Below are 67,324 nucleotides of genomic sequence, written 5' to 3'. Positions count from 1 at the left end.
GTCATTTGGTCAGTCCTCTAAAAGAAGGTCCATTTTTCCTTCCAGTCTCTGGCCACAGGTGTACACACATCTTGTCTATTTTGATCATAATTTAAGAAAACAAAGTCGCCAGTTACAGCTACCTGTAGATTGGAGCTCTCCACTTCTTTGGGTGTTGCATTAGATCCGAGTTGGGTCTGAGTTGGGTCTGGAGTACTGTGAGCAGTGTCCGGGGCGAGGTGAGCACGGTCCGAGATGGGCTGAGCTGCATATGGGGCGAGTTGAGCAGGATCCGAGTTGGGCTGAGCTGGGTCCAGGGAAAGGTAAGCAGGGTCTGGAGTTGGGTCGAGATAAGCTGGGTGTTATTGGGATTGGGGTATAAACACCTGGCGCAGAATCAGCTCTCCTGAGTACACGAATGGCAAGGGTTTTGGCAATCTCCTTTCCCCACATTGGCCCCGGATTCTTCACCTGTGGAGTTTTTGGTGCTGCCTTGTTTGCTTTTCCCCACGTTAGTCTTTGTGTATATTGGGGTCTCAGGTAGACTTGGGTCAGCAGGCATCCTTCACGTTGTAGTCTCCTAACTGCTACAGCAGTAAGAAGATGCTTGCATCTGTAGAAGCTAAATTGATCCATCATTAAAACACAAGAGTTCAAATCAAGATCAGTGAGTATGGCAACACAATTTCTGTGAGAATTTATATACAGTACCACTGATGTCACAGGTGCAACATTCAAATTCAGCGCAAGGTGTTCATTTTGGGCGGGGCTAAGTTGATGATTGTTTGTATACCTTTGCAAGGTGTCAAAAGTAGGAATATACCTGTACCTGTCGTAGTTTATGCATAAAATCATTTAAAAATGTAATCGATCTGTGCTATGGATACATTTCTTCTTCATTGCGGAGGGTCAACTCTCCTGATTGTTCCCTTTTGATGCATTCCCTACCTGAATCAAGAGAAAATATTTGCCACAGTTTTGGAACATCTAATATCTTGTGAGTAGGCTGCACATAAGAGCCAAGATACCAGCTGACATTTAATCACTTTTTTGAAACATCTACACTTAGATTGTTTGGTGTTGTTGTTTTTTCTCCCTATATACTCCCCGTGGACTGTGAGAATTCATGTGTAGGGACCAGTACATGCCCCTCATCCTGGGCACGCTATTTAATAAAGCAATCATTAATGCTTAAATTGTGTTGAATAGGTTGTCAGATTTTTTTTATTGTTGTCATACAATGGCACTCCATGGATAGTCAGTCCATTGGTAGGGTTTCGGCAAATAGGTTGTGGGGAATACTTGGTCATAAAACATAATACTTTAATTCAAACCAAAAAAAAGATGAAAAGATTAAAAAAGCATATGTCGACCAGGCTAGCCCAAATGGATCTCTCAATTGTCTTGTATGCTTAAAAACCTAGTCTCTTAGGGCAGGAGAAAAGATGTGCTGACAGGCACTGACTCTCGCCAGTCTCTCTACAATGATGTCATGGACTCCGTCTCAAAAGTTTGATCCCACTTCTATCCTCCGGTGCTTCACTAATTCACCATCCGAGTTTCGTAACTCAATCAAACGCATTACTTCCTCAGGGATTATAGTCCAGTGTGGCTATCTAACATCCCTTTATAGCAGAGTCCAAGAGATTTTAATCCTTGATGGTTTGTTTGCTAATTGTTTTTTATATAGCATCAATTTATCTGATACTGCATAAGAAAGCTAATACTACACAGAAATTCATACCAGAAAAATAAATAATACATTTCAATGCTAACAATATATGATAATAGTATATCAACAAAGAGAATAACAGCTCAATAAACCAGCACCACTAAATATTAATTTTGATAACGCACCATAAACTCAGATAATATACTGATTAGATACAAATAATGGTGGTCCAATAATGTGGTACCCCTTCCATATAAAAACACAAGGAGAAAAAGAACCCCTATAGTGGGAGCACTCGGCTGGCCAATGATACTGATGTGTGAGATTGGGGTGACCTTATAAAGAACACAATATACTAAAGTAATGTAAGGTGAGTAAAATTAAAAACAACTTTATTGGGAGATTACCTCAAATAAAATGAATGTCCTAGATGAATATAAAATCCTAATCAAGCGGCGAATTAAAATGCAATGAAGGTGGGGTGAGCCAATAGAGCAATACGTCTAATGCAGTTATGGGCTGTCTGAATACCCTCTGGTATTAAAGGTAAGTATGTACCAAAAACTCAGAGAAAGTATAATGCAATAGAAACATAGCCTTATATAATGTAACACATAAATCCAGTGCTGCGAGTCCAACAAGATAGCAGGTAAGTACTCACTGCCAAGATGTTTCAGACAACAACTTTTGCCCAGAGCCCTCTCTGCATAGACTATATGAACTGTAGGGTTTAGTGCTGCTTATCAACAACCAATTGTCTCAAACAGTGAAGAGTGCACACATGTCTAGTTGGTTTATATGATCTGTGACTGTAACCAACTCAAATGAACCAGTGCTGCGAGTCTAACAAAAGGACAGCATCATAATCTGCCCTGATGTTTTAGCAGACAACGACTTGTGCCCGGTGTTGAATACCCTCACACTTAGTACACGTTAGACTCCTGCAGTCCAAATTATCACAGGATAAGACACACTCTGAAAGATCATGCATGTACAATGAATGAAAGCAGTGGTACTGGTATACAGTGCCCATGCAGTGTAACCACATCAAGCTGATTCTGTGGATTATACTATGTCTTGTACGTCTATTTACCATGTAGTTGTGAGGTGTACTAGAGCACAAGGCATAGGAGAACAAAAGGTGATATAGTCATGTATGCAGCACAGACCTTTGGCATGAATTGCAGATAGCATATACTCCACCTCCCTGAGGCGCATAAAATACAGACCGTGAGAGTCTGTAAAGCCAGGAACCTTCTCAATATTTGGAGACAGTGAGTAACCGGAAGTGACGAACCCGGAAGTCTCGGGACGCGTCACCAATGACGTCAGTACGTTCTGAGATTGCCAACGTACGTTTCGCTGTCAAGCTTATTCTTAGGCCCCCTTCCATATACCCATGAAGATATTAGCATAACTTGGTGCAAACCTGGCCCATGGCTATACCATAAATCTGGACATAAAAACTATTATCAAAACAGAAAAAAAATGTGCGTCAAGATAAATCTAATACCCTCTAGAATTAAGTTCTTAAGCTTCTCAGGGGTGTCTGGATTGCTAGCCAACATCTGTCTAATGGCTTCAATACCCAAATCGTGATTAATTACTGTATAAAGTGAGGTCACACATTACCCATATATAGTTGTCTTGCCAATCAACCAATTTGATAGTGTCCAATACCTGTGTAGTTTATCTGGTGTATGATGCTAAATTGCTTACATGTTTCTGGAGCAAGAATCTAGATACTTTGAAAGGTTGGAAGTTAGGGACTTATCCCTGATATTATTGGTCTCCCAGATGGCAAGTTAAATCTTTATATATTTTGGGGATAAAATAAAAAATGGAAATTCGAGGTTCATCTGTATCTAGATAATCGAATTCTCCACTACTTAATATCCCACTCTTAAATGCCATTTGTAGCATCTTAATTCTTTTTATTTTGAAAGAGTTGGTGAGATTGTGATCTAGGGATTGATAGGTGGTGGTGTCACTAAGCATTCTTGATGCTTCGGCCTTATAGTATGTCGTATCCATTATGAGATTTCCTCCCCTTTTATCAGCTAACTTGATCACTATCTCCTTATTGCTTTCTAGTTTCTTCTTTATTGAAATTACCGTTTGTTAATTTAAAATCTCCCACTGCTTTCTCCATATCATCTATGACTATTTTGGTAAAATTACCCTTGATAAAACTTGGATAAAATGTTGGAGGCTTTCTAAAAGAGGTATAGGCATTAATTTTATTATTCTTATTTATTATTATTATTATTATTATTATTATTATTATTATTATTATTATTATGACCCTCTTGCACTAATCTACTTACTGCATCCTTCAAAAAATACCTTTTAAGTGTGATCTTTTGTACACATTTGTGGTCATCTATATACAGATGAAACTGTTGGTTCTGACCCTCCTGCCTTGTGGGTCCTGTACGGCATGTACTTCGTAGCCGCGAGATCCCAGCGGCCAGATGTAATGGCCCATCGGATTAACAACAGGGAGGCATAGCGGTGAGCGGGTAGCCCTGATTGGCTGAACTGCTCACGTGACGCGGCCGCCGCGTGCTAAAATCAAATGTGGAAATTTGCTTGGCAAAAGCTTGTGCGGTCGCTCTGCAGCGCTCACAAAGTATGTGCAGCTGCATTGGATTTCATTAATTTGTTCCGGCGTGCTAAGTGTGCCACCGGTATAAGCATGGCCTTAGTGCGCGTCTCTTACAGACAGGTGCGTCCCATTAAAATGGCAGGACCCCGCTGTGTTAATCCGAAGGGCCATTACAGCCTGCTATGGACAATCTAGTGGAGTGTTTGCGAGATGCTCAGACATTGGGCCAGAACAGGCAGTTGCCTCTGTACAGGTTACACATATTTGGGCCATACATTGGTGTGAATGTAAGTGCATTTTTGAAGTGAGTATTTGCTTATTTGGTGTATTTGCTATTTCCCCCAACCGGTGGGAGATGTGGCCATTACTAGTTGTGTGGTGCATGATACCTGCTGGTAACAGGAGGGCTGAGCTGTCCACTAGTGGTAGTGGGGACACAGGATCAGGTTTCTGGGGTACATTACCCACACGGTTCTCTAGCAGGGCAGCGCCTCCATCTGCTGCAGGCTCCAAGTTGAATGGAGGTGATCTCCTACAGTAGAATCACTCCCTCTCCTCCCAGTAAGATCACACCCAGGCAGGAGGTATATACAAACAGGAACGGCCTTTATTGAATACCCCACAACACAGCAGTGGTCTGCCCAATCACAGCTTCTCAGGATCAGTTATCCACTGGATGATGGTCCCAGGACAACCACTAAAGGTCAGGGCCCCTGCAGCTGTCCTAACTCTTCCCGACTCCCCTATCAGGAGTCAGGTTATAGGTCTACACTCACTCCCCCCCAAGGGGGAGAGGAACAGGAAAGGCCCCAATCTCAGTCTCCCTGTGTGCAACCTTGCCTCTCTCAAGTGGGGAGAGGCACTACTGAATTTGGGGCGGTACTGACGTTAAGTGCAGCCAGGAGGGGGGCACCAGGTCTGTCCCACGATTGGACATGCTCAGGCCTGATGTTTCCGCCTCCCACTGTCAATCAAATGCAGCACCAAGCAGTGGGGCAAACTCATATTAACTCCTGGCAATACCTGCTCTTACTAGGGCTTACTGCCAGTACAAGGGCAGATTAGTAGCCACAGATGGCATGGCTAAACGTATATTAAAAATGGTCCATGATTTGTTTAATAATTATTTTTTTTGCATTGTTCTTTTCCCCTCCCCTCTTTCCTCTGAACCTTCTGATCCCAGGTGATGCCAGAGTTGCTATTTCTGTTATGCTCTCTCTCCCTCTCCTTGTTATGTCTTCTCCAATTTAAAAAAGGAACCGGAGTGGGAGTATTTATTGGTTCATTGTTACGAGAATGTCCCAAGGATTGATGAAAATCTTTATTCCACCCCTCTCTCTGTTTTGTAGTAAACTCTGAGCATCTAAACTCTTGTATAGAACAAAAGACAAAAAGGTCCAGGGCTACATCTAACTTGAGATATTATATAGTTAAATACTTATCTGTATATCTTCTCATACGCATGGGTCATTTAGTTCTTTTCTTTGGCCAAAGTATTTTAAGCCTACAACCACATCACTGTATGGCCCCTCTGAAGGTCCAAACAGATGGAGGGAGAGCTGTATTTAATAAACTGGTCACTTACAGGTGCTTAGCAAGAACTGCAATTAAAAAGGTGGGATGAATGAGATTGGAAACAGGGAGGAGGGGTCACTAACCTCCATGTTTTACCAACTGAAATTAACGCACAGCTCCTGTAAACTCAGAACCCAAATCCACCAATATATGATGATACAGTGTGTCAAAAAGAGTGCTACTTGAATTGTGACCTACTGTATAGAACAAAAGACAAAAAGGCCCAGTGCTACATGTAACTTGACATATTATATAGTTAAATACTTATCTGTATAACTTCACATAAGCAAGGGTCTGCAGTTTAGATAGGCTATGAGAGATTTTTTGCAGGTGCAGAAGTGTTAGGTCCTAAAGGGGAAATTCAATCAAGAGGCCAACTCCTGTATTCCAGCCCTGACATTTTATTCAATATATTGTACAATTAAGGAAATGTGATATTGTGCAAGGTGAACAGTCACCGTAGGTTTGTGCAATAGAAATTCCCTCAGGGAAATCACTGGAGAAAATAAACTATAGATTATGCAAGCTAACTTTTACAATGTATGTAGTATGCTGGGAAACAACCAGGCAGTGAGAGGTTTAATGCCTAAACTAGCAGAGCATCTAATATAATATGCCAGTAAATATGTTTTTGTTTTTCCATGATTACTGAAAGGAGTCGAAAAGGAACTGATAAATCTCTGCTGTGGTAACATGCAGAGTGGGTGTGGAGTAAAGATGTTGGGAAAGGGGAGTTGGAACAAGTGCTTTCTTGTTTAAACAATCAGGGAGGTGTATTCTAATGCTTATTATTCTCTCATCTCAAGTTCCTTTCAAGTGCTGAATCAGCTACACAGGGCAGAGGGCGGTTTCTCAGCTGGACTGAGTATTGGTGCTGACATAATCACACCTCTGCCTGGTGCAGCTTTAAAAGACCTTCTCACTCCTATTACTACCTCATTGTCTGCTTGACTTCTGTTGTGCTCTAGTCAGGACATTTTTCTTAGAACCAGCCACCATGTGTGATGCATTCCTGGCAACGTGGACATTAAAAGAGAACAACAAAGATGCTTTTGATGCTTACATGGAAGCAGCAGGTAAGGATTGAATATTTATGTCTTAGTATCTTCTACTAAATATCTTGTATATGCAAGTCAATAAGCTATGTTGTCAAATTACTAGAGTTGTCTAAAGTGTGTATTGGTAAGATTTAAATTGACAATTTAATGTACTCATTTTGTGATTTAAAAAAAGAAAATCCAATGAATGCTAAATTGTACCATGTGTGCACATCACTAGTAATACATTCTAGAAACCTGTTAACTGCTTTGCAATAGGTGGCTGTGTGATGCAAAGAACCTATTTACAGTCTATATATTGTTGCACTTTTATATTTCTAATTTTATTTCTTATCTGCAGTTTCTTTGATAACAATTTTTTTAAATTGCTGCAATACAGGTAATGTAGCAATTGAGTTACCATGCAGCAGTTTTAATGCGGAAATGTTTAATTTATTGATTTCTGGTTCCTCCCTGAATTGCTATCACAATGTAACTTCTAACTGTGATCCTGTGCACATCACTCCCACAAGAAGTATTCTATGGTTCTGGTAACACGTGTGGTTATATCCGTTAGAGCTGCAAAACCGGATCAAGGTAGCAGCAAATGCTAGATATTGAACAGCATTGTCTGTGCTGGAATTCATGGCATGCTTAAAAAAAAAAATAGCCAGACAAAGTACATCGATTTTATATAACCATAATATGCAGTTCATCACTTGGCTAAATGGAGAACTTAGTCTGTGGGAGAAATAAGAGCGCAGAAGATATGTGATAGAAAAGTTCCAGAGCATTTATCCGAGGTAAAGGACCAGGAGGTAGATTTGTGTAACATGTAATTCCATGCTGCTGCACTCGAATGGGTACTGGGGGAGGCACTTCCTAGCAAGTGTTGGAGGGCAAACCCCAGTGCAGGATTAGTATTGGGCTACTATATAGCTATTCAGATATAGGCACTTGGAGAGCAATGAGCCACGGATGAGTCTGTTTTATATACTGGCAGGTTTACAATTGTAAACCTCGTTATTGACACATGTCCTGTAGGTGCATATTACATGTGCTATAGGGGTGTAAGAAGATGTAAGCATATCCTGATCTGTAATGTAAATATGTGCTGCTATGTAGCTTATTTATATTGCACTGTATCTTCTGCTGCCAGGTTAAATACTTCTACAGCATCTCACTTAAATCCATCTTTATTGCAGTGAATTCTGTTGTGTAAGGGTGAGCATTGATTACTTAACTGACTTGGGAAATCTATTGTATTGTATTGTCTTGCGTTCTTCTCAAGGATGTCTTCTTTCTACCCCCTTTGTATCTAAAGCCCTCTCCCGCCTTAAACCTTTTTCATTGACTGCCCCTCACCTCTGGAATGCCCTTCCCCTCAGTACCCGACTAGCACCCTCTCTATCCACCTTTAAGACCCACCTTAAGACACACTTGCTTAAAGAAGCATATGAATAGCACTGTGGCTATTCTGAACACATGGCACATAAAGCTTGGCCCCCTGCAGATGCACTTACCAGAACTCCCTCCTACTGTCTCTGTACGTTCTCCCTACCTACCAATTAGACTGTAAGCTCCTCGGAGCAGGGACTCCTCTTCCTTAATGTCTAAAGCACTTATTCCCATGATCTGTTATTTATATTATCTGTTATTTATTTGATTACCACATGTATTACTGCTGTGAAGCGCTATGTACATTAATGGCGCTATATAAATAAAGATATATATATATATATATATATATATATTCTCTATTAAATAAAATGGTCTTTTAGTTTAACATTTTTGGCCAAAATTGTTGTAAGCCCCTGAGCCACTGCACGGCAGACCACAATTCCAGGGGTCCCTAACACTAATATAAATTCTTAATAACCTGTGCAATACCAGGAAGAATGATTTATAATCTGTCAAAATTAGTTGCAAAGTTCTAAGTCTGATTGAAGCTTTTAATAACCTGTACATTACCAGGAAAAGCACTCTGTATTAGATTTGTCACAACCATACTGCAAGCAAGCAAGTTCCCCTGAGTGGGAGATGCTATGGAGTGAGCTTTTAACCATTTAAATGTGGGAGGGGGTAATCTTCAATTAGGTAGGAGGTTGCCACACTCCAATCAGCTAAGACTAGCTGAACAAGAATTGTAAAACATACTGAACACCTAACAAGCTCCTATTGAACCCCCAAAATAACCACAACATACATACATACATACATACATACATACATACATACATACATACATACATACATACATACATACATACATACATACATACATACATACATACATACATACATACATGTGTCACAGAGGAGTGCTGCTGAGCATGGCAATATATATTTAAACCCAGAGACAGAACATAAACCACAGACAGAGCTCAGTGCACATCCAGTATGTTTTATATGTAAGCTGTGTCCAGATTTCTGCACTAGTTTGCTCTGTTGCCACCATTGAGGCATCAGAAGGGTTTTAGTGCACAAATGAAGTGCAAACCTTCTGACAAATTCTACAACTGTATACATACGCCTAATAATACTTTTGGCATAAATTGCCCAAAGATGCAAATGCTTCCACGCAGATTTCTTCACACACACACAGACCCTAATGTTTTAGATGAATGATTCAGGAGAATTTGTAGGATTGGAAACTGCAGATAAGCCATTTGTGGCTTTTAGTTAAGGGTGGTCCCTTGACACAACACACAGAAATAAATGCAGTATGCATTGTATATTGGGTGACTTCTATTCTTTCTTTGGTAAGAGCTAACCTCAAGCTACAACAGATTTGTGTTCTTAATTGGTGAACTGCATTGATATGTACCATAAATTCTCCAGAAATTGAGTTGATCTTCTCTGGAAGTTGGTTGCGTTTAGTCTGTAAACCTTTCAATATGGCCAAACACCATACTTGACAATATACATCTTATAGTCCAACTGGGCCTATCTAAGTTAAAAGCCCACAGTAAAACTCAATCTTTCTAAATAACCAGGACTTTAATCACAGGAAACCATCAACCCATTTGGTCATAATAACAAATAGTAGAGTGGGGTGGGGGGAGAAAAAAATCCTAATCGCTTCATTACATGTTTTAATATATGTCAATATGACAGGCCCTTTAAAAGGAGCTGTTGAAACCTCTAGAGGTTTTTAATAGGTAATTTGGTACAACGAATGTTCATGTTTTGTCCATCAATAGATGTCTTTAACCATACCTACAATTGTTATGGACTCTCCTGCACTAAAGGGGTCAATCTTCTTTTTGCCCACCATGTATCTTATTCTTTTGGTTTCTGACCCAAGATCTAGTTGCCATTTAGGTGCAGTCTCGTCACCTGTCAATGTCTGCCTCCTCCATTGGTAATTGTATTTAATTCTGCTTCTGTCTTGATCATGGTCTCTGTAACTAGTGCGTGTATGACTTGTTCAAGGAAGTACTCGCATGCTATAGACCATACTTCCCATGAAAGATCAGTGACAGCCTATTCTTCCTGAGTGCAGGCGTCAGTGTTGTTGATTACAATATATTCTGCTCAAACTCTACTTTGTGAATATACTTGCTATAAAGTGCTGGATTCAATTCTGTGATTTTGATACTGCCAACATCTTTGGTTCCATAGTGGAATATTTGCATATAGTGCAAGTGGTATATTCATTGGACTAAAAATATGATATTTGCAGGAGTCAGCCTGATAACAAGGAAAGCAGCATGTGCATTGAAACCTGATTGCACCATTTCTCAGAATGGGGACACGATCACTATAAAATCTGTGAGCACTTTCAAAAACTCTGAATGTTCATTCAAGATCGGAGAGGAGTTTGATGAGACCACTGCAGATGGCAGGAAGACCAAGGTGAGCAAAAATAAAATCCACGTTACTCTAAGGATGCCAAATTAATGGTGTGTGCCCACGTGCAAGTTTGTAAATTGCTAGAGAAATCCAAAATCATCCCCCTTGATCACTAAAAATGTGACGGCTCACTATTGGCTGGAGCAAATCTGAACCTCTCCTTGTCCAGTGGGGAAAATAGGAAAATATTGCACCCCCTGATTGGGGGTGGGGGTGGTTGGAAGTTTCTCTTGCCATGCTCACTTTAGCTGCTAAACCCACACTGGCTCATTTCACTGGATATTAAATGGTACAAGTTTTGTGACCTTCATCTAGGATGGTAACTTGCATTTTGGTTGCCAAGAACTGGCAGAATTTTATTATTATTATGATTTTTATTTTTTATTTTTTTGTAATTTATTTTCTTTGGGTTGGAGACCTTTTCCAGGATTTTATTTGTATAGCGTCAACATATTCTTTAGCAGTGTAAAATGTGGGAGGGGACACAAAGCTTGTATGATGAGTACATACTGAATATATGAAGATAAACAGACTAAAGGAAGGAGGTCCCTGCCCCAAGGAGCTTACAATCTAAAATGAGAACACAAAATCATACCTTCACTCTACTAATTGACTCTTATTTCTCCTCTGTCCTTCTAGACCACGGTCACACTAGACCATGGAGTACTGAGTCAGAAGCAGAAGTGGGATGGCAAAGAGACTACGATAACACGGGAAGTGAAAGATGGAGAAATGATAGTGGTAAGTGATGCATGCATGGAGGAGAGTAAGGCGTCATGTATCAAGGCATGTAATGAATTTAATGGGCAACAATATATGCACCCTATACATTAAAAGGGTGATCTCCATCACAATTTCCCACGTGTGTGTGTGTGTTACCTCGTTTTCAAGTATGTCCTGGGCATAGTTATAACAATACATGGTTACATTAAAAGAACAGTGTTAAACAGTCAATTCACAGACATTTCATGGATAGAGTTGGAAAATTTGAGTACAGGGAATATAAAGGGCTTGTGATTTTCAGATTTGAAATAGAGCAACTTTAAATCCGCAAACAACTCGCACTCTTTAGCTGCGCCAAAGGCTGTCCGCATTTGAGGTAACGCAGATGTACACTGGGGTGGTTGATTTTCAATGCAGCTGTGAACAAACAGTTATCTGTGTCCTCTTGGCTCATTAACATTTCAGTGGGTGGTGTTGAGGTTCCACAAAGTACAAGCAAATGTTAAACCTTGGCACGCTGGTCCTGTGCAGAGGGGAGCAGCTCGCGTACGCACATACATTTACAAACACACACTGTGACTTATTTAGCTGTCTCCGCACCCCCACTATGATTGATGTGATTTTCATCTACCTCAGCAAATGCCTATCCAGCAAATGCTCTGTCTGAAATTACTTTCCTTTGTCTCAGAATAGGGACTCTACTCTGACAAAGTGAACACTTTCCATTGGACTGTGCTGGAATTTCTTTCCAGTAAAAAGCACAACTGGAAACAACTTGACAGTGATACAAGTGTACTTGGAACATCCATGTGTTTTATATTTAAGAAGCTGCATGACCTATTTAACTAACTTATGCTTTATTTGTTTCATCTTTACTTTCTAGACCTGCATCATGGGAAATGTGAAATGTGTACGAATCTACAATAAAAAATGAGACCTGCAATCTTCTCAACAGGCTGGAAGTTACTACTGTATAAAAGAAAATAAGCTCAGTTCAATGAGCAATGGTCCAAAAACTCCCTTGTATGTCTGTGCCATTGGCACGAGTGACCGTTCGTGCCGTGATTCATTAAAAAAATAAAGATTTTGACCTTCAAATCTATTTGTCTGATATATTTTATTCTCCTAAAAATAGACTTGTGCCTCTACCTCCCCACCCCTGTGCACTTTAATTTATAAGTTGCTGCATAGAAGCTCAGTTCAGCAATTACTAGGCTAACTCATATTCAACAATTACATTTCTACATGTTCAGTACCAAAGATTAGCATAACTGTAAAGGCTGGTCACATCCAGGATGAGCCGCAATTGACGATCTGTCACCCATGTAAATCTCTGTGGCCAGTTGTCCAAACTGGATGAACTAAGGGCATGGTGCCTTATGCATATACCCAAAGTCATCATTCTCACAGAAACATGGCTAACTCGTAAAACCCTCGCTGCAACTATCGCCATTCAGGGATAATCAATTTCTAGGAAAGATACAGTAGGTCAGAGACTAGTGTTTTATATTGCAGACACCTTACAATTTAGCTACTACATTGCCCCCAAGCTAATCCTCTTTTGAAATCCTAGTTGGCAAAATCTGCTTCACCTTTTCTAAGCATGTTCTTATTGCTGGCATCTACTGCACCCCTACAATCCCTTACTGATATCACCCAGTTTTGTGGCTCAATTTTGTCTCTGAACGAGAAGTGTGAGCTGTTGGTTCTTGGGGATTTCAACTACAATTAGCATGACCCTAAAAACAACATCCAGATACAACTCCAGTCACTTAACCTTATGCAACTATGTCCCAATCCACAAGGACAAACCTGAAATCTCACAACCATTCCTTTTCTAGAATGGATTCTCTCCTCTAGACCAAGCAGAATCCAACCCTCTGGTATTCTTCCTGACATTTTAAGTGACCATGCAATAGTGTACGGTCTAAGGGAAATCAGACCACCCCAATTGAGCCCTAACGTTGTACTTGCTAGAACATTTAGAAACTTTAACCCACAACAGTTTCTGGTTGATCTTACCAACTGCCCTTGGTACAGAATCGACTTAATACCTGATCAAAAGTTGGGACAAAAACACTGTCTCAAACTACAGGCCAACTACTCTTCTCCCAATACTTTCCAAGGTCATGGAAAAAATGTGTTCCCTCCCAATTGGATAAGTGGAGAAAACTTTGGCGCTCCTCTTTAGCACTTAAAAAAAAAAATACAAACAAACGTAGGAGCCTAAAACAAAGTTAGTATACTTGCCCTTCAATTTGCAGCTCAACAGTGTTGAGATCCTTCCTTGACCTCCACCAATACGTTATTCTTGTAGAAAGAAATAATAAACACTATGTAACTATTAGCCCACTAGATGAAGCATACATATACACAGGGAATGAATTGTGGAATACAGTATAACAAAAAAAAGCTGATGCCAGATCTTACTCACACGGACAAGTGTGAGCCAATCTTGTCAAGGTTTCTTTGGATTTATTTCGAAAGATCCACTTCAAGGGGGGGTACCCAGGGGTGGTACGGGGGTTTTAATAAGAGCAATTCCCTCCCTCTGGTATGGCTTCAAATAGGGGCGAAAACGCTCAATGAGAAGAGGTAAGTTTATTTAAACAACAAGTAAGTATTCAAAACTCATTCCCAATTAACTGATTACTATACCAAGACAAATTTCCCTAGCCAATTCCAATCTGGCTTTTGCCCAAACACTCCACAATAACTACCCTTCTAAAGGTTTGCAATGAGTCGGTGTGGAATGGAACTGGGACAACTTACTGGTGCAATATTCCTAGATTTTGCAAAGGCTTTTGATACTGTTCATCATGCTATCTTGCTAAACAAACTCCTGTCGTCCTTGAATAGGAATGAAACCAGTTTAAAGCATGTTTCCCTGCCTATCAGGCAGATCCCAACATGTGTATCTCGGCTTCTAGCTTCAACCCCTTGGAGGGCAGATATCCCACAAGGCCCTTTTCTGGGGTCCCTACTCTTCTCTGTCTTCATCAATTATCTACCTGCAGCTTGTAAGGGAGCTTCAATACACATGTATGCGGATGACACAATCCTATATGCACATTGGATTCGCCTCTCTGACCTTAAACACATACTTCATTATGTTTTTTTTGAGACTTGAAATGCTCAAAGAACTAGATTGGTCATCACTTGAGTCTAGGTGCAAAGTTAATCTCTCTTGTGTTGCCTTTAATACTTTCTGGGTAAAAGTTACCCATCTACCTGAGCTCCCAACCCCTACCACATGCAGCACTTATCTGTGATCTGACTCCAAAAGACTGTTCATGGTCCCAAGGTTCAGTGAAGTATCCGGCCGCTCTTCCTTCTCTTACCGTGCACCCCAAAACTGAAACAACCTACCGGAGACTCTCACAGCCACCACCAGTCTAAGTTCATTCAAAACTAAAGCTGTCTCACATTTTAATCTGGTTTGTAACTGTTGCATATGCCTATAATATATATTATCTCTAACTGTGCATGCAATGTCTTGTATATAATGTATACCCTATTCACTTAATGTAACTATGTATTTGTAACCATGTATTATTTGTCATCTTAACTCTATGCCCAGGACATACTGGAAAACGAGAGGTAACTCTCAGTGTATTATTTCCTGGTAAAACATTTTATAAATTAAATAAATTAAATGTATTAGGAGGGATAGCTTTAAACCGACTTAAAAAGGTAGTTGTATCCTTAAGATAACCCTTTAACAGCATACATGGTGGCAAAAGTCAACATACTGTGACAGCGGCTGACACAGAGACCAACATGTTTTTTTAGGACACAGGTCTTCAATTGTTAGCTTCCTTACAAAATGGTGCCTTCCCCTTTTACTTACGGTGTTTTTTATTTTTTGCGTGTCCTACTTTGGCTAAGGACATAGACAGAATTCTCACTAGAGCAATATAGTTCTGATTGCTGCTCATCCAAATGATTGTGCAGGGAGAGTTGCCAAAAGGAGCGGACGGGCCTGTGTGATGCCGGGATTGTCACTTCGTAGGAATGATTTTAAGGTATTTTTGTCACATTTCAATCATGCGGAAGTGCTGGTTTCAGCATATAGCTCTGCTGGTGACTGGCTAGACACCTGGGGGAATTTTAAAAAAAAATTGATTTTTGATAGTCATAGTTACATAGATGAGGTGGAAAAAAGACAAAGTTCACCTATGCTAAATTTAGATGACCGGTACTTAGCCTATATTTGAATTTACAATATTTTGATCCAGAGGAAGGCAAACAAAAAACCCCAGTGAAATATTTTCTAATATCTCATAAGGGGTAAATTAAATTATTTTCTGACCCCAAATATTAGCAATCAGATTACTCCCTGAAATAACATCCTTCCATGTTTACTTCTTTGGTGTATACTTTTCCTTTCTAAAATGTCAAACTTTTTTTTGAAGATATCTATTGTATCTGTCATCACAGTTTCCATGGGTAAAGCATTTGGCATTTTAACTGCCCTTACTGCATAGAACCCTTTCCTCCAACCATAAGGGATGATCCCATGTTTGTACTGTCCCTGAATATATGTGTAACGCTGCTTCCCCCCGCTCCCCCCCCTCCTCCCCTCTGGGAGATCTTGCTAAAGCTACAGGTGTCATGGTGCTTGTTACCTGTGAGGGTCCAGGAGAGATCAGGGTCTGTGATGGTAAGGGGAAACAGGACAGGCTTTTGGTGTTCCTACACAAAGAGGATAGACAGCACTCAATCAGTATGCATATAGATGTTCAGGGTGCTTACGGAACCAGGAGGACCTAAATTCCCCACAACCAAAAGTCAAAAATAACTAGAGTTCCAGCACTCTCTGACTCAGAGAAAGTCCAAAAACTAGGTATATGCCAAAAAAAGTAAATAATTTAATATATGCACAAGATAATATAGCACAACTTGGAGTAATGCGGCGCAAATGAATAAGCACAGAATCCTACAAGCATGGTGTTGGGGGTGAAAATACACAGGGACAGGGAGTGGGATAGACACTAGGCAAGGAGAGTGGGAACAACACAAATGGGGGAGGGTAATCAGGGGTGCAACGTTTCAGGGGGAGACACACTTTCCTCGGGCCCGTTCCCTCAGGTCTATAAAGACCACAAGGTACTTCTCTTAACCCTGACACCCCAGACACCAGAGCAACACTCAATAATCACAAAAAAAATGCAACTTGAAAGCTCAAACGAGCAAAGTCCTGAGTACACCAGAGTATATATACAATAAGAAAAATGGGTCAAACCATCCGGTTCACTGACAAGTCTCTCTTCCTCCCTCTGCCTGCCAGTCAGAGAGTACTGGAACTCTAGTTATTTTTGACTTTAGGCATTTGGTGATCCTTCAGGCTCTTCTTATGGTGACAGTACATCCAGTCATAGCAGGCTCCAAGTGTATTGGGGACAATCCTCACATGACAGTCTTCAAGCATACCCAATAGACTGTTGACTCAGGCATAAAACAGGCTCCTTTATTGCATCCACTGCAGGTGTTGTTACAGCGAATACAGTTGACAGCATAGGATCCCAGGCCTCTAGATGGTGGCTGGCCTTCTCTGAATTGAGGCCTTGCAGTCTGGTAGATCTCCTATCCTCAACCCCCTAAGGGGCTGAGAGCATGTCTCCTCCTGGCTGGGAGGAACTCAGCTCCACTCCTCCTCAGACTAGACTCAAAACTAGACTCTATCATTTAGAATGCCTCCTCTCCTAGTACAGAGGGGGAGGGCACAAGGTCTGCACCGATTGGCTGTACACAGATCCAGTTCACCTCCATAGGAACCCTATATGTAAAACTTGGGATCGGGTTTCTTTAACAACCGTTCTTCGGAATCCTTGGTCAATACGAAATAGATTTTGGGAGAGAGATAACAAATGACACAGATAAAACACAGACAATAATTCCCTGGCGCACTATCAGATAATAAACCTGACGAATCGGAGTAGTCCCATGAATCAAAAGATGGTATAAAGAAGATCCACAGTCCACAATGTCCCGTTCTTTTACACAGAATGCTGGTCTGAAAATACAAATAAAACAACCATTGCGCAGTACCCTATGGTCAGTATTCCAAGACCCCACCGTTGCTATCTACTTACTTAAAAATAGATAAGAATGGGCCTCAAAAGGTTTCTTTAAGTCCCCCCACGATTGGCTCCGACTGATTCCTGCTGCTGGTATCACGCTTTACACTTCCAGCATCAGCATCACCATACCGATTGGGAACAGAAAGGGGCACCAATAGTATAGCACTATAACATTTATTGTTAAAAAATGACAAGCATAAAAACATGCACTCACATGCGAGAATGCCCTATGCGTGTCCTACAACGTGCCGTCCGCTTCACATGGGAGGATGTCGAGGGATTGCAGGGGGAGGCTGGAGCCGGCGTGGGTCCCCGCTTCGTGGCCGCGACTCGGAGCGCCTAGTCCCTCCTCCGATGACGTTCCCCGTCAATCAACCTCCTTTCCTTCCACAGGGTCTGCACGTTGCAGCACGTTCAACAGGCTCCACCCTACGCGCGTTTCGTGACTCTGACGTCACTTCTTCAGGGGCAATGGAGCTGTGGGGGCACTTGAGGTATTTTATACCCTTGTGCAAAGCTGACAGGGAGTTCCCATTAGTTGAATGTCTGATTGGGAACTCCTGTTGATTGTCCACTTGTTGGCTGATACCTGGCAATTCGTGTGTTTAGCAGGTTTAACCACTTCATGCCTGGACAGCCAATTGCACTAGATGATTACATTCTAGCATGCTGTAAAATACTTTACACAAAATTATTTAATACATCAGTATCATAAAAACCATAATAAAACTCTATAAATTGTAGAAATAAAAAGTAATTAGCAACCCTGTGGCTTATTATTCAATGTGCGAGATAGCTATTTGTATTGATCACTGTTGCTAACAGCATAAAGGACCCAGAGGTGGAAAGAGATTATTTGCATAGCAAAAAAACAAAAACAGATAACCTGGTTATGCAATATTCAACATCAGCAGTTACAGACCTAACTGTCCCTCAAAAATGCTGCCAGGTCAAATTCGATGTTTAATCCTCTCGGGGTTAAGGTTTTGAGGGTATATATCCAGTAGCTTTCGCGTCTGGATATAAGATTGATTTTATCACCCCCCCTCCAATTCTGCTTGGGGCAGTCAATCCCTTTACAGATTAACCCTTCCGGATTTTGTCCATGTTTATTTTTAAAGTGACTGGAGACGCTATGTGTCTCCAGACCCCTTTTTATATTATAAACATGTTCTGCAAGACGTCGTTTCAATGGTCTACCTGTTCGCCCTACATATTGTAGTCCACAAGGGCACTCCAACAGGTAGACCACAAAAGGAGTCTTGCAGGAAATGAACGATTTGATGGGAAATCTGACACCTGTAACATTGGATGGAAAATGTTTGCATTTACTGCTGTACCTACAGCCAATACATTTGTCACATGTAAAGAATCCGTCCAATTCCTTAAGCCATGTTGTACTTTGTGTTTTTACGGAATTGAACGGACAGCTCGGGGACAGTTGAAGCTTTAGATTATTGGCCCTTTTAAACACTATCTGGGGGTGTTTAGGTAGTATTGTTTTAAGTATAGCATCCCCCTGGAGAATACTCCAATGCTCCAATGCTTCCTAATACATGCGAACAGGTAGACCATTGAAACGACGTCTTGCAGAACATGTTTATAATATAAAAAGGGGTCTGGAGACACATAGCGTCTCCAGTCACTTTAAAAATAAACATGGACAAAATCCGGAAGGGTTAATCTGTAAAGGGATTGACTGCCCCAAGCAGAATTGGAGGGGGGGTGATAAAATCAATCTTATATCCAGACGCGAAAGCTACTGGATATATACCCTCAAAACCTTAACCCCGAGAGGATTAAACATCGAATTTGACCTGGCAGCATTTTTGAGGGACAGTTAGGTCTGTAACTGCTGATGTTGAATATTGCATAACCAGGTTATCTGTTTTTGTTTTTTTGCTATGCAAATAATCTCTTTCCACCTCTGGGTCCTTTATGCTGTTAGCAACAGTGATCAATACAAATAGCTATCTCGCACATTGAATAATAAGCCACAGGGTTGCTAATTACTTTTTATTTCTACAATTTATAGAGTTTTATTATGGTTTTTATGATACTGATGTATTAAATAATTTTGTGTAAAGTATTTTACAGCATGCTAGAATGTAATCATCTAGTGCAATTGGCTGTCCAGGCATGAAGTGGTTAAACCTGCTAAACACACGAATTGCCAGGTATCAGCCAACAAGTGGACAATCAACAGGAGTTCCCAATCAGACATTCAACTAATGGGAACTCCCTGTCAGCTTTGCACAAGGGTATAAAATACCTCAAGTGCCCCCACAGCTCCATTGCCCCTGAAGAAGTGACGTCAGAGTCACGAAACGCGCGTAGGGTGGAGCCTGTTGAACGTGCTGCAACGTGCAGACCCTGTGGAAGGAAAGGAGGTTGATTGACGGGGAACGTCATCGGAGGAGGGACTAGGCGCTCCGAGTCGCGGCCACGAAGCGGGGACCCACGCCGGCTCCAGCCTCCCCCTGCAATCCCTCGACATCCTCCCATGTGAAGCGGACGGCACGTTGTAGGACACGCATAGGGCATTCTCGCATGTGAGTGCATGTTTTTATGCTTGTCATTTTTTAACAATAAATGTTATAGTGCTATACTATTGGTGCCCCTTTCTGTTCCCAATCGGTATGGTGATGCTGATGCTGGAAGTGTAAAGCGTGATACCAGCAGCAGGAATCAGTCGGAGCCAATCGTGGGGGGACTTAAAGAAACCTTTTGAGGCCCATTCTTATCTATTTTTAAGTAAGTAGATAGCAACGGTGGGGTCTTGGAATACTGACCATAGGGTACTGCGCAATGGTTGTTTTATTTGTATTTTCAGACCAGCATTCTGTGTAAAAGAACGGGACATTGTGGACTGTGGATCTTCTTTATACCATCTTTTGATTCATGGGACTACTCCGATTCGTCAGGTTTATTATCTGATAGTGCGCCAGGGAATTATTGTCTGTGTTTTATCTGTGTCATTTGTTATCTCTCTGTGTATGTTATACAGCCCTTGTGGATAGGGTTGTTATATTCCCAAGGCAGCCATTCCCCAACCTGCCACAACAGGCTGTGAGGAATTCACATTAGATTTTTTCTTATAGGGGACACTTTAAATATTCATTTTATTATTGTTAAGCACCTGGTTATTTTAGTTAATATTTAGGTATAGTTATATAGGTTTGAGCGCTGATCACATGCTTTTAGTTTAAATTTTCCTCACAGATTTTGGGAGAACCAGATTTTTCCACTCGATCCTTGAAAATACGCCGTCCCACTAACCACTCGTCCATAATGGAACAGATTGTGGACTCCGTTATGAATTCTTTGCAGCTGGTTTTGGACCAAAGATACCCTAATACAGCCTGTTTAAGCCAATCATACCTACTAGTCTATCTCATCCAGAATGGGTTCAGGCTCATAAGGGAATTCGTACCCAGGAGACTGACGATACCTGAGTATTATAGCCCGGTGAGCTCTGCTAAATTGTAATAATTTTTGGCCAGTGCCTTGGTCTGGCAGAACCCAAAATCAAGGTTCTGTAGGTTCCACCTCTTGATACAGTATAGCTGGTCCCTTAGGTGTTATTACCCCCAGCTTAATATCATGTACCCTCTTACGGAGAGCCTCAGCTGTGTCCCCTAGGGGAAATTTACCCTCCTCCCACCAATGATCTACCATAGGACCATCCACCAGAAGGAACCTAGTCCTATTCATACTGGCAGAAGGGGGTAGGATGGTCCGTGGTTCACAGCAACTTCAGCAGCCAACGCATGGATGTCTAAAAAAACTTTATTGATCGCTAGCAGCAAACATCAGGCAACCACTCTAACATGTTTCGTCCAGGCTATGGACTTTTTCAAAGAGTTTCATACTGGCGGCGTAGCCCTGAAACATAGGGTCCCACCACTTAAGGGGTTCCCCGGTCAGATGTTCGGTGTTTGGGATACTGGACCTAGTGCTGAGGGGTTGGTATTGGGGTGGCATCAGGAATCCGATGACCCCTTTTCAGGCCCATTATCAGAAATATATAATGGCCCATAGACTTATGCCCAAACCGCCCTGGCACATGGTGGGGTGCAAGTCCTATGAGGGATTAGGGGTATCACTTACTCTGTCTACATGGAAAAATGATGAGATGCTTCACAAGAATCCTGGGTGGAATATTGATAGTTCTGGAGAGAACTGAGATTCTGAAATCTCCAACAAGAATTGGTATAGTGCAGAAGGAGGGGATGACAGCCCAGGGGAATGCTTTAAAGAATTGTCCTGGCATAACAATCCCAGACCCATAGCATCCACGCCTAATGTATTGCCTGGTTTTGGGTGTTCAGTTTGCTACCACGAATATCGTTATACTCTTGTTTTGAGCCAGGTGGATCATGCCATGTGCAGACCACCATAAGAGGGTATTTTCGTAACAGTTCCCAACAGTACTGGAGCACTAGTAAGAAAGCCAGAACTTGAGCACTATTATATAAAGAGTTATCCATGTTGGGAGGGACTTTTTGTATGCACATACACACACATGTTGGGTGTTACATGCCAATAAAACTGTATGTACTGTATTCATTGAAATGTTATCATGTATAGCAAATTTGATAATCATTATGTGAAATGTTATCTTGTTTTTGTTCAGGTTTCATTTAACGATGGTAACTGAAAATGTAGGACCCAAGCGGGGTTGTTGGGAATCCACCAGAGGGAGAGTGTAGCCATGCCATCTGTGGCTACAAGTTTGCTTCCCTCCTGGCAGTAAGTCCTGGTATAAGCAGGCCTTGCCAATAGTTGCTATGGGGTTTTCCCCCTTCCCTTTGGTACTGCACTTGAGTGACAGCAGGGGGTGGTACATCCTGTTGTAGCTGGATCAACAGGGCGCCTGCCTCCTGGCTGTACTTAAAGGCAGGACAGCCCTAAAGTTAGGGTTGTTCCTTCCACTTGAGAAAGGCAGGTCACACGACTGGGAGCCTGAGATTAGGGCTTTCCCATGTGCTCTTCCCTCCGGGGAGAGTGAGTGCGGACCATACCTCTTCCTCCGATAGGGGGTGGGGAAGAGCTAGGACGGCTTCGGGTGCCCTTGGCCCATAGTGGCTGTCCAGGGACCATCATCCAGTGAATACTGACAGACTGTATCCGGCAGAAGACTGCTGAGTAATTGTTACTGCAGAGTGTAGTAATAAACTTCCTGCCTGGTGCGTGACCTTACAGGGGGGAGAAGTAATACTGTAAGTTCTACTGTGGAAGATCACCTTCCGTTCCTGGAGTCCATGGCAGATGGAGGCATTGCACTGCTAAGTAGATATGTGTGGTATGAACCCCAGAAGCCTGTTCCTGTGTCCCCACTACCATCAACAGACGACTCAGCCCTCCTGTTGACAGCAGGTATATGCACTACACAAACATACAGGACACCTACAAGCTCATATTGAACCCCCAAAATAACCACAACATATACAGAAGCATATAAGTGTCACAGAGGAGTGCTACTGAGCATGGCAATATATATTTTTAAAACCACAGACAGAACATGAAACACAGACAGAGCTCAGTGCACATCCAGTGAAACTTATACATGGTACAGTGCCTAAATATATATATGTATAGATATCTATTAAATAAAATGGTCTTTTAGTTTAACATTTTGGCCAAAGTGTTGTAAGCCCCTGAGCCACGACACGGCAGACCACATCTCAGGGGTCCCTAACACTAATATAAATTCTTAATAACCTGTGCATTACCAGGAAGAATGATTTATATGTCACATGACATATACTATAAAACAATATATTACAGGCAACAGCACCAATGTTATTTATCTCCTTGAATGTCCTTGTGGTTTGCAGTATGTGGGGATGACTACCAGGTCCATCAAACGCCGTTTATACGAACACATTTACAACATCACAAAGGGCTTGATTACACATAGTGTGTCTAACCATTTTCTCCAGGTGCACAACAAAGACCCAAAGGGCCTCAAATGTGTGGCCATAGAGGCCCTGACACTTAATTGGCGAGGAGGTAACATCAAAGGTCTGCTAGGAAGAAGAGAATCCTTTTGGATTTACGAACTGCAGACCCTAGCACTGTCTGGACTAAATATAGAGTTTGACCTAAAGGCATTCCTCCTGGACAAATGAGGTAGATGTGGCACATGCAGTATTTGCCACGATCTGTATCCAGTCGATATATTTGTTATAGCCCTTTGAGGCTACTATCCATGAAGCTCCAGTTGGCTCAATCACTGTATGGTATTATATATATATTACTATACATTTACATTAGTTTAATTTATCACTTTTGCACGTATTATATCATACTGTATATTTCCCTATACACATTTATCATGCATATTTCCTGATCACCCTGGCAGTGGGCACCATTGGGTTAATCCCTTCTCACTCTAGGTAGGACAGGAAGTAGACTTTTACAGGTAGGCCATATAAGGCCCCTCCCTCTACCTGCACACCAGTCTTTTTCCTGTCCTCACAGCTAGGTGTAGGATTTGTTATTTTTTAACAGGGCTCACCTACTGCACTTTGTGCAGATGACCAGGGTCTCAACCTCTCTGCCCTGAAGCTCCGCGGTGCGCCCTGCGGGGGGCAAGACGGAGACCCCTTAGAGTCGGGGGTGCCCCTGTTGGGTGGGGGGAAACAGCTGCAGAAGCTTAGTGCAATGCCCAGGATCGAGGCGCACAGCTGCAGCAGGGACCCATGGAGGCCCAGACTCACCGCATAAGCGCCTGAACGCTGCGGTAAGGTACCCGGCAGCCCGCCACACGCGGAAGGGGCAGCAGCAATAGCTGCGAGCGGAGGAGCTCTGTCAGACCGCAACAGCGTAGCAACGCGGCGGTACTACCCCAGGAATCCGCGGTGAACCTAGGAGGTTCAGAGGACCGCAGGTGTATCAAGTATACTGCGGAGAAGGGTACAGGGCACGTAGCCGCTCGGGAGCGCGCGCGTGCAGGCCGGCAAGTGCGTGCACGGACACGCGAGCCGTGCGGGTGCATGAGCACGAGCACTTGATGACGTCACGGATGCGACGGCCACACGGTGTATGTGTGAGTGAAAGCTGCAGCATGGAACGCTCAGCAGGGAGAAGCCAAGTGCTGGATATGGATGCAAAAATGGAAACACCCAAAACATCAGTTCCCAAGACTAGGTGAGTCCTTAGTTTAGTTCTACAATGGGAAAAGAGAGATGGTGTATATATATACATTAGGGTGTATGTTTAGCATTTATTTTGTTTTTATAAATTAGTTCAGTGGTTACCCTCCCAGAAGCAGGATCTTCAAAAGGGACGGGGGAATCCCTGCAACATAAAGAAGGTTGCTAAGAAACTAAATGGTGTTCAGCTTGTGAGAAACCAGCCCTAATAGGGAAGTAATTATGTGAAGATTGTCTTAAGACACCTGCAGGTGATACCAGTGAACAAATGAGCATTTTCTTTATTGATGAAGGAGGCTGTTAAACAGAGAGTTGATGCGGAAGTGCAGCAAGCTGTTAACCCTGCGCAGGAAAGATCTATATCCCAGACCAGTCTGGATAAGGGGAAAGGTTTTTCATCATATGGGTCTGAAAGTGATTGTTTTCATGTGTCAGAGAATGAAATGGATTCATCAGATCAAGATATTCAGGAATAATCTGAAATTGATGTAGAAAGGGTGGATCCACTCATCAAAGCCATGATACAGGTTTTGGAACTGAAAGACATTTAGGAGTTACACAATGGTGATCTTGTGGCTCACAGAGTTGGGGTGTGCAGTGTTTAAGCTGATACTTGGAAGAAATTGTGAGATCGAATCCAAACAGGAGGAGGTTGAAAATAGGCACCTCTGAAATTTAAAAAAATAAAATAAAAAAGTGTCCTGGCTGCTTCAAGAGTTTCTGTACTGGCCTGCTTTGACAGGCTAGGCGTGCTACTACTGCTACTACTGCTACTACTGCTACTACTGCTACTATTGCTACTATTGCTACTATTGCTACTACTGCTACTAGTACTACTACTGCTATTACTGCTGCTGCTTTAAAAGGTAGAGTCTTTACTATCCATCAAGTAATTAAGCACCTCATTCAGGTGGAGTTGGCGCAACCAGACGCCAGAGTATTACGCCTAAAAGGTTTGGGAAGATGTATCCATTCCCACAAGAAGAGGTGAGAAATGGGGAGGTTAGCCCAAAGGTGGATATTGCTATTTCTAGAATAGTAAAAAAAGACCACAATCCCCTTAGAGGGATGGATTATGCATTAAAAGCATATGTTACGGCAGGAACAGCCTACAAACCAGCCATAGCAACTACATCAACTGCTAGGGCTATGCGAGTGTGGATTGCCAACATTGAAGAGGCAATAGACAAAGGTGTAAAAGAGGTACTATTCTTAAGGCGTTGTCAGTGGTGAAATGGGCAACTGATTACATAGCAGAAGCCTCATTGGATGCAGTAAAAATAGCAGCCAAGTCTATGGCACTAGCGGTATCAGCAAGAAGAGCTTTATGGCTCAGACAGTGGATGGCTGACACAGCATCAAAGAACACCTTAGGTACATTACCATTTGAAGGTGAATTCCTATTCGGCAGCAAACTAGATGCAATAATAACAAAGGCATCAGGACAGAGCCAGGAGATTCAGTCTCCAACAGATGAATAAAATCAATATAAAGAGGTGTTCAGCTTCTGAGAATCCAGCTGTTATAGGAATACGGCTTTAAGGAAATTACTACAGGCAGAAGTAATAGAAAAGGTAAGAGGAAGCGGAATTTTTTCCAGAATAATTTTGGCAAAGATGCCTACAGGGGATTACAGAGCAATCCTAGACCTAAGAAAGGTAAATTCATTCTTGAAGATAAGAAAGTTCAAGATGGTGTCTGTAAATCTGATTATACAAGAGGTACAACCAGGAGACTGGATGGTGGCGATAGACTTAAAAGACGCTTATTTACATGTACCAATAGCAAAAGGGCATCAAAGATTCCTAAGGTTTGCAGTAAATCAAGAGTATTATCAATACACAGCACTACCATTTGGTCTGGCAACTTCCCCAAGGTCGTTTACAGAGGTTCTAGCCCCTCTAGTGGCAGAGATGAGAAAAAGGGGGGTAGAGATATACCCTTACCTGGACGACATCCTGGTAAAATCAAAGGATGGGGGGAAACTCCAACAAGACCAGAAAATGGTAATAACCTTCCTAGAACATCACGGTTGGTTAATAAACAGAGACAAGAGCATTGGGTACCCACTCAGCTCTTAAGATTTCTGGGAGTAGAATTCGATACAGAAAAGGAGATGAGATTGCCAGAGGCAAAGAGGCAAGACATAGCCATACGAACAAGGAGGCTCAGAAAAGCTACCAGGACTTCTGCAGAAGAATGCATGAGACTCCTGGGGAAATTCGCTTCAACATTAAGCGTCACAAAGTGGGCAGCGTTGCATATGAGACCTCTGCAAAACAATTTTCTGCAACAATGGAACGGGAATCACAAAGACACAAGACAAAGAATCTTGTTACACCCACAAACAAAACAAGAGTTAAAATGATGGGAAGATACCCGAAACCTGGTCAAAGGGAAAACGCTACAACCTGTGCACTGGTTAAAAAATTACAACAGATGCGAGCAAGACAGGTTGGGGGGCTCAGATGGGAGAAGAAGTGGTGCAAGGAACCTGGGGAAATCAGGTAAACCACTTACCATCAAATCTGCTGGAATTAAAAGCAGTACAAAAGGCCCTAGAAGTTTTCCAGGACAAAATGGCTAGAATCAGACAGAAGGTCTGTGGTCAAATATATAGCCAAACAAGGAGGAACCAGGAGCAGAAAGCTGATGAAGCTCACAGCAGAAATACTCGGTTGGGCAGAGTGCCACTTGTCGGATATCACAGCCATACATATCCAGGACTAGAAAATGACACAGCAGACTTTCTAAGTCGCAATATCATTCACCCAGGAGAATGGGCGTTAAATCCAGGAGTATTTCAAGAACTGGTAGAGCGATGGGGTCAACCAGACATCGATCTGATGGCGACACACCAGAATCGCAAAGTAAGGAACTATTGTTCCAGACAATTTCACCCAAGCGCACAAGCTACAGATGCTCTCAGTCTCAAATGGGACTTCAAATTGGGATACCTGTTCCCTCCAATTCCTCTGATTCCAAAAACAATCAGGAAAATCAGGGAAGACAGAGCAGAGGTGAGATTAATAGCACCATACTGGCCAAGAAGGCTTTGGTTTACACACCTGGTAAATATGGCAGGGGATACACCATGCACATACCAGATCGCAAAGGCCTGATGCAACAGGGGCTAATATGTCATCCGAATACCAAACAATGGGCTTTGAAGGCATGGCAATTGAGCGGGAGACATTGAGACTGAAGGGTTGTTCAGAGAAAACAATTCAAACCCTGTTACAAGCAAGGAAAAGTTCCACATCAAGAGTATACCATAGAATCTGGCTTTGCTTTTGTGATTGGTGTGAAAAAGAGAGAGAAAATTTCCTTTCACCAAGAATTGTATCTATAGTGGAATTCCTGCATAAAGGATTTGAGAAAGGTCTCAGTCTCAGCTCATTAAAAGTACAAGTGTCGGCACTATCAGCTTTGTTGGAAAGAAATCTGGCAATGGAAAGATTGATGATCAGGTTCTTTCAAGCAGTTAAAAGGTTAAAACCTCAAATTAAGAACAGCGTACCTACATGGGACTTGTCTTTAGTCTTGGATGTATTAACAGCACCTCCGTTTGCACCAATACAGGACATAGGCCTAAAATGGTTGTCATGGAAAATGGCGTTTCTGATAGCAATCACCTCGGCAAGGAGAGTGGGAGAACTACAGGCGCTATCTGCTAAGGGGCCATTCCTAATCATACATCAAGACAAGGCAGTTCTTAGACCGATACATCAATTCCTGCCAAAGGTAGTATCACAGTTCCACATGAATCAGGAGATTGTGATCCCGTCAATTTGTCCAGAACCAAAAAATAAGAAAGAGGAAGGGTTACACAAATTGGACGTGGTAAGATGTCTTAAGGTGTACCTAGAAAGGATGAGAGATATCAGAAAGTCTGACAAATTATTTGTCATTCCAGAGGGACCAAAGAAGGACAAGCAGCATCAAAGACTACAATTGCACAGTGGATTGTGTCTTGTATCAAAAAAGCTTATGAAAACAAAGGACAAGATAAACCTTTGAAGGTGAAAGCCCATTCTACAAGGGCCATGGCTACTTCATGGGCATTCAAGGCCCAGGCTACACCAGGGCAAATATGCAAAGCAGCTGTCTGGTCCTCATTCAATACATTTTGAAATACTACAGACTAGACGTACAATCATCAGCTGACGCAAGCTTTGGGCGTAGAGTCTTGGAAACTGTAGTGAAAGAAAGTGTAAAGTGTATTAATAAAGGTTGAACTGATAAGACATTAAACTGGTGTTGTCTATTCTGATGTATCCCTCCCTAAAATTTGCACTGCTTGGGTATGTCCCAATGGTGCCCACTGCCAGGGTGATCAGGAAAGGAGAAAATTTAAACAACTTACCGTAATTTTCTTTTTCTGGAACCATGGCAGTGGGCACATAGTTACCCTCCCTATGTAGGTCTAATGCCTATCAGTTATATATTTTCAGCTATGGAAGAATCGTAAGACTGGTGTGCAGGTAGAGGGAGGGGCCTTATATGGCCTACCTGCAAAAGTCTACTTCCTGTCCTACCTAGAGTGAGAAGGGATTAACCCAATGGTGCCCACTGCCATGGTTCCAGGAAAAGAAAATTACGGTAAATTGTTTAAATTTTCTCCTTTCACTTAGTTCACAACATCACTATACACTCACTTTAGGTTCTTATTAGTTAGTTGCACTATCATTAGCAGTAGGCACTCTACTAGTTATCATCTTCACGCACACATTATACAACCACCACTAGCTATATAACAACACATTAGTTATAGTATTTTTTATATCACTTATTAATCCAGGATTTGTTATAGTATGCCAACAGACCTTAAATATTAAATATTATGTACTATTTCTAAGGTAACCAATTGATTTATGTTTGTGATTTATACATATTATATGTCGGCATCTGGAACTTTTCTGCTTAATATATTTCTCATGATAGCCATAGTGGACCGATACGGTCTTTTACATTGCTACTTGGTCACAATTTTAGTGATTATGATTGCTACTAGAGCAGTATCAGTAGTTTGATTATTGATTATGGTCAGATGTACAACTATTATGTTCATTTAAGCTTATAACAGCAGCTACTTGTATTATTTGTGAATTATTTATTACATATATGTCAACAACAATAGCCATCTGTATACATTTGTATATATATTTTATGTTTAATTGCCTTTTTTTTGTCTCATCTGTCAATTGTCTGTGTACTGTTTGTGTTTGTTCTGCTGAGACTTCCAGTTCATGGGCGCACCAACTGCGCATGACAAATTATCCGATTATGTGTACTTTACCTTTAAATCAGGACTGCATATACTGGGACACACAGGGACTTTATTATTACTTTTGCACCCCTGAGGGAGGAAGCCACGACTTCCGAAATGCGTAGGGTGGTCCGGCGTGAGACTCTACATTTTCACTCACTCGATATCCCCGTTGGAGGCTAACCGTTGCAGCCTGACATTCAAATTGGCAGCGAATCTGCTGCCATCTGTTACATTACTCGGCGGAGCCTGGGCCAGACGAATCTGCGGCCACGACCTCACAGCTGCCACTTCACATGCGCAGATTGGACCGGAGATGGAGGCGAACGCCACAGACTGGAGAGGTCTGTCTCCGCACAAACAGGAGAGCCCCGCGCCCAGGAGCAGACACCAGAGCTAGCAGCTGTTTATCCATAAGAGGGGATATTCTTTGATATATCCATCGCCTGATACCTTTTTGCCTTCGGTAAGCAGGTATTGTAACCAGAGTATGAGTGTCCAATTGGGACCTTTTTCATATGTTTTTTATTGATGATGTGTTTTATTAAATGTTTTTTTTATTACTAATTGATACCTGTTGTTCTCAGCATTTGTTTCATGTGTATGTGTTTGTTATATGTTAGGTTTGTTTGCTGTTATTCGCAGTGTTATGCTATGATGTTCTTTATTATCTTTTCATGTACTATCATCCTCACGTGGAGCACCTCATTGGACGGGCCACATCATTGATACTGGTTGTATATTATTGTAACCATGCTGTAAAATGATTGCAGTCATCTCTCCTGCTGACAGTAAGGCCTGGTAAGTTATGGGCATGCCAGCAGTAATTATGGAGGTTTGCCCTCACACCCTGGTGAGGTGCCCTATGTATGGATGGGAGTGGTCACAGGCTCTGACTCCATGGTTAGTGATGTCAGAGTTGTGTCAGCCCCAGAGGATACATAAGGCACGGCACTGATCCAAAATTAGTTGTTAGAGGAGGAGAAGGAGTAGTTTGCGAAGTGGTTATGTTATAGTAGCTGAAGAAAGAGACTGTGACCAGGGACCTGGCACAGAATAGATATCCCGGTGGGGATAGGGAATCCCTAATCAAGGAGGACAATACCTTTCAAAGGGAAGTACGGTGAACAATGGAGGGCTAAATACACCCCATTGTGGAGGGCAGCTGGCCCGCCGTACCAATAAAGATGATTCTGATAAAAGAAACCCTCGTGTGTAAGTGTGGAGTGATTACACATGGGGCTGCACCACAGAGGAGTTCCTCACCAGGACCATCCACAAGCTCACGCTGGGATCCTGATGAGGTGGAGGCGCTGCACTGGATCTAGGTAGGACTCAGCACACTACCTCAGCTGCCTGTCTGGGTTGGCAAATCCCCACACACCATCATGCGGGAGACTCAGGAGTCCTGTAGCCAACAGGTGCACCACCAGACACTACACCGTAATGGGGACTGGTTAGACCACAGGGGCCAATGTGAGATTGTGGGGGTCAGACCGGTTCAGAAAACCCGTTACATTATTATTTATTATATTATTATATTTGTACATAGTTTGCTAATAGTGCCGAGCGCCAGAGATATAACATTTTATTCTAGCCTTATCACTGATAAAGACATTAGCCACTTGGTTTCCCAACATTTTACTAACTGTAATTTGGGAAGTGTTGCGTCAACACAGACCACTTTCTTGGTACAAAGATCCTATTGTGTCTGATTTGCAAGCAGCCACTACCACCTTCACATTGCAGAATCAATGACCAAGCTCAAACAGATAAGTCCAAAAGAATGAAACAGCTGTGTTTTGAGTGGGTCGACGGGTTCTTCAGGCTGCATAAACTGTTTAATGCAGCAGTCAAAAGCTGTATGTGACATGTGCAATAAAGTGCATTGGAAGCTCTAAGTGACACACCCACTGGGTGCTCATTTGCACATCTCTATAAAGATTTCTTGCCTCTAGCTTAACCCCTGTACAACATGTGATAATGGATGTTTAGATGACATGCAAACATGATGTTAATTAAAGTCATTCTGAGAATCTTTTTTTCCTACTTCACATGAAAAATCCCTCCATTTAAAAAATATATATATCTAACTCAGATGATTTTTTTTCCCCACAGCGGACGAATTCCCTCGTATGTGCAGTTCAATCATTAGTTTTCTATCTTACTCTGAGATTTATCTTTCAACAGTTAAAAAAAATGTCTCAGTATGTACTGATTTATATCGAATTCTGAGGCTTTGTCTTTGCGCAGCAGAATAAAGTGCCGCCTCCGTTCATATTTTTACGAGGCTTGTGTTAAGGATTTTTCCCTATCCTTTCCTTGGCTTTCTGTGAAAGTGACATTTTCCGTGTATTGCTATTTGATACAAATGTGGCCTGGGTTCCCCCCTCCAGTTTCCCTTACCTCTGCTGCAACTCGGGAGATTGTGGTTGCTGCATTGAGGTTGTACCGGGTGAGCGCATCGCAGGAGGCGCTGGTGGTTTGGAGAGTGGGGCGTCGCCATCTTGTGGGCCTTCGCGCATGTGCGGAGGTTCGCGCATGCGCAAGAGAGGCCCGGCGGCCATTGCCAAGTTGCGCATGCGCAGGAGGGGATAGGGTTCGCAAGGGACTACAGCCCTCAAGATGCATAGGGGCAAGGCATCACCTGACCCACTGCAGCCAACAGGGCTCTAGGATTCCCTGCTGAAGGTAATAGATACATTTGGCGCGCTGGGACAGCGTGTCAGTCAGTGCTGGGACAGGATAAGGGTAGGGTGTGTATGTGCAGGGAGCCAGTGGCCAGAGAACCCCCTTAGGCCCCAGCTAGGCCCCAGCTAGGCCCCGACTCCCCTCAGCTTGTGGTTGCTGCAGGGACTGGCCCATAGGATAGGGACATGGCCATGTAGGACCAGCATAAGTGAGAGACATAGACAGGACACGGCGGTCTCCTGTTTATAGGTGGTCTCGGACCAGACACCTATTATACAGACATTCCTAAAGGTGGTACCATCCACGCGGGACCCACCCAACGTAGAGGCGACGACTTCGCGGGTTACAGCACCGGATTCATGGATCCCATCATCCGCAAGACAGCATCAGCGTGCCCGGGTGTGGACACACCCGGTAGGTACCTTCCTCAAAAGTGCACCAATACACACAGTTTAGTGGCAGCGCTGACCACATATAAAGGGTGGGGCTCTTTCCTTGTGGACACTAGGGTGGTTGAGTGCCCAAGGGCCTCATAAGGTACTCGGGGGACTGTGGACAAGCGTGTGGGATGTTAGTGGGTGGTTACGACCGTGTGAGGCTGGCGATTAGCTGTAACCAGTAGCCATACCATAGTGCTATAGTAAACTGTTATTTTATGTTACCCAGAGTGTCGTTATTGTGTGAGCATATATATCCTGTTACGGGCAATTCCACATGGTAGAATCCGTTACAGATGGAGGCGCTGACGAACATCGTTCCAGGATACACCCCAGGCTCCCTGCAGCGGAGGCCCAGACCTCCTGTGAGCCATAGGTATTGCACCATACGCACACCGTAGTCACATCCCCTCACAGAGGGTGGGGATACATGTGTTACACAAGGTTTTTTTCCCCTGTGTTTCTCCGATGTCGAAATAAAATAAAAGAGCCCATTTCATGTTTTTGTTGTAGGTAGCCTTCACATTTACTCTGTGCTTTGTATTCAAAGCAGCAGGTTTAAACATGCACCATCATTTCCCCCTTTACCTCATGGTTTATACAACAAGAAGAAACATGTTGCAGTCAAACCTTTCCTTGTTCTTTTCCAAGCTGCTCATCATTCATCCTACCTTTGTATATTTGTACACTTATTATAATCTTACAAAAATGGATTGCATACGTATGGTTAATCAAGTTGGCTTTTTCTGGTACAGAAAGTTCGTAAATTAGCCTTCTGACAAGCTACTGAATAAATGAAAGACAGGTTTTCCTTCTAAAGAAATAGGCGTAGCAGAGTGGTTAACAAGTTTATCTTGAATACAGATGCTTAAAGGAATATTTGCAGCTTTGATCACTTCTGCTCACTCCGTGTGACTTCGATTTACATGACTGGCTTCATAGTGCATGTTCTGTATATTCAGTGATATTGGCAATATTCTTGTTACCTAAAATTGAATTAATATCATGGAAATATAATTGATTAGTAAATATAACACTAGCTTTGCAGCTTGCTTTTTGTTTACCTCATGACAGCTCAACCAGTGATTCCTTAGATGCACCGGAGGTATAGCTGTGCCATGGACTCTAAGGAATAAGGCCCATGACTGTAGTGATGAACCCTGCCATTATAGTATCAGGCTACAGGGTCAGCCATTTTACAACAATCGGAAAGGTTGGCAGCTTAGCTTTACTTGTCCATACTGTGTGATTTAGCTTGGCCTATAGAGTTGTGGGTTAATCTTATCTTTGCATCAATGCAGAATCCCAATAGCAGCTCCCAGGTAGCTAATGCAGATGAGACCCCACCCCCCCTTCTCGCCCCTGGGTTCGGGGAAGATGTCACCGGGAGTAGAAGCCCTTTTAGAAAAGATCAGGGTACAGGCCTTACAAGATGGAGGGGCATGGCTGTGGGCCAAATTTGCTGAGGAAGCGGGATGTGTGTAACTTGTCCCCATTTGTGTAAAATATTACTGGGGAATTGGTCCCAGAGGCAGAGGTGATAAATAGTCCAATTAAAAAAAGGGCCAGGAGATCCATGTCCCCAGTTAGGTTAAGCCCCTGCCATACCCATACTGCAAAGAGAAAATAGCGGGCGGAGGTCGCGGAAGAGCGGTGAGGGACGGTGAGGGAAGGATGACGTGGACAGTGAGGGAAGAAGCAGTTCTTGGATGGACCTGCTCCACGGCAAGAAGTGAAGGCAGAGAGGCACTGGAGAGGAAGAAGCAGATGTCAGCAGAGGGTGGCAGGCCTTCCACGGACTGACCCTCAGGCAGATGAAGAGAGTGAGAGCAGCGGAGAGCGGTAGAAACAAGCGAAGGAGCAGCATGGGAACAGACTCATGACACAGAGGAAGAGGGGAGCAGCAGGTCTAAAATGGGTCTGCTCTATGGGGGCACAAGGAGGCAGAGCGGAGCACTGCATAAGAGGAGACAGTAGCAGAGGGTGGCAGGCCTCTCACAGGCTGAGTGGCAGATGGAGGAAAAGAGCGGGAGCATGGTGGGCACGACCAGCAGGTGGGGAGCAGCTGAGGAAGCATGGTGCAATTGCAAATGGAAGCACGGATCAGGGTGAAGCCATGTGGTGCTTGCGCACAGGAGTCGGACGTGGCCTGAACACATCAAGAATGTGGAGATAGGTATGGAGTGACGCAGAGGCCCTGGAGGGTCTGCTATGGCAGTACCGATGGAAGAAGAAGATGGATACTGGAATAGACCTGACCCATCTGGAGCAGTGTTGGGTACAGCGAGAGACAGAAGAGATGCAGAAGATAACAGAAGAGATGATTGTGCTGGTGAGTATTGACCTCCAAATGTGTGGAGGTGTACTTACAGTGACAGAATGGTAGAGCAGGGGTATGAAGTGCTTTTGTTATTGTTTTTAAAATCCTTGCCGGGAAGTTTGGGGGCAGGAACCTGACCTGTACTCTTACGGCAAATAATGCGATGGTCCCGGCGGAGGTTACATGGAGGGAGACATGTTTATGTAGCGTAAGCCCGCTGGGAATGCACCTGTTGCCTGAGAATAAAGTAACAAACATTGGAGCAGACAATCTGTGGACATATTATCACTAATACCAGAGAATAGTGAGGTGTTAGACAGGATGAGGGATTTTGGCACAGAGTTGGATAAAAACAAGACGTTGTCTAAAACATTTGATAATTGGTTAATGGGTTTTGCAATTTTTGCTAGTGTGATTGGCAAAAAAGGAATCACAAAAAGGTTAATCAGTATTCTGTTATATGAACATGAGTAGAAGTGTTTATAAAATACAGTACAGTATATTGTCCTCCTGACGAAGCACGTGGTGCGAAACGCGTAGAGGTCACGACAGGTCATCCTGCGCGTGTTTGCTGAGAGGCTGAAACGGAGCTTGCCTGAGGCTCCAGAGGCGGTTGTTTCCATCTTCCTTTGATGCCGTGATCCGGATCCTGTACGGCCATCAGAGGTCCCCCTTCTCTGCCTCAGTGTGAGTGTTCGCTTCCCCCTGTCAGCAGTATTATAGCTCTCTATGGCGGTTTTTATCTTAACTCCCTTGGGCTGTTAGTACTCTCTTTGTTTATTATTTTTACATTGATTGTGTTTTTTTCTTATGTTGTGTATGTTTTACTGTGTTAGAGCTTTCTATGTTTAGAGACCATATATATGGTTTACATTTCTGGGCAGTTAATTCATTGAGCTGAGGAGGGGTTGGATCCCCTCAGCTGTTTATGTGTTTGTTTTAATAAATTAATACTAATCCTGTCCCTTGTGCGCTTTTGTGCATTTATTTCTTCTCTGTTTCTCAGGGTGTCCTCCCCCCCTTCGAGGGGGGATCACCTCTGAAGTGGGAGCCTCTGGGGAGACGCTCCATGCACGAGCAGCACAGGGATTATTCCTAACGAAACAACTGCAGCACGAGCGCTGAAAATCCTGCTTTTTGCCTACAGTATATTGTGGTTTCGCATGGCGGCATTATGAGGAGCAGTTCCATCTGAAGATGGCAGTGAGAAAGAATGTTAAGTGGGATGTGAAGGAGATAGATTTATGGTTGGGTTTTATGACTCCGCAGAGGCCAGCACCACCTACAGGTGCGTCGACGAGTATTCTAAAACTGGGACTATCACCCACAAGATCCAGATACATGCTGGGTACATGCTGCAACATTTCAGTGACATTTCTGCAGAGACTAATGGCCCATCGGATTAACACAGCAAGGGTCCCTGGCAGTCCCATTCAGTATGACTGGGACTGCCAGGGACCCCTGCTGTTAATCCACTGGGCCATTAGTCTGTCTGCAGAAATGTCACTGAAATGTTGCACCCAGCATGTACCTGGGTCTTGTTGGTGATTGCCCCAGATTTGTTTTAGAATACTCGTCGGCACTACAGTACAAGAGGAGCTCGCGCTGCTAGTAGAGGATTGTCAGTGGATCAGAGGGTTGGTGTTTACTGGCTTTTAAATGAAAGCCACTGCAAATGGTATAATGCATGTAAATTTAAACGTACCTGCTCGCAATGCGGCGGATCGCATTAAGCACTAAGAGGTTTTAGGAAGGGAAGAGTCACATTTGGTAGACAGGGAGTTAAGAAAACTGCGGGAAAGGGCAAGTTGGATATCGGCAAAAGGGAGACTCGGCTTAGGCCATAACACAGGAAGTTGGAAACAAAATGAATTCGTTTTAGTAGTCTTAATTTTGCTATTTTCAGTTTGTGTGGTCGTTTACCTAGGGTTATTCTGCTGCATGTTGCAAAAGGAAGATTTAGTGTTGTTGACATGTCTTTGTTGTGCACAGCTGAATAGCTGTTATCTATGCATGTCTGGTGCTAAGAGGGAGAGCGGCAGTTAGGATGGGTAATATAATAAAAGAAAACACTTTTCGTTTTCCGTGGTTAGTCGTTAGTATAACGTGGGCATCGAAGATGGAATAGAAAGGGCATTGGCACTTGGTGGGCTGTGGATACCTTTTTAGATATTAAAATTGTCTGTCTGTGGCGGGATGTTGCTCGCTAGTGGAAGTTTACCAGGTTTGGCTCCCTAATGGGGTACGGTTAAGGTAGTAGCAATGCCGATAGCATTGCGGCAGGGCTTGCGCTAACTTTTGGAAATGACAGTGATACGTGGAATCTGAAAGTCAAGCTCTCTATTTCTGCTAGGGTCAGGGTTGACACACACAGAGGTTACACAGTCAATGGTCAGTGGGGTATTCATACACATTGTACAATACTAACTTGCCACAAGATGGCAACAGTTTTCATCAATATAAAAACATGAAGATCATTCTAATATTCCCAGTTATCAATCAGTATGCTTTCTGGCATGTTTGCAAGAGGGCATTACTGACCAACGAGTGCATATTTTTCTTTACTTATGAATATATAATAGTAAAAAAAAAAAAACTGTCAGCATAGGTGATCTATTATATTAAATGATAAATACAATTATGGATTTGGTTGATAGCAGTGCTTCAAATATACAGTCCTTTCTAGGATCAAAGTAAACTAATGGCAGTGGCATGTTTGATAGTTTAAATGTATGTAATTTGTGTCTAAAATAAATTGGACATATTCTTTTTACATATTTACTACATGTGACTGGCTCTTTAATAAAAACTCAGTGTAATAGTTTTAAATATTGTAGAGAAGAAATCCTAGGATTGCAGCGGTGCACAGCCAAATAGGAGAAGGGGACCAGCAAGGTGTGGGTTAAAAATATATATTTATTGATACTACATGGTAACGGGGACACACACTCTGACGCGTTTCGGACAAAGATTGTCCTTTATCAAAGAGCTGATTCGCGTCATTCGCCCTTACAGTCTTATACAGCACTCCCCGCCCACCTACGTCATCGCGCTGCGTGATTTCGGCGCGAAAAATCGCCGATGTGCTTGCATTTGACACCTGTTTTTATCCGTTCATCTGACAATATTTTCAAGTAAGGACTAAAGACATATGGGGGCAATGTAAGTCTCCCCATATAGTGCATTGTGTCATATTACATAAGGGGGAAATACATGTCTCTCTACACAACGCACAGGTATAAACATATTACAAAATTGACAGATTGAATTCACAAATATCTTTATTATATAGTCAATTGAAATAAGACATGATTATACATTGTTCCTTGACTCTATATATTGCCTCCTTTTCAGTCTTAGATTCGCAATCCAATTGTTAACTGTTTTTAATATTTGATGTAAATATTGTAATTTGTTTAGTCTAGTATGTATTGCTATGCTAATTTTATTTATTTTTCTCCTTCCTCCTCAACAGTCTTTTGTTTCCATGATATGTGGACATTAACTTTTCAAGTGATATTGAGTCCGAATCGGATTGAGCACTGTTGTTGGGACTTGTGCCCCAAACTACCTACTATAAGTTTTAAATATTGTAAGGTAATGTCAAAACTAATGCATCAGCGTATATGAGTATTGCAGATATCAAGCAGCATTGGCACTATTCACCCATTGTTATATAAGAAATCATGGGCCATATTTATTAAGCGGTGCTACTCCGTTATATACCTTTTGACTCTGGAATACAACACATGGCCCATTCGAATGAATGGGCCATAAGGTATTTTCTGCTGCAGGTAGCTCTCTTGCTGACAGTGAAGCAGGTAATGAATGAATGCAAAATAAAAAGGTTTTAAAATGTCATCTTTAGTATCCTAAGAAGGAAGATTACATTTGTTTGCTTGTCGATCCCTTGAATGTGAAAAAGATTATGCTAATAGCGCTAATGCTAAAATAAATACTTAGTGTGACATATATATGTAGCTATGTTGTTAAATTTCCCTCATGCTGGCAGTAAGCCTGGTAAGTACAGGGTTGCCAGCATCCATCATGGTGATTTGCCCTCACACCCTGGTGAGGTGTCATATGTATCCAAGGGGAGTGGTAACATGCTCTGAGTCCACCGTTTGTGACATCAGAGATGTGCCAGGTTCCTGAGGTATATAAGGCACAGCACTGTCCAAAGTTAGTGTGTTCCAGAAGGTTAAGCAGAGCAGAAAGCCAGAGTGTACTAGTGAAGCAACTAGTGACACTGCTCTAATTGAGGGCCCAGCAGCAGCCCGGCTGGCTGGGCCTACACTGTGTCCAGGGACCTGGCACAGGAGGTGATTCCACTTCATTAACAGAGCATACCTTTCAAAGGGAAGTACCAGCCAAGATGAGCGGCTGAGTTGCTGGCTGTGAAGGGCAGCTGGCCCATACCACCAATCAATAAAGATGTCCAGTTCTAAATCGACTCCACTGTGTGAGACTGAAGTTACTCTCCAGCGGAAAGCACCACGAGAAGGAGTTCCTCATCAGAACCATCTCCCTGCGGACGCAGAGATCCTGATGAGGTGGAGGCACTGTACTGTATGTAGGTAGGACTCTTGCACACTACCTCAGCTGCCTGTCTGGGTTGACATTCCCCACACAACATCATGCGGGAGACTCAGGAGTCCTGTTGCCAACAGGTGCACCACCAGACACTACCATGTAATGGGGACTGGTTAGACCACAGGGGCCAATATGAGATTGGGTGGGTCGGCCTTAGCCAGAAAATCCGTTACATATACTAATGGTGATTACCCATAAATCTTATACCTATAAGAAAGGCTGCCAGGAATAATGATCAATCAAATCATACACATACAAAAACAAAAAGATAAACCGGCGCCTAAAACAAGTAAAAAAAAGTGACAGATAATTGTATCTCACCATATAGAATGTCCAGTCCTGTTAGCCTGGAGTCCTTCGGATGTTTCTTGCAAGTTGTCTCACAATATGTGGAAGGAAATAGAACAACCAATCATAGTATATACCATTAAAACTATGATACAAACTTAAGACTAAAAACAAACCAAAATGACCAACAAACACAGTAACACAGATCAGACAATACAAACACAAAACTGAACAAACACCTAATGATAAGCTAAGTATGAACTAATTTAATTAAAAAATGCATAAACAATATAAATAAATTGTAGCATACACAGGGGGTTAATGACGTGTGGACTCTGCTCCGGTTAGGGTAAAATTGAAAACCTACTTACAAAAAGCAGGGTTTATGCAGGCATTATAGTTTGGATCTTGGCAGGCAGGTCGCAGGATCAGGCTGTGGATCCTTCCTTCCCCAAGTAATTAGGACTGCGTCGCACATCCCACTGCTTGGGCGCCGCCTCTGTTGATCCCACTGTTTAAGTATGTCTCCACACCATATACCAGCAAAGTCCCAGAAGCAGCCTCGCGCGTGTCTCAGATTGCGCGCGCATACGCAGAAGTGTCTCTTCCCCTCCGCTCACCCTGCACATACACTGATTACACTGCTGACTGCAAATTCGTATGACTCTTCAACTCATCGAATCCCCCAGAAAACCCTACGCTTTTCGTGAATGACTCACTTCCTCAGGGGCATGTGATGAAAGAGGGCATATCCGATACTTATACCCCAAAAAATTAAAACAATTATTGTACAAATTAGTCAATAACTCACATCTCAGCTCATCAGGACAGAATAAAACAACATGAAATAAAACATCGTAAAACATAGAAATACCTCAGCTATAGTAAAAACAAATGCATTAAACAAATGTGATTAAGATAATAATAACCCATACATTTATATGAGTATATACAGTTGTGTGAAAAAGAAAGTACATCCTCTTTGAATTCCATGGTTTTACATATCAGACATAATAACAATCATCTGTTCCTTAGCAGGTCTAAAAATTAGGTAAATACAACCTCAGACGAACAACAACACATGACATATTACACCGTGTCATGATTTATTTAACAAAAATAAAGCCAAAATGGAGAAGCCATGTGTGAAAAACTAAGTACACCCTTACTGCTTTATAGGAATTAAGATGCTAAGTAGCAGACAGGTGCTGCTAATCAAATGCCCTTGATTAATTGATCATCAGCAAGCGTGACCACCTCTATAAAAGCTGAAGTTTTAGCAGTTTGCTGGTCTGGAGCATTCAGGTGTGTGTTAAAACAATGCCAAGGAGGAAAGACATCAGCAATGATCTTAGAGAAGCAATTGTTGCTGCCCATCAATCTGGGAAGGGTTATAAGGCAATTTCCAAACAATTTAAAGTCCATCATTCTAAAGTGAGAAAGATTATTCAAAAGTGGAAAACATTCACGACAGTTGCCAATCTTCCCAGGAGTGGACGTCCCAGCAAATTCACCCCAAGGTCAGACCGTGCAATGCTCAGAGAAATAGCAAAAAAAACAAGAATTACATCTCAGACTCTACAGGCCTCAGTTAGCATGTTAAATGTTAAAGTTCATGACAGTACAAACCAGTGGCAATCACCAAAAAAGACCCAGGTACATGCTGGGTACATGCTGAGTCTTGTTTAAGGCAAGTTTAAGGCATTTCTGCATTGACTAATGGCCCATCAGATTAACAGCGGGGGTCCCTGGCAGTCCCATTCAACTGAATGGGACTGCCAGGGACCCCTGCTGTGTTAATCCGATGGGTCATTAGTCAATGCAGAAATGCCTTAAACTTGCCTTAAACTAGCCATGTTACACCCAGCGCATACCCAGAATGTAACTGGGCTAGTTTAAGGCAAGCTTTAGAATACTCGTTGTCTCGTCTGTATGTATGTATCTATGTATGTATGTATCTTTATGGATATACACAGGGACAAGCAATGGTTGTTTAGACAAACGCTTGCTTTTATGTATTTTACATGTATATTGGTAATTGTTGTAACATTTATTATGCTCTTTATTTAGTGTTTGTATTTAGTATGCTGGCATTTTTGGTGGTGTTTTAAATTGTTTATTTCTGGCTTTTGATTGGTGTTGCTTTTAATGTTGGTTTATTTTGTGACTTTTTTGTTTTATAATAATGCAGTTTATTTGGATATTTATTTTATTTATTCATGGTTTTGTTTTGGTGTTTTAATTGTTTATTCTGGTCTTTATTTTGGATTAGATTAATTGATTGGTGTTAATTCATTTTTGATTGTTTGGAATGCATAAGAGATTGTTAGTGATTTTTGGAATGCATAGGAGATTAATTTTAATTGTTTTTTTAAAGTTGACCATTGACTGGCATAGTGTTAAATCATGCTCATATTATAGGGACATGTTGTACCCACTGTGCCATTCAATTGTTTTATTGCCATTTGTTATGTATTTAGTTGGCTATGTGCTGTGTTTTATTTGGGCCTGTTTTTTTATTCTTTCACCATGTCTTGCTTTAGTGGGAAATCATGCCCATATTATATGAGCATGATGTACCCACTGTACCAATAAATGGGTGAAGGGGGATATAGTGTGTCCGGGGTGGGTGGTTAGGTCTCCCGGGTGGGTAGCGGGACAGGATGGGTTAACCCCATAATCACTATAGTGTTATTAACCGCTAAGGTGATTAAGGGGCTAGGAGCCATTAGATTGTATTTCTTATGTATTCTTGCTGACATCGGAGGACATGGCCCTGCAGTAAGCTGACCAGGATACCCTTCACATTGCCAGGGTTAAGTAGAACTGTTTTTATTTACTTGATTTATGCTGCATGGCTAATGTTGTGTTTAATAATGGGCAAATAATCTATTATCCATATCTGGATATGTGTTTGAGGGGGGGCTATATTGATTTAAATGTAGGCCGTGTTTTTGTTTTTTTAATACAGGATTGGTACCGCAGGCCAGCGGGGACCAATGGGGACCACCGAGGACCCCCGGACAACCATGGGGACCACCTCAGGACCCCTGAACACCCACGGCGGCCACCTGAGGACCCACGGGAGACACTTGTGGGGGAAGAACCGGGGGCCCCACAGCTGTGGGAGCCTGGGGACCCACAGGGACCAACTGAGGGCCCCCAGACACCCGTGGCAGCCACCCGAGGGCCCCCAGACACCCATGGGGATGACCTGGGGACCCACAAGGACCACCTGTGGACCCCAATGGGGCCCACAGGGACCCGTGGGGACCACCTGGAGGCCCACTGAGCCTAGTGGGGACTACCCAAAGGCTCCAAAACACCTGTGGGTACCCCTGGGGTGCACTGTGGGGCCTGCAGATCACCTGAGGACCCCCGGACACACACAGGGACCACCTGAGGACCCACGGGGGACACCTGTGGGGAAATAACCGGGGGCCCCACAGTTGTGGGGGCCCTGGGGACCCACGGGGACCACCCGAGGGCCCCCAGACACCCGTGGCAACCACCCGAGGGCCCCCAAACACCCATGGGAACCACCGAGAACCCCCAGACACCTGTGGGAAATACCCATAGACAAAATTGGGGCCCACAGGGACCCATGGGGACCACCTGGAGGCCCACGGAGCCTAGCGGGGACAACATGAGGGCCCCCAGACACCCATGGGAACCATCCAAGGGGCCCCAGACAGCCGTGGGGATGACCCAGGGACCCTATTGGGGACCACGGGGATCCGTGTGGACCACATGGAGGCCAACGGAGCTTAGTGGGGACCACCCGAAGGCCCCCAGACATCCGTGGGTACCCGGGGGGTGCACTGTGGGGCCTGCGGATACCAGTCGGGACCACCTGGGGACCCCCGCCAGCCTTGGGTATTAATTTTGTGTGTAAAAAAAATAAATATTGGTTATACTGTATGTGGTGGCACAGGGGGAGGGTGGGTTGTGTATTGGTATTTATTAGATATTGTAATGGTTTATTGGGGGCCTAGGAGGTGGGTAGTAGGGCTGTTGTGTGTATTTGTGTTTATTGTAGGTAGTGGGGGTGGATGAAGGGGGTATTAGCCCCAAGGATGGGTGTTTAGGTCTACCAGGTGGGCAGATGGAGGGGTTAATCCCTTCATTACCTTTGCTGTATTAACCGCTAAGGTAATGAAGGGGTTAAGTCCACCCGCAAACCCCCCCCCCCCCACAAGGCCTAAACACCCACCAAGGACAAAATACCACCTTCACCCACCCCCGCTAACCACAATAAGCCTGGCACAGGTGTTTAGCCCCTTCATTGCCTTAGCTGATATCTGCTAAGGTAATGAAGCTGCTTTAATGTCATTTTTTTTAATAGTGTGTAGGAGCAGGGGGTCTCCTGATCTGAACTGCATTGATTTCAGCCTCAGGGATCCCCTGCTTTCAGAGTTACAGGCCATGATATTTTAATCACCCGGTTACGTGACGCGGACCCTTTAAAAAAGGCAGCGGTACCGGCACCCGATGCCCCATACCAGGGCTTGTAACTCGAGAAACAGGGTTCCCTGAGCTGAACCGCTTTAATTTCAGCCTCAGGGACCCTCTGATTCCCGAGTTACAGGCCCTGGTATGGGGCATCGGGTGCTGGTACCGCCGCCATTTTTAAAGCGTCTGCGTGAAATAACCAGGGGATTTAAATACCAGGGCCTGTAACTCGGGAAGCAGGGGGTCCCCGAGGCTGAAATCAAAGCGGTTCTGCTCAGGACCCCCTGCTCCCACAAACTATTAATAAAAATTACAATAAAGCAACTTCATTACATAGCAGATAGCCGCTATTGTAATTAATTTTTAAATTGTTTAAATATATGTTTTAATACGTGTAGATGAGCAGCAGGTCAGAACCGCATTGATTTGAGGTCCGGGGACCCCCTGTTTCCAGAGATACAGACCCCATTATGGGGTGCCAGTATCTACTATGCATTTAAATGTCCCGCGTCACGTGGCCGTGGGAATCCAAAGCATAGGAGATACCGGCACCCCATAACGGGGCCTGTATCTCGGGAAGTAGGGGTTCCCCGTAGCTGAAACCAACGTGGTTCTGCTCCGGAGACCCCCTGCCCATCTACACTAGTATTAAAATTGAAGGAAAAAAAATCCCTGGTAAGGCCTTTTTGGAGGGCCGATCCGATCACCGCCGGCTAGTCGCCATTTCTGCAAATGTTGCTATCACTGGTATTCGGCCCTTTCTGCATACCGTGATAGCAACGCTGCCAAAAATTACGATTTAAAAATCCTGGTGATTTTTTTCCCCCAGCCTTTACTGCATGAGGCCCCTAGTCTTACACTGGCGACACACTTTATTCGAGCTCGGCTAGTCCCACGAATTCGGGTATACTCGGGTGTATTGAGGTTTGTGACTGTTTTCTGCCCGAGTGCATTGCGTTATTTTCCAGGCAGGGATTGAAGCATTTTATTCCCGCTGGCTGCAATACTGCACAGTATATATATATATACTGCATTACAATTCATGAATTTATGCCATCTGGTAGACACGCGAAGCATTGCAGCCTATTAAATCCTAATCATTATCATTTAACAGATCAGCCGCCCGTCAGCCAGGCATGAACCATGGCTGGGAAGGCAAACGCAACGGGGCTTGTCAGAGGTGAGGAGCGGCGCATTCCAGGTATCTGCCAGGTACATACTGGGTATTTGCTCGAATAAAGTGTGTCGCAGCAGTACTTAGCACCGCAGCTGAATGAAAGAAGAAAGATCTCTGATAATCTTACTAAACAGATGGCAAGAATAGATCCAAGGAAATAGATGATTTAAAGCATTAGTGAACATTGTTCCTTGGCTAGCACAGTTCAAACAAAACAAGTGAATGCATGTTATATGCAAAACAGCATTTTCTAAATGTAATGCAGTAAGTTCTACAGTTTATTTTTCATTAATGGTTTTCCTCTCTCTTCACCAGAGAGAGGAAAGTGCCAGGCCGTAAACAATTGATATTTTATTCAGAACATCATGAAAAGTATGGATTTTGGAAACAAGTTACAAAAACAAAATGTCGTAAAATAAAGCTCCACCTCAACAAATATTGGAAAAATAGGACATTATTTATTCAGCAAATAATTTCCATTCGTATCAGAGCATTGATAAGAAGCCCCACACGCCGACATTCGTTTCGCACCAGAATGGCGCTTTGTCAAGGCATAGGGTTGCTGATCGTACTCCCGAAGAAAAATAAATACTCTCACAGACTACCATGTAGGAATGCACATTAAAAACAATATACATAAAAAAGTGAACCATATACAGAAATAAGTGAATATATCTATACCATTATAGAAAAAGGAAACATATCCCCTTAACTTTATGTGGTCAATATGCATACCGGAAGAGTTACATGAGACAGATAAGTTAACATTGTATTCATTCTAGTTCTAATGTACCATAATCAATCTATTAAAAGGGTCTTAAATCATCAATGTCATTGGAACCTGTGTAATCTAGAGCTGACAGCTCATGGATCCACTGAGTCCTTCTGTAGGAATTTGTTGGACCGGCACTCAAAATAAAATGAAAAGAACATTGATTGAAAAAAAAAAACCCACTACTTTAATCTTAAATCAAGTTTTACAAATAAGAATAAGCAACACATAAAAACCAGCATGTGAAATTACACATACTTTCAACAGAAAAATAGCAACGCTGGTGTTTCAGGGCCCCTAGCCCTTTCCTCAGGCTTCAAGCCCTATTATATGCTTTATTGGATCATTATGTTGAAATCGGCAGAAATTAGAGAGATTATATGAGAAAGATTTCAATATTTTGGATGATTCGTACGGTGAGAGAATAACAACATGTGAAAAGGATACCAAGGGGTTTGAGGGTGAAGAAACCCATATCCCACTTCACAGAAAATGAAATGTTCAGAAGAAAAGGGATACTTCCCTACTAGACTGTTCATTGGTCCTGATGGATATGGTAATGAAGAAATGTAAACATGAATATCAACTAATTACCAATGAAATACTGTAATGAGTGTTAAGAATCAACATGAGAAGACATTCTCTTAAGATGAGATGCTAAAATCTGCTTCTGAAATTGAACAACTAATTAAATTCCAAGAGCAGGAACATCATGAACACTGCAATTAGTGAAATTCCTAATAGTATAACTTGTTCTATTATGTAAAAAACAAAACAAAAGAAAAAGGGACATCTGCGTGTGCCCCTATTTGGAAAACTTCTTTTGACTTCCCCTTTTCTTTTGGGGATAGTCTTTTTTTCTTTTTCTTTATGATTTTGTATGTCTTCCTAGGAGCACCTTTCTCTTTATTAGTGGGATTGAATGTATTGGATATACTTACGATTTAGGTTGTAGTTTATATTTTCTGTTTATGAACATTTTCCATTATGTCTTAATTGTTTGTCTGGATAATCTTGCTACATAAATTGCAACTTCCATATCTATAGTTTCCTATAGGTCTCTCCTGTATCAATCATCTCTCTTGTTTCATCTTAACTTGACCATTGACAATGGTATCCCTTATACAAGGATATCCCCTAAAGATGATCTAAGGTGCATTTTTACAGAAAGTGGACATTATAGAATCATTATGTAACAAGCACCAATTGGAAAGGATAATCGGCATCATATTCATTTATTTTTAAGTAAATGCCTGCCTCCACTAAAGGGCGCATCACAATACTTTACAGTCAGTTTGAGAACAACTACAATTAAATACAATTATTTTGATACGCATGAGACAGACAGGGAAAGACAGAATTATAATAAACCACGGTTGCATTAAATGAATAAAAGTTATACATTCAATTTACAGACATTTCATGGACAGTCAGAGATATGATTATGGACATAAGTAATTATTTACTTTCAGAATTAAAATTGTGTTAGAAGACGTAGGACAGTGCAGTAATGTACGCTGCCTCAAGGAGCTTACAATCTGTAGGCAGGGTAGGTTGAAACATTGGGGTACAGGGGATGAGAGGGTTGTCGAGTTTCAGATTGCCATAGAGCAGCTTTAACATTACCAAACATCATTGAGCAGCATCACACGGCGACACCCTTTGGCTGCCAAGTGGCAGCCACCAAAGACGCATGCCTTTGGGGCGACTCACGTGTTATGTCCAAGCAGCATAGTACAGTACTGGACTTCATGGCAGACATGCAGGAGGAGGGACTGATGAGCTCAGCATGGTCTTTCAAGTGGCTCTTGTCCTCATGCTGTTAACCCCTACCACGCTGGCTTAGTGGACAGGGGCAGAGAAAGTATATTTGGGAGTTTCTCTGAGGGACATGCCTTTGGGGCAACTCAGGTATTATGTCTCAGAGAATATTTGGTAGAATGAAACAGCAGCATAGCACAGTACTGGACCTCATGGCCGACAACTCTTCTTAATGTCATCTACTAAAGGAGAATAGTAATGCAGAAAATTAATTCTATCCTCCTATAATCTGGATTCCTATTAAAGGCTTTATCCAGTAAAGCACTCCCATACCCCCTGCATCTCTGCTATAATTTATTAGCTTGACTTTGAAATGTTGCCAGAACAATTACAGCGTAGTTGTAAGAATTGGCCACAGGGCATCCCATCATTCACTTGTTTTGGAATGAAATTGGTTATAATGCAATAAAGGATTAGTTGCTACTGGTTTCCTATATGTCTAACTTCTAAGAATTCACATTATAAAGTGCTGGGAAAAAAACACTCATTAACCTTAATTTTAAGAAAGGGAGGACACCAGTCTCAATCAAAAAATGTATTTGTATTTCAGTGTACTTACACAGAAAAAGTGACAATTACAATAGATTAAATAGACATGCTGTATACCAAAATAGAGAGAACTTACATAGCTCACACACTCGCCCGAAGAGACTCAACATTTCGGTCTATGGCCCTTTGTCAAGAGTCTGCTACCCCACTGATATTATGCACCTTATAAAGGTGATGTGCACCTCTCCTTAATGTGTTGCACCTGCTGGTGGCCGCCATTGCCATGCATAATGTCTGACGCCAGAGCATCATGATGTCATCGCGGTACTAGTGTTTGTAAGTAGTCATGGCAACAATGAAGAAATAGCATTGCCATGATTATTAACCTCTTAAATGCAGAAATAAAATGCACAATCCGTAACACACCTATATGTGATAATCTAACACAATAACAACATATATACACACATATAAACATATCGCCAGCCATGTTTATACAAAATACAATGATATTCATACATAGATCTTGCATATAGCCCCATATATAGACAGAGCAATATTGCATATAAAAACATACTGTACAAACAAATTCTTAACAAAATATCCCAAAGTGCATCAATATACATACATAGAAACCAAACACATCATCATTTACATATATTCATACCAGTGTCCCTAACAACACATATAATACATTTTTGGAAATAGAAATCAACAACTGAACTCCAGGTACTCAATCAGCTGACGTCCTACAGTCCCGCAGTTCGGAGTACAGAGAGGTGGACCGGGAAGCAGTGCGCACAGAGAACCGGAGCTAGGAGCAAGGTTGGAGTGCGCCTCAAGTCGCTCACTGTTTTCAAACAGTGGGCAAAATGTGAGTGTTTCCTTTCCCCTCTGTGTTGTATGTGACCTATAGTAAACCGTTATTATACAGTACCATCTGAGTTTCTATATGTGTCGCTCTCTGCATAAGGTTTTGCTACATACCAGAATACATGATTCAACACTAAGATGACACGGAGGAAACTGCTGCAGAAGATCAGTGATATGTTTGGTCTGCATTTTTAATTGCAAGGTTATATTGTCACTATTTTGAACTCACTTATTCACCTAGTGTGCGCCGTGGATACCTCTCTTTAGATAAAGCTCTATTTTTAATATCTCTAGTTTATCCTGTTGATATCCATGTCTACATTTTTTGATGTATCCCACATTCTGTCTTGAACCGATGCTTTATTATCTACAATTCTACATACCTGAAGAAATTGGCTACATGGAAGAGATTCTTTAAGATTTCTAGGATGAAACCTGGCAGCTATTAATAATGAATTACGGTCTGTCTCCTTAGTATAGATATCCATACCTATTCCAACTTCTTTCTTATACACTTTTACATCCCAAAAATGCATCTTATCCACCTGTATGTCCGCAGTAAATGTAATTGTTTCATGACACCAATTGAGCATATGGAACACAAGAAGAGATGGGGGAGCACAGTGTGAGGAAAGTATGCTTTCTTTCGCTGATGGTCAGTGAGGTGCTTATACCTTCATTGATCCCTCAGAGAAAGATGGACAGCTCCTTGGATGGGGAGCTTACGTATATGTGTGGGTTCACTAGATAAATAAATAAATAAATAACTGACACGGCCTTGTGTAAGTTGTATCCCATCGAGGTTTCTTTTTCGTTCGTTCGTGTCTTGCTTCTGGGTGATGGTTCTTCTTTCTTTTTGGTCCCTTTTTTTTTTTACCTCTTTACTTCTTACTGCGTCCTGGATGTTTCTTGTTGTATAGGTGGATTCTTCACAGTGGTTCGCCTCTCATGGAAATACAAATATAAGCGATAAATGAAAAGGCAATTAGGCACACGTATACACAGATCGGCTGCGGTACAGGGGAAGGAGATGAAGCAATATCTTATTGCACATATAGGATAATAATGGATAATATTCCACTCACACGGCCTAATGTGAGTGATCTCCTATATCCGTATCTTGTAGACACCCGTGTAGATAACAGGTCTTCAGGTAAATAGACAAACAAACACTGACCAGAGGTCAAATGTTGAACACTAGTGGAAGGGGAATAAAAGGATATGTCAAAATACTCACACGGGCCAGTGTGAGTACACACCCGTAGAGGTATCTTTGGTGCTCCAGATGCTATGATAGGAAACCCCTAGGGGCTAGATCCAATCCTAGATGAACTATGGGACACTGAGCACTATGGGTGGTGATATCTTTATTGAAAAACTAGCATACAATAATAACAGCAACTAAAACACGGATTTAAAAATGTTAGAGGGTTTAAAGATTAAAAACCAAGAAGCAACTGTTGCTTCTAGAGGGAGAGATTCAACAGCAAAGGGAATCAATAGGTGGTTAGTGGGCAAAAAGTCTCTTTTCTCCGCGTCCGGATAAAGAGTTTCCACAGCACCTCTGGTTCCTCTCTAATTGCTGCACAGTGAGATCGACGAAGTGTCCCATAGTTCATCTAGGATTGGATCTAGCCCCTAGGGGTTTCCTATCATAGCATCTGGAGCACCAAAGATACCTCTACGAGTGTGTACTCACACTGGCCCGTGTGAGTATTTTGACATATCCTTTTATTCCCCTTCCACTAGTGTTCAACATTTGACCTCTGGTCAGTGTTTGTTTGTCTATTTACCTGAAGACCTGTTATCTACACGGGTGTCTACAAGATACAGATATAGGAGATCACTCACATTAGGCCGTGTGAGTGGAATATTATCCATTATTATCCTATATGTGCAATAAGATATTGCTTCATCTCCTTCCCCTGTACCGCAGCCGATCTGTGTAGACGTGTGCCTAATTGCATTTTCATTTATCGCTTATATTTGTATTTCCATGAGAGGTGAACCACTGTGAAGAATCCACCTATACAACAAGAAACATCCAGGACGCAGTAAGAAGTAAAGAGAGAAAAAAAAAAGGACCAAAAAGAAAGAAGAACCATCACCCAGAAGCAAGACACGAACGAATGAAAAAGAAACCTTGATGGGATACAACTTACACAAGGCCGTGTCAGTTATTTATTTATTTATTTATTTATCTATTGAACTTTATGAACCCACACATATACGTAAGCTCCCCATCCAAGGAGCTGTCCATCTTTCTCTGAGGGATCAATGAAGGTATAAGCACCCCACTGACCATCAGCGAAAGAAAGCATACTTTCCTCACACTGTGCTCCCCCATCTCTTCTTGTGTTCCATATATCAAGGGTCCTGGATAGACCCCAGTGGGGTCTTTTGAGTCACACGAGGACATTTCAAGAGAATATCAACAAGGTTGTATTATACCTTTCTTATTTTAAAAGGATATCCATATTTAATATAAACAACGGTTAGAGTTAGCGCCCGGGTGACACACCACAACCAATTGAGCATATTAATAAATTCTTGTTCCCCCACCACACCATAAATACATCATCTATATACCAGAGCCACATGATGACATGGCTCCGGTACGGTGGATGCACATAAATGTGTGTGTGCTCAAATAAATCCATGAAAATATTTGCATATGATGGGGCCATATTAGACCCCATCACCATACCTTGTACTTGCAGAATAAAAGACCTCTCAAAGCAGGAATAGTTTTCGGTCAAGATTAAATTAGTATATCAATCAAGAATTATTTTAATTCCACGGACATTTAGATGTCTTGTAGGGCCTGTCCCACTACTCCTATGCCCTGCTCATGTGGTATTGAAGTATATAAACTACTTACATCTAATGTGCATAGTATGTCCCCGTGTTCAATCTTGAGCTGTTGTAGTTTTACAAAAAGTCTGATGTGTTCTTTAAATAGGATCTAATTTTCATAACAATAGTATTCAAATATGCACCCAGAAAGATGGATAGAGGATGTAAAATGGAGTTCACCCCCGAAACGATTAGCCTATCAGGAGGGTGCTGTAAATCCTTGGGGATCTCACGCTGTAAACCCCTTCCACGCTGGCGTAATGGATGGGGGCAGTGAAGGTATATTGGGGAGATGCCTTTGGGGCAACTCAGGTTTTATGTCCCAGAGATTCTTTGGTAGAATCAAACAGCATAGCACAGTACTGGACCTCATCGCCAACAACTCTTCTTAATGTCATCTGCCAAAAGAGAATAGTCAAACACAAAATTAATTATATCCTCCTATAATCTGGGGTTTTGCCCTATTAAAGGCTGTATCCAGTAAAGCACTCCCATACCCCCTACTTCTCTGATATAATTTATTAGCTTGTCTTTAAAATGTAGCCAGAACAATAGCGATGCAGTTGTAAGAATTGGCCACAGAACATCTCATCATTCACTTGTTCGGAATAAAAGCGGTTATAATGCAATAAAGCGTTAGTTGCTACCGTTTTCTTTATATATATACCATCATGATCAAACAATTCCTTATATCTAAGAAATAAATACTATTATTCCCCAAAAAGTGACGTAAATGACATATTTATCGCATTTTCGTTGCGTGATGACGCAAAATCAACAAAAGTTTGCTTGTCACCCTCGAAAATGATCAATATGTCATGTACTGTATAAACCGTGGCCAAACCTTAATCCTGCTAATGAACATGTTGCTGACATTATAAATCCAATTGTTCTCCCAAGCTCCAAAAAAAGATTGGTGAATGTTGGGACTACCACATTGCCCATTACTGTGCCACATTTTTGCTGATATCACACTCCATCAAACATGAGCTATGTTAAGGATAAACTCCAGACCATTAAGCAGATATTAACATATACATGTACTTTGTGGAACGTCAACCCCATCCATTGGAATGTTAATGAGCCAATGAGCCAAGAGGACACAAAGAACTTGTATTCACAGCTGCATTCATTCTGAACCCCTTCAGTGTACATCTGCGTCGCCCCAATGGTGGACAGCCTTAGGCACAGGGGAAGGGCAGCTAAAGGGTGTGAGCTGTTTGCTGCCCTTCGCTGATGTTTGGTGATGTTTAAGCTTCTCTATTTCAATCTGAAACTCACCTGCCCTTTTATCCCCTTTACCCAATTTTCCAACTCTATCTGCCCATGAAATGTCTGTGAATTGACTGTATAACCTCTGTTCTTTTAATGTAACAATCTATTGTTATCTCTGTGCCCAGGACATACTTGAAAATGAGAGGTAACTCATGAATTTATTAATGTCTGGTAAAACATTTTTGTATATATAAGAAATGTGGCACAGCCCTCCTCCAATCCCATCTCATATGGGTGGTATCTTGGCACCATGGCCCATATGGTGTATGATGTCGCTGCATAATCCCTCAATTGAGTATCCAAATATTTTGATAAGGTTCGATAATAGACCAACTATAGGCCTACCCGGGGGTTGGTTCCTATATCATATGGACTTTCAAGCAAAAAGTACAACACTGGCTTCCTAGGATGTTCTAAAAAAAAAAAAAAAAAAACATTGGCCAATTTGCCTTTATATTTTTTTTTTCAAATATTTTTATTGGGTGGTTACACAATTACATACATATAACAATGTTTACATCCCAAAACATAGAAACATTTTTCAATTTTTGTAGAAGAGGGGCAAGGCTAATTGCCCAAAAGGTGGGGCTTCCCTGAAGGAGAGAAGCTTAGGCTAGTAAGAATGTGAGAAAGAGGAGACAGTGAACGGAAGAGGGGAGGGGAGGGGGGGAAGGGCAGTGAGCAGGAGGAGGGGGGGGGGGAATCCTCAGACATGTGTTTGTAGATAGCATTATTCTCCAGTTGTTTTAATGGCTCTTCTTTATAGTTGTCAGGGATATCCTTATTTATTTATTTTATTTATTTATTTATAAAATGTTTTACCAGGAAGTAATACATTGAGAGTTACCTCTCGTTTTCAAACATGTCCTGGGCATAGAGTTAAGATGACAAATAATACATGGTTACAAATACATAGTTACATAAGGTAATACATTATATACAAGACATTGCATGCACAGTTAGAGATAATATATATTATAGGCGTATGTAACAGTTACAGACCAGATTAAAATGTGAGACAGCTTTCGTTTTGAAAGAACTTAGACAGCTAGTTAGTGGCTGTTAGCGTCTCCAGTAGATTGTACCAGTTTTGGGGTGCACGGTAAGAGGAAGAGCAACCGGATACTTTGCTGAAACTTGGGACCGTCTTTTGGAGTCAAATATCAGATGATAAGTGCTGCATGTGGTAAGGGTGAGGAGCTTGTTCAGATAGACGGGTAGCCTGCCAAGAAAGTATTTGAAGGCGAGACAGGAAAGATGAACTTTGCACCAAGACTCAGCGATGACCAATCTAGTTCTATGAGTATTTTGCAGTGATTTGAGTTGTAATTGCATTGGAGAACAAAACGGCATATTGAATTGTAGATGGTATCAACTTTGCTAAGGTGGGTTTGGGGTGCCGAGCCATATACTATGTCCCCATAGTCGATAATTGGCATTAGCATCTGCTGTGCAATACACTTTCTGACCAGCAGAATTAGGGAGGATTTGTTCCTGTAAAGTACACCTTGTTGGCATAGGTTTTGGTTGTCAGGGTATCAATGTGCAACCCAAATGTTAAATGGGAGTAAAACCATATGCCCTAGTATTTAAAACGAGTAACAGGAGTTAGGGTGGTATTAGTGTTGGTTCTGATCTTGAGCTCAGTCATTGGAAGATTTAAAAATGTAGCCTTGGTCCCAAATACCATTGTTACAGTCTTGTCTGTGTTTAAAATAGCTTGTTTTGGGAAATCCAATTTTCAAGTCTCAAAAAGTCAAATTAAAGTATGTGTTCAAGGTCGGAGAGGCTAGGGCTGTGTGCATATAAGATTGAATCATCTGCATACATGTTGTGACAGAAACCAGGGGATGGTAATAAATTCCATGTATAGGGCTCCCAGGATACTGAACAGTTTCTGTCTTGTTTAGGCAGAACAGGGCAGCCTCATAATACATGCACTCCATCCCACAGTTTGGCAAGTGCTGGAACTGAGGATGAGGGATTCAGACCAGAGTTTGTTTGCTGCCTGATTTCTGTCACCTGTCCTGCTTATTAGAAATCAGGTACTTAAGACAAATTTCCTGTTTCCTCTCCCCTCTCCCCCAAGAGCATGGAGGCAGAAAGGCTGCTGGAAGCAGAGAGGTGAAAAGCCTCTCCCCAAACAGGTTAAAACATTCTGTTCTTTTTGTCTAAAACTGCGAAGTTACATATTTTGTTGTTGGAAGTGGAAAAGCCACTTCCACCCTGAGTTAGGGAAAATCTAAGTTAAGTTATCGCTCAGGTGAGCAGCTTTTTGTTTTGCTGTATTTCTATTGTATGCACTGTGGCAGTCGCAGTGCCTGGGACTGAATAAACCAGGCATAGCCTGTTTAAAGGAACAGCACGTGACGACTCGTCATTTAACCTACCCTAAAAGACCGTGTTCTAACAGTCCCGGCGGAGCCCTGGAGTAAGCCGTTTGTCACAATGTGTATTGAAGCTCCCTTACAAGCTGTAGGAAGATCATAAACACTGAGAAGAGTAGGGGCCCCAGAACAGAGCCTTGCGGGACACCACAGGTGAAAATTCACAGGGTTGGAGTTAGAGCCTGAGATAGACACATGTTCGGATCTATCTGATAGGTAGGAATGAAACCAGCTTAAAGCATGCTTCCCTATTCAAGAGCACTGGAGTTTGTAAAGCACAGTACACAGTACACTATTGCATGGTCACTGAAAATGTTAGGAAGGATGCCAGAGGATTGGATTCTGATGGGATTTGAGGAGAGAATCCAGTCTAGCAAGGAGTGGTTGTGAGATTTCAGGTTTGTCCATGTGGGTTGGGAAATGAGTTGCGTTAGGTTAAGTAACTTGAGTTGTATCTGGATTTAGTGGTTTATAGGGTCGTGCCAATTGTAGTTGAAATCCTCAAGAACTAGCAGCTCACTCTTCTCATTCAGAGAGGAAATGGAGCCACGAAACTGGGTGATATCAGTCAGGGACTGTAGAGGGGCTTTAGGGGGGCGGTAGATGCCAGCAACCAAGATGGGCTTAGAAAAGGGGAGGCAAATTTTAACAACTAGGATTTCAAAAGAGGGTGGGCTTGGGGGGCAATTTAACAGTGTAAATTGTAAGGTGTCTGCAAAATAAAATAACACCCCTTCTCCTCTCTTTGATCTATCTTTCCTAGAAATGGAGTATCCCTGAATGGCGATATTTGCATCAAGGGCTTTAGGGGTTAGTCATGTTTCTGTGAGAACGATGATATTGGGTTTATGCATAAGGCACCATGCCCTTAGTTCATCCAGTTTGGGCAGCAGGCTCCGGATATTTATATGGGCGACAGATAGACCTTTTTGGAATTTGAAGGGGGTATTCTCAGGGGTATGGGACAGAGTTGAAAAGGGAGTTAAGTTCAATATCACCTGCTAAAGAAAGTAATAGTATGAGTAGAAATTTGACTAGTTGTTTGCAAGTTATACATTTGTGATGTTTGCCATTAGAGTGAGCAGTGGTTGGTTTGCTGGTTTTTAGAGTTCTCCACCAACATTCAGTAGATAGTGCAAGGCTTTTGAGTAATCCAGGGTGTATGGTGATGTTGGGTGTGGGCCAGGAGGGAGGAGTTTGTAGTGGATAGAGAGAGTAACATTTCCATGAGGCCACAAGAAAGAACAAAGTGGAGATACATAGCAGGTTAATTATCACAGAGGTAGGTAATGTTGCATGGAGCTGTTGTGAGTGTGTGCAGACTAAACAGCAGAGGTGTGCCTTTTCCTTACCAAAATGTTTTGCTGCATTGCAATGCTAGGGCCTATTCAGGGTTTTCAGAGGGTTGAGGGGTGAAATGGGGGAGGGGTGAAATAGGGGGGAAGTGGGGAAATAGGGGGGCAGTTGTGTGCAGTAGTAAAGTAAGTGCAGTAAAATAAGGTGTAAAGGGGGGTAGGGGTTAAACAAGCAAGCTAACAAGCATATAATCAGATAAGCTCACTGTTTGTTGCCTTGTGTAGAAGAGTTTGCAGTAGATCCAGTCCCCAGTCCACCTCTAGTCAAACTATAGTGTAACTATATATTCTCACTTAAAGATGATTACTTCAAGGTGCAGCACTCTTAAGATGCTAATGCTAAACCCTGCTAATGCTTCCCTTAAAGTGGTGTTACATTTATACATCTAAGCAGTCACCTGACCCTCCCCCCCAATAAATCTGTCTGTTACAAGTTGGACGATTAGCAGCAATTAAAAAAAAATATTTGCTATTCAAACCATACCAGAGATCAATAATAAAGGCAGGGTGTGGTATTTCTTTTAAAACAGGGGATTGCAGATCAATCAGTGGGTTAAAACATACAAAATGACATAGATTTTCCCCCAGAGAGGTCACTGGTAAGAGACGATGAAATATCCTGTATCTGGTCTCAAATACTCCTCTGTAGACATGTCCACGACAGGTCTTGAACGCTGGCCTCCCAGCCTGAAGTTCTCCCAGTGTTCCCTAGTGCATTTTCCCCCTTGTGAATTTATGTATTATGTGACATAGCATTATATATTTCTGATTTGTTATTCAATATACATCGGTATCATGGATATGTGTGGATGTTTGTTCCATGTAATTTTCAATATATAAGTAAAGACAGTATATTTTTGACATATATTTTTGTCATCGTAATTATTTTTTAGCATCACAGCCTTTGAGGATGTCTTCTCAAGTTGATCCTTAACATTCATTATTGCATCAGGAAGATGATTAGACAAATGACGGTTAGGATTGTTAAGCATCTGAGTTTTATATTGTAATGATAATGGAGTTTTCTTGTGTTTCTGATGGCCTGGGTGCATGATCAGTTAACTTTTGTCTCTTACAGATATGCTTAAATGTAGTAATTTTACTCTGAACAGGATTGCTCTGAAAGAGGTTGTTATGGGCAGCTCACTAGAAGAACTGGCTTCCCCCTCACCTCCCTAAGGGGATGTTGGCTGAATGTCTGGATGCCCTGTGATCAGGTTTGTCTGGCATGTAAGATTCAGACCTTTGCCTGTGGCAGACTAAGCTGGAGGTGTCCTCAGCATGGCGCGCAGGGCAAATGTGATCACAGAATAACAACAACCAGGCACTCTATTTCAATGGAAACGGTGGGGGTCCCCTTCTTAACATCGTGAGCAATATCCTGAGTGCCATAAGATGCTGAATATACTCGAAGCTAAGTAACCAATAAATTGTATTCACTAAAAACCACTGGTGTTGGTGTTATTTATGTGTGCATTCGTGGCTGAGATCGACAACCAGAATCAATCTTTGAATATGTAATTTTCGTATCAGAACATATATGTAAGGGGAAAAGAAACTAAAGATAAGTACAGCATTTCAGAGAGGTACATAATAGTGACCCAGACCTGTTAAGATTCATGGGCTTGGAAGTGGTAGCAAAAGATTACATGGGTTTTAATGACATTGATTATTTAAGCCCCTTTTTGTATATTGATTGTGGTACATTATTACTAGAATTAAGACAATGTTAATTTATGTTTATTTATCTTTCTCATGTAACTCTTCCGGTATGCATATTTATCATATAAAGTTATGGGGATATGTGGGTCTTTTCTATAATGATATATATATATTATATATAATATTTGCCTTCGACAGGGTCTCTCTCGGTGGCCGGGGTGGTGACCTTGAGAGGGCTCTGCTTAGGAGGGAGTGCAGATGGATCGTACAATTGGGCACCATGATACCACGTGGCCTGAATGACTATCTCGGATACGCCATGTTCTTATAAACATTGCCCCTTTGTCTTGATTTGTTTTCTTGTATTTTGGCCTGTAATACTCTAATGTTTGGATTCTCCATTTTTATCCCTCCCACACATGTTGATACGGTGAGATCAGCATCTTGTTCCCGACTCATCGGCCCATGGTTCCTGTGGAAGAAGCCGACTTCTCAACCTTGAAATATCACCCTTCCTCATTTGGGACTCGACACCTTACAACAGGACTTCGAACCATTTTCTGTTTCCACATAGGAACTATCTCAACTCCATTCTCCGTGGTTAATATTTTGTATCATGATTTAGGCTGTGGACCAGTATTCATGTTCAGGTCTGCCGACTTGCGATTACCTGTGGAAGAATTCAACTTCATCTTCAAAGAATTTATCACAAATTTTGAAGATCGATTTCCTCTAGTTGGGACTTTGCCGTCTCCAATAGGACCATTTACATAACACAACTTTAAATAGGATCTTCACATTTGGATTATCCCTATGCTATTACACCATTCTGCGAGTAGAGTTGGTACAGATGATATCCATATCATGGTTCTAACAGTCTAGATTTGGAACATTCCATGTACTGTAGAACACTTTCAAGTCTGGATTCTGTACTATGGTCACTCCAATGACAATGTAACTACTGGGTACAGTCGTATGATTCTTTGGCCTCTCCAAACCAAGTCCAAACGCGACGTTACCATGCAGATTCCTATCAGTATACGATTGCCCTATTTACATGTAATAGGCATAGGATTTGCAGACTTCTATGCGACATACATGGCCCTTTAAGACCATGCAATATCTGTCTACATTAATGATTATGCTGTCTTAATTAATTGAAACTGTCTGTGTTTTAGTACTTTCACTGTACTGACATATTTGTATCGAAGGTACATTTTGAATATTAGCATATGTATATTCGCTGACTTATTACTAGAGATTTATACCATTCTTTTATTTACATTCTTGCCATGGTTATAATCTGCACAAGGGAGAGACTCTTGGTCTACCTATGCACCAGCCAGCAGATGCTTTCTATGGCTCAACTTTGCCATGGCTCAATATGTTACTTTGCTATGGCTCAATATGTTACTTTGCTAACTTGTACATAATACTGTTTCCTTTGTTTCAATATGTCCTTATAGTCATCAGTAACCTTGGTCACATGTATATGATTCTACGATAATTTTCAGCTATGGTATCTATGGTGTTATGACGTCACCTGTGTTACTTCTAGACTGCATAATATTTTATATGTATGCTCTATTGGGGCTAAGGACTGTTACAGGACCGATATGGCCCACTATTTTTAATCAAAATTACCGTGGTAGACTCTTGCGATCAGGGCTGATGCCCGATTGACAATACAGCTTTGTGGTTCCCATAGCAACAGTGCGTCATGATGAGCCATGCACGATGACGTCATCACGTCACATTGCGCTTTCAATACGGCTTGCTGTGTGCTTTAATATACCTATATGATCGTGTTATTGGGGCTAAGAACACTCATAGTTCTGTCATGGCCCACCAGCCCAACCACCAATTACTGCGGTAACCTATTACGATCTGATCCGGTGCACGTTTTATAATTAAGCCCCGTGGTTCCCATAACAACAGTGCGCCATGATGAGCTACGCATTATGACGTCATCACGTCACACTGCGCTCCCAATTCGGCTGTCAATGTGTATACCACCTGACTTGGCAGACCAATAAGGTCACTTGCTCTGTTTTCCCAGTAACCGGGCTGCAGTGCTTTAATGATTGTACGCCCAGCTGTCACAGCTGTTCGGTGTTTCAACTTATTTTGCCGCCATTTCTACTCCATCTCTATTTACTATAAATGCTAGCTCATTTCTCCCCTCACCACTCCCCGAAGAAGACGGTTTCTAGTCGAAACGCGTTGGAGTGGGAGTCTGCTGAGGGGGGCCCCTACCCCAAATACCTGATCTGGAGCTCTGACTTACTACTCTGCCTGTGACACTCCTACACTGTGTGGTGACGTATACCTCAGATTGCTATTTATAGTTTTACTGTATCCACTCCATGCAATTACGCAAATTGTTTGTATGGTGATTCTATTAATGTGGATATAATTTTTCAGTGTGGGTTTTCAATCTACAGGTGTGCTTTTACAGAGCCCCCTGTGTCCTGTGCATGTCAGTATTACCTGATGCTTAGACCCTTGCCTCCAGGTTCACATTGTATGGTAGAGTTGAGCCCCCCTCATCTTTTAATTTTCATCCCTGTTTTAACTCACCTTAAATAAATTTTGTTTACACTTTATATTTATGTCCGTGTGCTTCTTACAAGGTTGATTTCTCTGTTGTTTTGATTAATATTTCAACCTTTAGCACCACTGTTGAGTATGACTTACACACTACTTATTGACAGTTGCTTTGGACACCTTTTGATTTCTTAAGTGTTGAGCGATATTTCTGTGTGTTTCATTATATATATATTAAAAATTAGAACACTGGTATGGATATATATATATATATATATATATATATATATATATATATATATATATATATATATATATATATATGTAGCGGTCATGTAAAATGCCTACAGTCATCTCTCCTGTTGGCAGTAAGGCCTGGTAAGTGTGGGCATGCCAGCAGTAATTATGGAGGTTTCCCCTCACACCCTGGTGGGGTGCCCTGTGTATGGCTGGGACTGGTCACATGCTCTGACTCCATGGTTAGTGATGTCAGAGGTGTGTCAGCCTCAGAAGCTTACATAAGGCACAGCACTGTGTTTAAAAGTTAGTTCTGCTGAGAGGAGGAGGGTTAGTTCAGTTGAGGAAGAGTTCCAGCTCTTGTCAGAGCTGAGGAAGGAGTTCAAGTTCTATCAGAGTGTCAGTTATGTTATAGTAACTCCATGGGAGGCTGTGTCCAGGGACCTGGCACAGGACAGTGATTCCTGCGGGAATAAGTGAATCCCTGATCTAGGTGATATACCTATCTAAAGGGAGCACGGGCGAGATGATTGGCTGAATATACCCATTGTGGAGGGCAGCTATGCCCACCGTGACAATAAACATGGAGCTGATCAGAGAAACCCCTGTGTGTGAGAGTCCCATGATTATACAGGAGGTTGCACCACCGAGGAGTTCCTCGTCAGGATCATCCCCATGCGGACGCAGGGACCCTGGTGAGGTGGAGGCGCTGCACTGGAACTAGGTGAGACTCAGCACACTACCTCAGCTGCCTGTCTGACGGGTCCTCCCCACACACCATCATGCGGGAGACTCAGGAGTCCTGTAGCCAACAGGTGCACCATCAGGCATATCTACACTGTAATGGGGTCCGGTTAGACCACAGGGGCCAATGTGAGATTGGGTGGGTCAGGCCGGGCCAGAAATACCGTTACATTTGGAGGCGAACTGCTGAGATCAGATCTGTCATCAGGACAGGCTCTAGCTAGGCACACTGGGAAACAGGGAGAGTGTCTGCTGCCACTTTGTGCTGCGTAGGGACGGACCTAGGGGTGGTCAGGGGGCTGACGGGATATTGTCAGTTCGCAGGGACAACCTAGGGGCCTGAAGGGAGTGAGGGGTCTGGAGCCGAGTTATAGCTGACCGAGTCACCTTGAGGCAGTGCTAGTTGGTAGGATGCCAGAAGGGATAGCCTGTTAACTTGGTCAGGAGTCCTGGAGAGGGTCTGCACTAGGCTGACCAAGACAGGTAGACGCCCCAAGTACTGCATGGCAGAGCCAGAGTACCTAGCCCATTCCAGACACTCACCGTAGGGAGCACAGACTGGGAGGAAGGAGCCACAGCAGACACTGAGAGAGTGAGCCTAGCCTGAGGTAGTGCAACACTGGGTCAAACCTAGATAAGGTACACATGTGGTGGTGCATCTGAAGCTGATCTTTATTGTACCGGTGTGGTGGCTGCCCCGCAGAGTGGAGCCCCATGTACGACAACTGTTACGAGAGAGTGGAGGATCCGCGTGGTGCGGAGAACATGAAATGGCGGACAGAGGCTGATGGGGAGGGCACCCGTGGCGTGCAACCCACTGAAGAGCAGACTGTCGCCGAGTTGTCATTGACCAGGCTGCTCTGGAGCGGAGCGAAGGCTATGGCTGCCCCGTTTTTATCCTGTATGGGACAGCGAGGGGCCACCCTTGAAGAGTGTGAAGAAATTGTTATAATTGGGGGAGAACCCCGTGAGGAGAGCCAACAGATGGACTTTTTGGGCTCAAAAGTCAACCAAAATGGCGGTTCCCGCTTGCTAGGGAAACCGCATGGGACAGTTACAGAAAATGTGGCTGGTGCAGGACTTGCAAAAAGCTGGCCGGGAATGGCGCGAACAGCAGAGCCCCGCCCTGAAGGGGGGCATGGCGCGAAAGCTAGGGCTGCGCCGGGATGGACAGTGACTAATTCAGCCCCTGTGCTGAGTCAACCGCCGAGTTTATGGGACCCTCCCCTGATTTCTACCAGGGGGAGTGACTTTCAACTATGGCCTGTGGGGATGCACCCACTGGGCCCAGGGACTGATATTCAGACGGCGCCACTACAAAAAGTAGTTCCGGCCATGGAGGTGAATTGCAAGAAAGGATACTTTGCGCAAAAAGCTGCTGCAAGGAGAAGGCGGGAACTAGCCGCGGGAAAGGAATCCAGCTCTGAGGAGGAAACTGGCGCGAAAACGCAGACCGCGCCCACCAGGACTGAGAAAGGCGCGGCCTTAATTAAGGGGCATGATATTCCCCTGTGGGACCCGCCCATTATTGCAACCCCTGGGGGCGGGTTCCAGCTCTGTCAAAGAAGGGAGGAGCCGAAGCAGGGAGTGGCGGATCCGGCAACTTCCATCAGTCAGTTGCGAGGAACCACTGAGAAGGAGAGACCTGTACAGGAAGTGGCTCCTGTAAAGAGAATGGCCTGCTCCTCCACTGTGGGCACAATGGTCTCTACACAGCCCTACTCAGTGCCCGGCGGGGTGCTAGTAGTGAGGGTGGCCAATACCGAGACGGTGGTTGGGCTATGCCTACAATGCGGGCTGCCCGGAGGCACGGTCAACACGGCGGCACGTTGCCCTCATTGCGGGACTTTATACCTGTGGCCTATGCCCACATTCATTCCTATACAGCCTGCTGACCCCCCGGTGGACGTGACAAGGCGCTCCGCCGAGTCCCCGGGCGCGCTATGGATCAACCGCGCGAGTCCCGGAAACAAGGGACTGGAGCCGGTCAAGTCGGCTGGGTCACTGGCGATTGAGGCAGCTGAATCAACCCCCGCGTTCGGGGAAAAGAGACTGTCACCCCGCCCGGAGACCCCTAAGTCCGGGCGAGGGGATTACTCAGACGAGGACCTCCGTGAGCTGGCGGTAGTAAAAACGGAACTGAAAAGGCATACCGGGAGAACGACACCCCGTGGGGTGAGTGGCAGGACGTTCCCCGCAGATCGGCGATCCGACCGACGGAGTCCCGCCATCCCAGGACCTGGCGGAGACGGGAGAGAGACGCCTACACCCCTGCGGACGGGTAAGCCAAGCAGCCCTATTACTTACTTGGTTGCAGCAGACGGCGAAGCGCTGGAAGGGCCGCGCCAGGCCCAAAGCGCACGTGGAGAGACGGCATCACTTCCGGTGGCGACGGCGGAGCAACCGGATGTCTTCATAGTGGAAGAGATACCGCATGGGGGTCCCACGCGAGATGGCGACGCTTCCGGTTCCGGGGAGGACGTCACTTCCGGTGGCGACGGCGGAACCCAGGAAGAAAAAGCAGTGACGCTTCGGCGATCGGGGGAAGGTCCCCGATCACTTACAAGGCCCAGAAATTGTAGAGACGATCTCAGGACTGAGGAGGGTGAGACATCATCCTTGGACCAGTCTACGGACAGCCAGGAGCGGGTCGTAACCCCGTGGGGTCCCGTTCCGTGCCCCTATGCCCAAACCCCCGCCATAGTTAATACCCCTACCCCATCACACGGTCACCGGGTTCACCGCCTAGCCTGGAGTACGTGGACAATTCACAAGGGGGAGAGGGAAGACGGACTGGGGAAAGACAGCGCAGTGGCGCTACGGAGGGCGATTCACGGGGAGGGGGAGAATTGAGGGTAGCAGATACAGCACCCCAACCGGCAGTAAAGGCTCCGGGGTCCTCGAGGTGGTTCAACTCGCGATCCACAAGGTCGTCAGGGGTATTTTCATTTGACGACGACAGGGAACCAGGGCCTAACCCATTTAAGGAGACCCGGTGGTGGGCCCCGCTATTTGAAGGGTACTCCGCGTGGATGGATCGTACTCGGTTCCTCATCCGGCGGGAGGACGTGGTAGATTTCTGGTGGAAAGAGGGAGAGTTTACACCCGAGCAGAGGGACAGGGAATTACAGAAGAGGTGGTTCCAGCTGGAGCGTAGAGACATAGCGCCCATGGGTCCTGACACACTGTCAGATCCAGTCGACCCTGATGAGCCCCTATCATGGGTGTTACCTGGGAGGGCAGGTAATGCTGATCTGACCAGGGTCAGTAGGGCGGAGAGGGCTATAATAGTCAAATATAAAAAATCCCATGGGTTGGAGTATCCCTATGTTCCGGAGCCCCTGATGGATGAAATTGAGGACAATAGGGAAAAGTGGCTCCAAGAGACTATAGAGCTGGATTTAGTCAATAGGGGGAGCGCCATTGTAGGTAAGAAGGCGGAAGAAAGGATAGACACCCTGATGCGAGTGTGGAGCATAGGGAGAAATGTTCACAAACATAGGGTGACCTATATGCCAGAGAGAGGATCGCCTAGGCATTACTATGTCACGGTCCTGGATATGGGGGAGGTGAGGAAACCCGACCCAGATCACTATTTTTAGGGGGTACTAACGCATCACGCGGGTCTGTGGCTGCTGGTCGGGGCGGGCTTGGCGGATGACTGTATTCATGTGTACTGCATTATGAGGAAATTTGTGTGATGTTAATTATGTTTTCCGTTACAGTGCTTCCTGGAAAGAGGTATACAAATTTAGGTCCCAGCGAGGACGATGGGATTCACCAGGGGGAGAATGTAGCGGTCATGTAAAATGCCTACAGTCATCTCTCCTGTTGGCAGTAAGGCCTGGTAAGTGTGGGCATGCCAGCAGTAATTATGGAGGTTTCCCCTCACACCCTGGTGGGGTGCCCTGTGTATGGCTGGGACTGGTCACATGCTCTGACTCCATGGTTAGTGATGTCAGAGGTGTGTCAGCCTCAGAAGCTTACATAAGGCACAGCACTGTGTTTAAAAGTTAGTTCTGCTGAGAGGAGGAGGGTTAGTTCAGTTGAGGAAGAGTTCCAGCTCTTGTCAGAGCTGAGGAAGGAGTTCAAGTTCTATCAGAGTGTCAGTTATGTTATAGTAACTCCATGGGAGGCTGTGTCCAGGGACCTGGCACAGGACAGTGATTCCTGCGGGAATAAGTGAATCCCTGATCTAGGTGATATACCTATCTAAAGGGAGCACGGGCGAGATGATTGGCTGAATATACCCATTGTGGAGGGCAGCTATGCCCACCGTGACAATAAAGATGGAGCTGATCAGAGAAACCCCTGTGTGTGAGAGTCCCATGATTATACAGGAGGTTGCACCACCGAGGAGTTCCTCGTCAGGATCATCCCCATGCGG

General features: G+C 43.2%; 1 protein-coding gene across 1 annotated transcript; it reads left to right on the top strand.

Annotated features, from left to right (window-relative positions):
• The first annotated feature begins 6,751 nt into the window (after positions 1-6,751).
• Positions 6,752-12,547, top strand: LOC142482517 (fatty acid-binding protein, adipocyte-like). The gene is made up of 4 exons (XM_075583035.1): positions 6,752-6,910; positions 10,557-10,729; positions 11,366-11,467; positions 12,333-12,547. Exons 1-4 carry the CDS (start codon positions 6,832-6,834, stop codon positions 12,381-12,383), a joined length of 405 nt encoding a protein of 134 aa, XP_075439150.1. The 5' UTR covers positions 6,752-6,831; the 3' UTR covers positions 12,384-12,547.
• Positions 12,548-67,324: the final 54,777 nt, after the last annotated feature.

The sequence above is a fragment of the Ascaphus truei genome, chromosome 2 (assembly GCF_040206685.1).
Source record: "Ascaphus truei isolate aAscTru1 chromosome 2, aAscTru1.hap1, whole genome shotgun sequence".
NCBI lineage: Eukaryota > Metazoa > Chordata > Amphibia > Anura > Ascaphidae > Ascaphus > Ascaphus truei.
Note: the sequence above shows the minus strand (reverse complement) of the source record. Positions and strands in the feature narration are given on the sequence as shown.

What these genes read in the sequence shown, in the direction of transcription:
- LOC142482517 (XM_075583035.1), top strand. Translation starts at nt 6,832, where the DNA reads ATGTGTGATGCATTCCTGGCAACGTGGACATTAAAAGAGAACAACAAA. An exon ending in CAGATGGCAGGAAGACCAAG is followed by an intron (nt 10,730 to 11,365) that starts GTGAGCAAAAAT and finishes CTGTCCTTCTAG; the next exon opens with ACCACGGTCACACTAGACCA. An exon ending in AAGATGGAGAAATGATAGTG is followed by an intron (nt 11,468 to 12,332) that starts GTAAGTGATGCA and finishes TTTACTTTCTAG; the next exon opens with ACCTGCATCATGGGAAATGT.